The following is a 64630-nucleotide window of genomic DNA, read 5'->3' as shown; positions in this document are numbered from 1 at the left end:
AATGTTTTGACATGTGAAGTGGAGCAGGGCAGGATCCAGGTAGTTCAGGCAACAATCCAAGAAATACCCTTTGTGTTTATAAATGTGTATGCTTATAATACAGGCACTGATCGCTTGAGATTGTTTAGCAAACTGAGGGATAAACTCAAACAATTTAATGGTGGCTCAATCATAGTGGTGGGAGGAGACTGGAATTGCACTACACACCCTACAGTTGACAGAAACTCAGAAGAGCCCCATCCACCGTCAGTTTCTTTTCTGTCCACTGTGGTTGCAGAAAACGACCTTACGGATGTTTGGAGGACACTTAATCCAACAGTTAGGCAGTACACATGGGTAAAAGCTGCCTGCCGAGGGTAGTGTGAGGGCAGCCAGGTTGGACAGGATTTACCTCAATCAAACATACAACAACAGGTTGATTAAGTCCACGATATCACCTGTGGGATTTTCAGATCACCATTTAGTAGTGGCAGATTTTTCTTTACAAGTTCAATTTTGACACTGTTCCTACTGGCACTTCGATGTGCGGCTAACGCAGGATAAAGCCTTCTGTCAGTTCTTCTCTGACTTCTGGAGTCATTGGAGGCTGAGGAAGGAGGATTTTGAGAGCTTAGCTCGATGGTGGGAGGTAGGAAAAACACAAATTAGGATTTTCTGTCAGCAATACAAACAACACACTCTCGGTGTGGAGAAACTTTGTCTTGATGAATTAGAGAGAGAAATTAGGATATTAGAAGGCGAAGTAATTATTGGACATGATGGTGACAGCAGCACTTTGGAAAGTAGGAGGAAGGCTTTAGGTAGGTTCCTACATGAGAGAGCAAAGGGCGCTTTAATCAGGTCCCGACTTGCCACCATCAAAGAAATAGATGCTCAAAACTTCTTTTTTCTTTAAACTCGAGAGGAAAATTAGAAAGAACAATGTGATGATGCACCTCAAACTTCCCAGTGGGGCAATTACAACTGATCCATCAGAGATGAGGAAGTTGGCCATAGACTTCTACAGCAGCCTGTTCAGTGCGGAGACCTGTGACTCTGGCTGTGTGGGGGAGATACTGGAGGGACTGCCTCAGCTGGGTGAAACACAGGTGACTTCGCTGGAGTCCCCCGTCTCCTTTGATGAGATGTCTGCGGCGGTTCAGCAGCTCAGCTGTGGCAAAGCCTCTGGAGTTGATGGACTTCCTTCAGAGTTCTACAAGACGTTTTGGACTCAAATTGGACGAGACTTACACGATGTTTTTAAAGAATGTTTGAACTCTGGAACTCTACCTTTGAGTTGTAGATGGGCTGTCTTGACACTGCTACCAAAGAAGGGAGATCTTGCCCTACTGAAAAACTGGAGGCCAGTTTCATTGTTGTGTACTGACTATAAGATCATTGCAAAATGCTTTTCAAATAGACTCAAACAGTGTATGGAAACAGTTGTACATTACAGCCAGACGTACTGTGTTCCTGACCGTACAATTAAGGATGATCTTTTTTTGATACGTGACATTATTGCCATATCTAAGCTCCAGGAGCTGGATGTTGGCCTACTTTCCTTAGATCAAGAGAAGGCTTTTGACAGGATAGATCATTGCTATCTGTTCAAAACACTTAAAGGTTTTGGTTTTGGTGATAAATTTGTTAACTGGATCAAGTTGTTGTATTCCGGAGCCAGTGTTCTGTTGAAGGTAGGAGGTGGCCTCAGCCGACCTGTCTCTGTTAGGAGAGGTATGAGACAGGGTTGTCCCTTATCTGGGATGCTGTACTCCCTGGCCATTGAACCACTTTTATTTCAGCTCAGACAGGGGCTCCCAGGGCTAACCTTTTCAGGGAAGATCACCACTGCAGTTAGCTTATCAGCATACGCTGATGATGTCATGGTTTTCATAACAACCCAAAACGATGTACAATTTCTCAAACAGAAATTGGCCTTATACAAACAAGCTTCCTCTGCAAAGGTTAATTGGTCAAAATCCGAGGGCCTCTTGCTGGGGGAGTGGAACAATAGATAAAAGCCGACATTACCAGCGGGGCTGCAGTGGAATACAGACGGGATAAAATGCCTAGGTGTCTTTCTAGGCAGTGACCGCTTCCTGAGCAAAAACTGGGAGGGTTTAGCCGAGAAGGTCAGTGCCCGATTGTCTAGGTGGACTTGGATCCAGCCTCAGTTGTCCTATAGGGGGAGAGTCTTGATTGTTAACAACTTGATTGCCTCGATGTTCTGGCACCGGTTTACAGTTTTAGAACCTTCAGACACGCTCATACGGGAAGTACAGAAGACGCTAGTGGACTTCTTCTGGGGAGGCTTTCACTGGACCAAGTCTGCTGTACTGTTCCTACCAGTGCTGAAAGGAGGCCAGGGCCTGATTGACCTCCGCAGTCGCATCACGGCCTCTCGCCTTCAAACTGTGCAGCGCCTTTTATACCATGACCAGCGACTTTGGAGTGAAACGGCGTCTGTGTTGCTTCGGAGGGTCATGAACCTGAACTATGACAAACACCTGTTCTTTCTGGACCTGGCTGGCATGGATTTCATGACAACACCCTTCTATCAATCTGTTCTCCGCGCTTGGAGAACGGTCTTGCGCACCAACAGGGACTACTCCCAGCTCTATGGCAGTGTCGGGGAGGAACCACTGTTCCATAACCCACTGATACACTGCAGGATGCTCAGCTCCGCAAGTGTACAGAGATCCCTCATAAGAGCTGGACTTACGAAATTAGCGTGTCTCAGATCAGGAGGACAGTGGAAGACGGCGGGCATTTTGAGCCAAGAGACTGGCTTTAAATCTCTTCGTTTGATGGAGAGATTGTTGGGAGAAGTGATCAGTGCACTTCCTGGCTTCTTCAGGGAGGTACTAGGAGTGGAGTGTGGAGAAGATCAGCCAGCTATGCTGCCTGTCTTTCCATCTTTGTCAGTCCGTGCGGCAGTGGAGGAGCAGGAAGAAGTGAAGGGGGCCATTCTGTCCTTGTAAACGCCGGAACTACATGACCTCTCAAGCACGTCACAGAAGGCCTTGTACGCAGTCACTGTAAAGATTCTCAACAGAACATCACTAGCCGGCGTGCAGGAGTCGAGATGGTTGAGTTTGTTGGCACCAGGCTCATCCCCCAGGGGCAGCTGGAGGTCCCTGTACAAACCCCCCATTGAGAAACGCACTGCGGACTACAGTGGAGGGTGGTACACGGGGCTGTGGCTACGAACAGACATGTGGCACACTTTGATCCTAGGGTAGGGAGTCAATGCTCTTTCTGCAATGATGAGGAAACCCTACAGCACTTATGGCTTAGATGTCCCAGGTTGGGCCCTCTTTTCTCTGTACTGCAGCGGTGGCTCAGAGGTTTAGGAGAGGTTCTTGCGGACAGCCTGTTTGTCTTTGGTCCGAGGTACATGGCAGCACAGTGCAGACGTATCACCTTGGTTAATGTTTTGATAGGACAGGCGAAAATGAGCATTTGGCTTAGCAGAAGGAACAAGATGAAAGGCACAGGGTCCACAGACGCCATGCTCATGTTCAGGGGTCTAGTGGCTGCTCGGCTGAAAATAGAGTTCATGTTCTTCAACCTTAGTTCAAACCTAGAAGGATTTATTTCTATGTGGGGACATGGGGATGTGCTGTGCACAGTGGAAGACCAAGTGCTTATTCTTAATCTTTGAAAAAAGGGGAAATAGGGGGAAGGTGTATCCTTTGTTTTTACTGTGTATGGCGATTGTTGTGTTTTTCCACTATGTATATGAGTTTTTGTGTTGATGTTATGTTGATGTGACTGAAGAATTGGAACATTAAAGGCTTGGTTAAAGGTCAAGGTCTCTCTCTGTCTCTCTGTCTCCGTCTCTCTCGCTCCTGAGTGTTCATTGCTCTCTTTCTGTCTGTCTGTCTGTCTGTCTGTCTCTGCAGAGTTTTCGTTGCTGTCTCTGCTGGAGGCGTTGACCAGGTCAGATGTCAGTCCAATGCAGCACCTGGAGCAGCAGCAGGCTCTCGCCCGTCAGTTCGCTCAGATTCTCCACTTCACGCTGCGCTTCGACGAGCTCAAAGTAACTTGCCTTCTCTTCTAACTCCGCCCACTCCTCCTCTAACTCCCTCATTCCTCATCTTACCCCACCCACTCCCACTATAACTCCGCCCACTCCATTGTACTCCATGTGGTAACATTTATTTAAACCTTTATTTGGGAAGGGACGATGTACATTAATCACCATGTAACAAGTGTAAATGTACCTAGCTGAGAGGCTAGCTTCCGTTGGCCGGCCCTTTGCCTGATGTTGTTATGCATCCTAGGATGATAAAATAGTACAACGAATACATGTGCAGTAAGTAGAGAGCATACTACAGTGTGATTTATAAAAACAAAAAAATAAACATACAACATAGTTAGCATACAACACAAGAAAAACGAGCAAACAAACAAGAAATTATATACAGAATATACAAATAATGTAGAAAAAGATAATACGGAAAATATAGAAAATAACATATATATAAAAAGCAGACATACAACACAGCTAATGTACGACACAGTTAAACAACATGTTAAAGGTGTGTGTGAATAGTATCAGTGTTGACATTGTTGGTTATTAATAAGTCATTTCTTGACATGACACATAAATGAATGATAGGATGGGGACTCTAACTGACTGTGGTACTGAATTCCATTGATGTGATGCTCTAAAGGAGAAGATGGCCTGTCTACATGCATTTCTGCTGAGTGGGATCACGCAGTCCCCTCTAGCTGCACCTCTAGTAGCTCTGTTTGTGGTAGATTTGAAGTTGATGAGGCTGCACAGAGGAAGAAGAGGAGCTAAACCATGCAGGATCTTATAAACTAGGCACACATTTTTGTATTTGATGAGGTTTTCCCAACTAAGTAGATTATACTTTTATAGAATATGGCAGTGATGAAAACTGAATGACTTCTTGTCTAAGGTTTTGAGTGGGTTTTTTTTTGTATAACGATTCTAGTGGTTTTAATGTTGTAGAGTGTGTGTTAGACCAGCTTATCAGACAATAGGTGATTTAGGAAATAACCATTGAGTCGAAGTATACTAGCTTTGTTGCCTCAGTTGATAGGAAGTCTCTGGAAAACCTGAAATTTACCAAACTGAACTTTACTTTACTGCAGACCCTTTTTATGTGGGTTTTGAAGCCAAGGTTTGAATCTTTGTGTACTCCTAAATATTTTTATTCTGACACAACTTGTAGTTTCTCTCCCTGGATGAGAATATCTTGCTCTACATTTATGCTGTTGCCTTTTGGGGAAAATATATAAACTGTTTTCAACACATTCAACTGCAGACAACATTGGTTAAGCCAGGATGTGACCTTCAACATAACATCTATTAACTTGATTGCTACCTCTTCTGTAGTTTTAAAATGAGGAAAAAATAACTGTATCATCAGCATACATTAAGATGTCACATTTTCCACACACAGAAGGTAGATCATTAATGTACATGCTGAATAGTATTGAACCGAGTATAGAGCCCTGTGGGACACCAGTTGATAGATCGAGAGAATTAGTAGATATATAATTATTGATTTTGACAAGCTGGGAGCAAGATGAGAGGTAGGATCTGAGGTTGGCAAATTCTATGGAAAGATTGAAATTAAGTAGTTTATGCGGTAGGATGTAATGATTAGCGGTATCCAATGCTTTCTGTAGATCAAGGAACACAGCCCCTACAGCCTCACTTTTGTCCATTGATGCCTTAACTTTTTCTATGAAATAGCATGCAGCCATTTCTGTTGAGTGATCAGCCCTGAATCCAAATTGCATTGGGTGCAGTGGGAAGGAGCTATTGTTGAGATGGTCAATGATTTGTTTGACAACTAGTCTTTTGAATACCTTTGATTCTATGGGTGAAATACTGATGGGCCTGTAGTTACTGGTCAGACAAGGGTCACCACCCTTGAGTATAAGGGTTACAACCACAGACTTCCATGAGTTGGGAAATCTCATTTGACCCAATGAGATATTAATGATATGCGTTAGTGGATTAGCTATTGAGGAATTGATCTCTTTCGGCATGAGTGTGTCCATACCATAGATGTCCTTAGCCCTTGAAGACTTGAGAGATGCGATTACTTTTGCAACCTCCATCTCAGACACTGGTCTTAATTCTAGTGCTGGCTCACTAGTACCGATAGTCCATGCATTGCTTTGTTGAACTGTGAAACTTTGGGCTATGGTAGTCGCTGACTCAACAAAGTATTGGTTGAGGGGCTGTGCTACATTAACTGGGCTCTGTAGGATTGTTATCCAAAGGAGTTGAATCAAGTGCAACTGGACTTGGTATATATCCGTGAAGACGTTTCGCCTCTCATCCAAGAGGCTTGATCAGTTCGTGCCTTTCTGACTAGACCAAGCTAGTCTGACTGGCTGGTGACGAGACTCAGAATTTATCCTCTTTGGAGTCGTTGTCAGAGCTATAGATGTCCATGGCTCTTTGTGATCCGATGTTTAGCAACGCCCGTCGTCAATAGCTCTGATAACGACGGGCGTTGCTAAACATCGGATCACAAAGAGCCATGGACATCTATAGCTCTGATAACGACTCCTAGAGGATAAATATCTGAGTCTCGTCAGCAGCCAGTCAGACTAGCTTGGTCTAGTCAGAAAAGCACGAACTGAGGAAGCCTCTTGGATGAGAGGCGAAAGGTCTTCACGGATATATACCAAGTCCAGTTGCACTTGATTCAACTTCTTTGGATAACCATGACCTGGATGAATGAGAACATTCACAGACCTGTAGCATTGTGTCATCGACCTTCAATTCAGTTGGCTTTGTTATGATGTTGTTTTGACCAGTTAATTTTTTAATCTGGCTCCATTTAGCTTTTGAGTCGCTGTGAGAGTTTTCAATGATAGTGGTGAAGATGTCCACCTTTGCTTTTCTCAATTCTCTTGTTACCTTGTTTCTTAGCATTGCGAATGTGTGTCTATCATGGGACATCTTTGATTTTGTGGCTATTTGTCTCACACCTTCATTAATTTTTGGACATTATTGGTCACCCAGGGGAGCGTCTGTTTCTTATTTTTGCGTTTCCTCTTAATCAAAATTTCATTGATTATAGATTGTAATGTTTCTGTAAGGTTTTGGCTAGTTACTTCTGAATCATTTTCAAGTAAATCATCCCAGTTTATGTTTTTTATGGTTGTTTTGAAGTCCTCTTGCTTGTTCATTGCAATGCAAAATAATTCCTTATCGCCATGAGTAGTACGAGTAGTAAACCTCCTACATGTTAATTTTCTTATTATGGTCTGACGGCCCAGTTATCATGTTGTGTGATTGTGTGATCCTTTTGGGTCTATTGCTAAATATTAGGTCAGTCTGGGTACTGGTGCTGTTTGCTATTCTTGTTGGACCTTTAACCATTAAAATTAAAACTATCAGTAGTTTGCTTGAGCTTTTTCCTTAAGGACTTAAGGTCGTCCCAATCGAAGTTGAAGTCACCCATTACAATGACCTCTTTCTTGAACTCACGCTAAGTTAAGTAATTGGCCAAGTACAATTGGGAGAAAAGGGGGGGGTCTTTAAAAAATAAATTACTATATTGACTCCTTCACATTACTGAATACATTACAACATGCATTAAACACACATTTAAACACACATTTAAACACAAATTTAGCTGCCCTCAGAAACAAACTGAGAAAGCGGTAAAATGGGACAAAATGGGTAAGAATAGGACAATCCATAATCCAAGGTCAGCAGATGGCAAGGGCAGATACTGGGACGGATACTGGGATGCATACTGGGACGGATACTGGGATGGATACTAGGACGGATACTGGGACGAATACTGGGACGGATATTAGGACGGATACTGAGACGGATACTGGGATGGAGTCTGTTAAAAATAGTTACTATTACTAAACATTATTTCATCTTTAAGTATTACTGAGTAGTTACTATTACTAAACATTATTTCATCTTGAAGTATTACTGAGTAGTTACTTTTACTAAACATTATTTCCTCTTGAAGTATTACTGAGAAGTTACTTTTACTAAACATTATTTCATCATGAAGTATTACTGGGTAGTTACTATTACTAAACATTATTTCATCTTGAAGTATTACTGAGTAGTTACTTTTACTAAACATTATTTCATCTTGAAGTATTACTGAGAAGTTACATTTACTAAACATTATTTCATCTTGACGTATTACTGGGTAGTTACTATTGCTAAACATTATTTCATCTTGAAGTATTACTGAGTAGTTACTATTGCTAAACATTATTTCATCTTGAAGTATTACTGAGTAGTTACTATTGCTAAACATTATTTCATCTTGACGTATTACTGGGTAGTTAGTATTACTAAACATTATTTCATCTTGAAGTATTACTGGGTAGTTAGTATTACTAAACATTATTTCATCTTGAAGTATTACTGAGTAGTTACTATTACTAAACATTATTTCCTCTTGAAGTATTACTGGGTAGTTACTATTACTAAACATTATTTCATCTTGAAGTATTACTGAGTAGTTACTATTACTAAACATTATTTCATCTTGAAGTATTACTGAGTAGTTACTATTACTAAACATTATTTCATCTTGAAGTATTACTGGGTAGTTACTTTTACTAAACATTATTTCATCTTGACGTATTACTGAGTAGTTACTATTACTAAACAGTATTTCATCTTGAAGTATTACTGAGTAGTTACTATTACTAAACATTATTTCATCTTGAAGTATTACTGGGTAGTTACTTTTACTAAACATTATTTCATCTTGACGTATTACTGAGTAGTTACTATTACTAAACATTATTTCATCTTGAAGTATTACTGAGTAGTTACTATTACTAAACATTATTTCATCTTGAAGTATTACTGGGTAGTTACTTTTACTAAACATTATTTCATCTTGACGTATTACTGAGTAGTTACTATTACTAAACAGTATTTCATCTTGAAGTATTACTGAGTAGTTACTATTACTAAACAGTATTTCATCTTGAAGTATTACTGGGTCGTTGATATTTGTGTGCAGTAAGTAGTTTTGGTGTTTAAGGATAATTGGTTACTTTGTATTTGTGTCCAGATGACGAACCCTGCCATCCAGAATGATTTCAGCTACTACCGCAGAACCATCAGCCGCATGCGGATCAACAACCAGTGTGTATGTGAAGCCAAACAGCTCCTGTCCTCCTCCAGTCCTCTGGATGCGTTCACAGTACAGAAAGACGAGTCATGGGAGCTGCTGGTCCTGGTTTCCTTATTGCTGCTCATGTTCCTGACTTTGTGAAACAGACTTTCTCCCTCTCTGTGTGTTCTTCTGCTCTGTGACGCCACTGACTGTAGAAATGTACTGAACAGTCGGGCCCCTGTCCCCGTGGGCCCTGCATATCTGACAGAGTAAATGTCCCTCGGTGAGGACATCACACCTCACCTTTGTGTTCTAGTCGACATCCGAGTCCATCCTGATCTTTGCAAAAATATCAGAAACGGTTTTCTTTTTCAGAATCGGAAATTCTTTCATTGCCATGTGCAGTATATGTGCAGTACACGTGCAGTACACGTGCAGGACACGCGCAGTACATGTACAGTACACGTGCAGTACATGTGCAGTACATGTGCAGTACATGTGCAGTACACGTGCAGGACACGCGCAGTACATGTACAGTACACGTGCAGTACATGCAAAAGAAGTTTAGCTTGGTGTTGTTGGAACAATTGCATGAAAAAAATCCTGTCTTAAGTCAAATGAAAATAAGTACATGAAATATACATATATATATATATATATGTGTGTGTGTGTGTGTGTGTGTGTGTGTGTGTGTGTGTATCTATATATCTATATATGTGTGTGTGTGTATCTATATATCTATATGTGTGTGTGTGTGTATCTATCTATATATATATATATATATATATATATGTGTGTGTGTGTGTATCTATATATCTATATATATATATGTGTGTGTATCTATATATATATATGTGTGTGTGTGTATCTATATATCTATATGTGTGTGTGTGTGTATCTATATATCTATATGTGTGTGTGTGTGTATCTATCTATCTATATATATATATATATATATATATGTGTGTGTGTGTGTGTATCTATATATCTATATATATATGTGTGTGTGTGTGTGTGCGTGTGTGTGTATATATATATACATATATATATATATGTGTGTGTGTGTGCGTGTGTATCTATATATCTATATATATATGTGTGTGTGTGTGTGTGAAAACAATATGAAGAACCTGTTCTGGTTGCCAGTCCTGAAAACAGGAAGCAGAAGCTGTTTCACCATCAGGGTCATTTGCTAGCAGACAGACTGCCATCCTCTGGGTCACATGACTCTGGTTTCCTGCTTGAGGTTTGAATTTAATGAGAGTCTTTTGCTTTTAAAGGCCAGTGAAGAGAATGAAGTCACCAATGAGCTGGCTAACCGGATGTCTCTGTTCTACGCCAACGCCACGCCCATGCTGAAAACGCTAAGCGACGCCACAACAAAGTTTGTATCAGATGTAAGTTAAATGTTGTTCTGTTTTTACTTCATTATCTTCACAGAAGCTTGACCGAACACAGACTCTCTTCACTACCACCCTGCCCCATATTTACATAGCCTCGCCTCCCCATGACAACCAGTCTAATAACTTCAACCACTTGCAGCTGACCAGTGCAACCAGTCTACTACTGTGGGTTACTGGTCAGCCAGACTGGAGCAGCTGGAGACTGAAGCTATGTTCTGACTGGCAGTTCAAATCCCGTTTTTCATACTAACATGAGTGTTATTTATGTCTGTGTTCTGTTCGTCTAAAAGCCAGAGGGATTCAGGTTTCTTAACGTGACTCACATTTGAATGTGTTTTGCTCTGTGATTCCAACTGGTTCTGCAGTTGCGTCTAAGTTGGACCGTTCAGATCAGATCTTGTGTCGCAGCGTCACCAGGAAGGAACGGGACCGTCCGTCACAACCAAACCAGCAACAAAACCAGACAGGAGATCCTGCACGGCAGCTTGTCATGGTTAAATACAGAGACAAGATGCCAGGATCCTGTTTGTGGACTTCAGCTCCACATTCAGTACCATCAGACCTGTCCTCCTCCAGGACAAACTCTCCTAACTGCACGTTCCCCACTCCCCCTGCAGGTGGCTCACTGACTTCCTGACCAACAGGAGTCAGCATGTGAAAATGTGGAAGCATGTCTCGGAACCTCGGATCATCAGCACTGGTGTCCCCCAGGGCTGTGTCCTGTCCCCACTGCTCTTCTGGCTTTATACCGATCATCAATTTGTCAAGCTCCTAAGTTTGCAGATGACACGCCCATCATCAGACTCATCTCTGAGGGTGAGGGGTCTGCTTACAGATGGGAAGTTGACCACCTGGTTTCCTGGTGCAGCCATAACAACCTGGATCTAAACCCCCTGAAGACAGTGGAGATGGTGGTGGACTTCAGGGGAAGCCCACCCCAGTTACCACTGTGGAGTCATTCCATTTCCTGGGCCACACCACCACTCAGGACCTCAAGTGGGAGCGAAACATCAGCTCACGCATCCGTAAAGCACAGCAGAACATGTACTTCCTGTGGCAGCTGAAGAAATGAAATCTGCCACAGACAATGACAATGGCTCTTTTCACCTGACAGTGAGGCGTTTCGCCAGGGGGACGTAGCGCGTGGAAGGGTCACACTATTCCCCCCAGTTCCCCCTCCCCCCAAAACATGCGCCCCGACTGACCAGAGGAGGCGCTAGTGCAGTGACCAGGACACATACCCACATCCGGCTTCCCACCCACAGACACGGCCAATTGTGTCTGTAGGGACGCCCGACCAAGCCGGAGGTAACACGGGGATTCGAACCGGCGACCCCCATGTTGGTAGGCAACAGAATAGACCGCCACGCCACCCGAACGCCCCCCAACAGAGACGTTTCTAAATATTTCCCCCCATCGAATATAAAGCAACATGTTTGTCTTGTCGTTGCTCCAAAACCCTGCAGCCAAACCCGCCGTGTCTTGTTTATCGCCAGCCGCCCATCTAAAGAGCTGTTTTAATCTCTTTATTGTTGTGAAGGAGCGGAGGACAGGAGGCGGAGCTGGAGGTGGCGGAGCTGGAGATGATAAGATTTCCACTGAAATCAGAATCAGAAACACTTTATGTGTCGTTTCATTTCATGCACTTGTGCACATGAAATGAAACGACACATGGTTTCCCCCAGCGCACAGCAGTGAAACACAAAGGCAGAAACACGTCCCAAAACTACAAGAACCAGAAGAACACATATCTCCAAACTAACACATATATCTAAACTAAAAACAAGAAGAAGAAACAAATCCACTGTACAGGAGAGCGGACGCCAGCCAGGATGCCTGTGGGAACGGCCGGTCTGCAGGCTAGCAGCTAGCTTAGCCTGCCCCGCTTCCGCGTCCTGTCAGAACGCCCTCGGTGCTTCCTCTTGGGGCACAGCTCCAGGCAGGGCAGTGGTCCCATGGCCCACAGGGGCCCACAGGGGCCCACAGGACACAGCAGACCAAGCTCTCCCAGCCATCAGACGAAGACAAACGTAGACGCAGACGAGGACAAAGACACTGCATGGACGGTTCTGGGCGAGGCTGCTGCAAACGTGGATTTGCGCCGCCATCTTCCATCATCATCTTTGGGAGTGACGAAGAAGGACAGGATTAGGAAAAAGCGTATTAGAGGAATCAATCAATCAATCAATCAATCAATCAATCAACCAATCGACCACCTTCAACTTACCTGTCTAAGAACGAGCTCCTTGTCATCCCAGCAAGTATGTCGTTACAAGAAGAACGAGATCAGAAGGCAGCTCGAATCAACCCAGCTCATGACCACAATGTCTGCCCGAGATTCAGGTCAATTCAGGTCAATTCAACTCAATTTACTGTCATTAACAACAATGTGCAGCAGGCACATGTTAAACATGAAACGAGGGCTGTGGCTTCAGCAAACGGTGCAAGACAGACACACACAAACACAGCAAACACAGTATAAGATATACTACACACATGAAGACCACACACAGTATAAGATACACACACATGAAGACCAAACACAGTATAAGATACACACACATGAAGACCACACACAGTATAAGATATACACACATGAAGACCAAACACAGTATAAGATATACACACATGAAGACCACACACAGTATAAGATATACTACACACATGAAGACCACACACGGTATAAGATATACTACACACATGAAGACCACACACAGTATAAGATATACACACATGAAGACCACACACAGTATAAGATACACACACATGAAGACCACACACAGTATAAGATATACACACATGAAGACCAAACACAGTATAAGATATACACACATGAAGACCAAACACAGTATAAGATATACACACATGAAGACCAAACACAGTATAAGATACACACACATGAAGACCACACACAGTATAAGATATACACACATGAAGACCACACACAGTATAAGATATACACACATGAAGACCACACACAGTATAAGATACACACACATGAAGACCACACACAGTATAAGATATACACACATGAAGACCAAACACAGTATAAGATAAGATACACACATGAAGACCACACACAGTATAAGATAAGATACACACATGAAGACCAAACACAGTATAAGATAAGATACACACATGAAGACCAAACACAGTATAAGATATACACACATGAAGACCACACACAGTATAAGATACACACATGAAGACCACACACAGTATAAGATATACACACATGAAGACCACACACAGTATAAGATATACACACATGAAGACCAAACACAGTATAAGATACACACACATGAAGACCAAACACAATATAAGATAAGATACACACATGAAGACCACACACAGTATAAGATATACACACATGAAGACCAAACACAGTATAAGATATACACACATGAAGACCACACACAGTATAAGATATACACACATGAAGACCAAACACAGTATAAGATATACACACATGAAGACCACACACAGTATAAGATACACACACATGAAGACCACACACAGTATAAGATATACACACATGAAGACCACACACAGTATAAGATACACACATGAAGACCAAACACAGTATAAGATATACACACATGAAGACCACACACAGTATAAGATATACACACACATGAAGACCAAACACAGTATAAGATACACACACATGAAGACCAAACACAGTATAAGATATACACACATGAAGACCACACACAATATAAGATAAGATACACACATGAAGACCAAAAGCTAGAAATAAGTTAAAAGAGAGCTGGAGTATAAAATATTTAAAATATCTACAGACATTCAGTGGGTAGCCAGGTTCAGGTGGGCAACAGCTTGGGGAAAGAAGCTGTTTCTGAGCCTGGTAGTGGGGGCTCTGAGGCTCCTGTAGCGCCTCCCAGAGCACGGCAGGGGGGAGAACAGTCCATGGTTGGGGTGGGTGGGATCTCTGCTGATGCTCAGACCCCTTCAAAACCTGGGTGTCATGATTTATGACCATCTACCCTTTAAAGTTCACATGGCCTCAATTGCTCAGTGGTGTCAATTTACCCTGTACAGCATCAGGAAGCTCAGACCCCAGCTGTCTGGGCATGCAGCACCACTCCTGGTACAGGCTCTCGTATTGTCACACATTGGACTACTGCAACTCCTTACTGGCAGACCTACCCACATGTATGTTCAAACCTCTGCAGGTTATCCAGAACGCAGCGGCGTGACTGGTCTTCAACCAGCTGAAAAGAGCACATGTCACCCATCTGTACACATCCTTCCACTGGCTCCCAGTCGCTGCCTGCATCAAATACAAAACCCTGACACTTGCTTACAAAACAGCAACTAAAACAGCTCCCACATACCTGAACACCCTCATTCAGGTGTACACTCCGTCCTGTTCACTACACTCTGCCAATGAAAGGCACCTGGTACTACCACCACCACAGGGCCCTAACTCACGAGGTAGACTCTTCTGTTCTGTAGTTCCACGGTGGTGGAACGAGTTACCAAACTCTGTTCGATCGGCAGAATCCATCTTAACGTCTTATGGCCTGCGAAAAGCTGTTCCTCAGTGTTCAGTGCGTGTTTTGAGAGTTCTTGTCTCCTACTTGAGGGCAGCAGGGAGAACAGCCTGTTGTGTGGGTGTGCTGGGTTCTTAATGACCCTCAAGGACTTCCTGAGGCACCACTGGGTGTGCAGCTCCCACAGACTGGGCAGCTCAAATCCATCGATGTGCTGGGCTATGCACACCACCCTCCCCAGCGCCTTGCAGTCCTTGCTGGTAAGCTGCCATACCAGGTGGTGAAAAAGCCTGTCAGCAGGCTCTCTATGGTGCCCTGGTAGAAGTCCCCAAGGATGTGGAGCCTCAAGCGTAATTTCTTTAGGCTTCTGAGGCCGTACAGATGCTGTTTGGCTTTTTTAACGACAGTGGAGGTGTAGTTAGCTCATGTCAGGTCTTTGTGGATGTTAACTCCCTGATATTTGAAGTTGTCCACCCTCTCCACCACTTTGCTGTTGATGGTGACTGGGGGGTGAATGCCCCCCCTCCCGTAACCCACAATGACCTCTTCGGTCTTGGAGATGTTCAGTGAAAGGTTCGTTGGCACCACTATTCCAGGACAGTCACTTCCACCCTGTAGACCGTCTTGTTGCTGCAGGAGGTCAACCCCACAACTGTTGTGTTGTCTGCAAACTTCACAATGCTGTTTGAACCCTGTGTCACCGTGTAGTTGTGGGTGTAGAGGGAATACAGGAGTGAGCTGAGGACACAGCCCTATGGTGCTCCCGTGCTGAGAGTCAGCGGAGAAGAGGTGTGGTTGTCCATTCTCACCACCTGGAGGTGGCCCGTCAGAAAGTCCAGGATCCAGTCACGCCGTGCTGTTCAGGCCCAAATCCCCGAGTTTACTGATGAGCCTGGAGGGCAATATGGTGTTGAATACTGAGCTGTAGTCCACGAACAGCACCCTTGCATAGGTGTCCCTCCCTTCCAGGTGGGAGAGGGTGGTGTGTAGGATGTGGGCGATGGTATCCTCTGTTTCTCCAGTCTTAACATTCGGATGTTCTTAATTGGCCGGGATTCAACTCACAGTTTTCCAGTCACGGGGCTAGTGTCTCTTTGAAGGGCTCAGTGCCCAACATGAACTCATTACTAATGACACCTGTAATAACCCCTTTATTAACTTGCCATAGCCTGACTGACTCGGACCTTTCCAGCTGAGAAATGTCAATGTGGATGTGTTGCTTTGTGTAGAATCCAGATGTGCCGATTGAAAACACGACGGACTGTCTGAGTACGATGGCCAGTGTCTGTAAAGTCATGCTGGAAACGCCGTGAGTTAATAATCCACCAGACACCGCTTGCTTTATAAAGACATTCATGATACACCAAGACTAACTTTAGTCCTCACCCGAAAACATCTCATTCCAATTCCATGCTAGGTATCCAGGCTTTCATTTGATTTGATGCAATGGAGTGTGTGTGTGTGTGTGTGTGTGTGTGTGTGTGTGTGTGTAATAGGGAGTACCGCAGTCGTTTTACCAGTGAAGAGACTGTGTTGTTCTGCCTGCGTGTGATGGTCGGCATCATCATCCTGTACGACTATGTCCACCCAGCAGGCGCCTTTGTCAAGACCTCCAACATAGATGTAAGTTTCCACAGCAGGAAGTCAACTGACGGCAACTTCCTGCATCCAAGAAAGGAAGCCAAAAATGGCGTCCTATTGCATCACATAATTCAACTGCCACCAGCCTTAATTTGCCTCCTAGTAGATGTGTGGGACAGAACAGGATGTCCTGGTAGACTAGATAACCATCATGTCTTTATCTTCTGTTGTGGTAGACTAGATGACCATCATGTCTTCATCTTCTGTTGTGGTAGACTAGATGACCATCATGTCTTTATCTTCTGTTGTGGTAGACTAGATGACCATCATGTCTTTATCTTCTCTTGTGGTAGACTAGATGACCATCAGGTCTTCATCTTCTGTTGTGGTAGACTAGATGACCATCATGTCTTCATCTTCTGTTGTGGTAGACTAGATGACCATCATGTCTTTATCTTCTGTTGTGGTAGACTAGATGACCATCATGTCTTTATCTTCTGTTGTGGTAGACTAGATGACCATCATGTCTTCATCTTCTGTTGTGGTAGACTAGATGACCATCATGTCTTTATCTTCTGTTGTGGTAGACTAGATGACCATCATGTCTTCATCTTCTCTTGTGGTAGACTACATGACCATCATGTCTTCATCTTCTGTTGTGGTAGACTAGATGACCATCATGTCTTTATCTTCTGTTGTGGTAGACTAGATGACCATCATGTCTTTATCTTCTGTTGTGGTAGACTAGATGACCATCATGTCTTCATCTTCTGTTGTGGTAGACTAGATGACCATCATGTCTTTATCTTCTGTTGTGGTAGACTAGATGACCATCATGTCTTTATCTTCTGTTGTGGTAGACTAGATGACCATCATGTCTTCATCTTCTGTTGTGGTAGACTAGATGACCGTCATGTCTTCATCTTCTGTTGTGGTAGACTAGATGACCGTCATGTCTTCATCTTCTGTTGTGGTAGACTAGATGACCGTCATGTCTTTATCTTCTGTTGTGGTAGACTAGATGACCGTCATGTCTTTATCTTCTGTTGTGGTAGACTAGATGACCGTCATGTCTTCATCTTCTGTTGTGGTAGACTAGATGACCGTCATGTCTTCATCTTCTGTTGTGGTAGACTAGATGACCATCATGTCTTTATCTTCTGTTGTGGTAGACTAGATGACCGTCATGTCTTCATCTTCTGTTGTGGTAGACTAGTTGACCGTCATGTCTTCATCTTCTGTTGTGGTAGACTAGATGACCATCATGTCTTTATCTTCTGTTGTGGTAGACTAGATGACCATCATGTCTTTATCTTCTGTTGTGGTAGACTAGATGACCGTCATGTCTTCATCTTCTGTTGTGGTAGACTAGATGACCGTCATGTCTTCATCTTCTGTTGTGGTAGACTAGATGACCGTCATGTCTTCATCTTCTGTTGTGGTAGACTAGATGACCATCATGTCTTTATCTTCTGTTGTGGTAGACTAGATGACCGTCATGTCTTCATCTTCTGTTGTGGTAGACTAGTTGACCATCATGTCTTCATCTTCTGTTGTGGTAGACTAGATGACCATCATGTCTTTATCTTCTGTTGTGGTAGACTAGATGACCATCATGTCTTTATCTTCTGTTGAGGTAGACTAGATGACTATCACGTCTTCATCTTCTGTTGTGGTAGACTAGATGACCATCATGTCTTCATCTTCTGTTGTGGTAGACTAGATGACCATCATGTCTTTATCTTCTGTTGTGGTAGACTAGATGACCGTCATGTCTTCATCTTCTGTTGTGGTAGACTAGATGACCATCATGTCTTCATCTTCTGTTGTGGTAGACTAGATGACCATCATGTCTTCATCTTCTGTTGTGGTAGACTAGATGACCATCATGTCTTCATCTTCTGTTGTGGTAGACTAGATGACCATCATGTCTTTATCTTCTGTTGTGGTAGACTAGATGACCATCATGTCTTTATCTTCTGTTGTGGTAGACTAGATGACCATCATGTCTTTATCTTCTGTTGTGGTAGACTAGATGACCATCATGTCTTCATCTTCTGTTGTGGTAGACTAGATGACCATCATGTCTTTATCTTCTGTTGTGGTAGACTAGATGACCATCATGTCTTCATCTTCTGTTGTGGTAGACTAGATGACCGTCATGTATCAACATGTGGCGGATTAATGTGCTTTCACCTTTCGCTTCATGGAGGGTCCAACTGGAGGTGGAGGAGACAATAGAAAAGCTTTTAACATTCAGATAGAAGAGATTTTATCGGTTACACTTATGTTAACCAATCAATGGCAAATTATAAATTTAGACAAATTAATACTTTTTATCAAATTAAGAAAAAACGTTTTTCATATTTGTTATGCTGGAGAGTTCAGAATCTAAACCTTAAACAGTTAAGCTGGAATTCCTAACGCCAGCAGTAAAGCAGTAAAGGCTTCATGTCATGGGTCACCGTCAAGCTCAGCTGATCAGTCACCTTGTCGATGCATCAAGTCCTCCACGTGGGGACGGTTCCTGTCTGCTCTCTACTCTTCTGGGTGTCTTCTGACTTGGAGAAAAGCTTTTTGACAGACCCGGTCTGTTAAAACAGTCACGTCGTCCATGTGCTTCTGTACTGGGAATAATGGGAGAACTGGGATGGTAAATAACAAATAAATAACAAAATAGTAAATAATAACTTAATTAACATAAATTAATTCATTAATAATAAATAAACGAATGCTGCTTGTTGTGGGTGATCCATCATCATCTGTGTGTGTGTGTGTGTGTGTGTGTGTGTGTGTGTGTGTGTGTGTGTGTGTGTGTGTGTGTGTGTGTGTGTGTGTGTGCGCAGATGAAAGGCTGTATCAGACTGCTGAAGGACCAGCCGGCTATCAGTGTGGAGGGATTGCTCAACGCTCTGAGGTCAGCAGGTCCCGCGTCGTTCATCATTACATTGATTTACATTGGCTCCTCATGTCATTAGCTCTCATCTTCCGTCATCTGTTTGTGCACAACATTAATGATCATCAGCCGTTCGCCACATTTCTCCAAGTCACTTGCTCCACTTCCTGTTGCTCTGTCCCACAACCGTTCAAGAGGAGCTCAGACGTGGGTTTGGCTTTTGTGGGCTGGTGGTGAGAGAACAGAGCAGAAGATCACTTCCCACATCTGTTTCATGAGACAGCTGTGTAGGAGACCATGTGTGTAGACATGAGACAGGTGTGTAGACATGAGACAGGTGTGTAAGAGAACAGGTGTGTAGACATGAGACAGGTGTGTAGACATGAGACAGGTGTGTAAGAGAACATGTGTGTAGACATGAGACAGGTGTGTAGACATGAGACAGGTGTGTAAGAGAACAGGTGTGTAGACATGAGACAGGTGTGTAGACATGAGACAGCTGTGTAGGAGACCATGTGTGTAGACATGAGACAGGTGTGTAGACATGAGACAGGTGTGTAAGAGAACAGGTGTGTAGACATGAGACAGGTGTGTAGGAGAACAGGTGTGTAGACATGAGACAGGTGTGCAGACATGAGACAGGTGTGTAGGAGAACAGGTGTGTAGACATGAGACAGGTGTGTAGGAGAACAGGTGTGTAGACATGAGACAGGTGTGTAAGAGAACAGGTGTGTAGACATGAGACAGGTGTGTAGGAGAACAGGTGTAGACATGAGACAGGTGTGTAAGAGAACAGGTGTGTAGACATGAGACAGGTGTGTAGGAGAACAGGTGTGTAGACATGAGACAGGTGTGTAGGAGAACAGGTGTGTAGACATGAGACAGGTGTGTAAGAGAACAGGTGTGTAGACATGAGACAGGTGTGTAGACATGAGACAGGTGTGTAGACATGAGACAGGTGTGTAAGAGAACAGGTGTGTAGACATGAGACAGGTGTGTAGACATGAGACAAGTGTGTAGGAGAACATGTGTGTAGACATGAGACAGGTGTGTAGACATGAGACAGGTGTGTAAGAGAACAGGTGTGTAGACATGAGACAGGTGTGTAGGAGAACAGGTGTGTAGACATGAGACAGGTGTGTAAGAGAACAGGTGTGTAGACATGGGACAGGTGTGTAGGAGAACATGTGTGTAGACATGAGACAGGTGTGTAGACATGAGACAGGTGTGTAAGAGAACAGGTGTGTAGACATGAGACAGGTGTGTAGGAGAACAGGTGTGTAGACATGAGACAGGTGTGTAAGAGAACAGGTGTGTAGACATGAGACAGGTGTGTAGGAGAACATGTGTGTAGACATGAGACAGGTGTGTAGACATGAGACAGGTGTGTAAGAGAACAGGTGTGTAGGAGAACAGGTGTGTAGACATGAGACAGGTGTGTAAGAGAACAGGTGTGTAGACATGAGACAGGTGTGTAGGAGAACATGTGTGTAGACATGAGACAGGTGTGTAGACATGAGACAGGTGTGTAAGAGAACAGGTGTGTAGACATGAGACAGGTGTGTAGACATGAGACAGGTGTGTAGAAGGACAAGTGAATCAAAAGTTGCAAACAATCTCATGCACACTGTCAAACTTGCAGACCTTCATCAGCAGGCGGTTTGTGACGATGACAAGCCATCTTAAACAGGGAGTGGCTGCACACCTGCAACCAGTTATGTTCCCCACATGCAACAGGAAGGCATCAGTACCAAACATCGGTTAACTGTGGGGCAGTCGGTAGTAGGTACCTAGAAATACGTCCTACAGGCCGCACCAGATAATTGCAGTCAAAATAAACAACACAGCATAAAGAAAAAGTTAATAGTAGAATTACTTAGAACCCTCCCCAAACGAAATATATATATAGCTACCATATGTATCATATATACCATATATACTATATATACCATATGTACTATATATACCATATGTACCATATATACTGTATGTACCATATGTACCATATATACCGTATATACCATATGTACCATATATACTGTATGTACCATATGTACCATATATACCGTATATACCATATGCACCATATATACTATATATACCATATGTACTATATATACCATATGTACCCTATGTACCATATCTACCATATATACCGTATGTGCCATATGCACCATATATACCGTATATACCATATGTACCATATATACTGTATGTACCATATGTACCATATATACCGTATATACCATATGTACCATATATACTGTATGTACCATATGTACCATAGATACCGTATATACCATATGCACCATAGATACCGTATATACCATATGTACCATAGATACCCTATATACCATATGCACCGTATATACTGTATGTACCATATGTACCATAGATACCATATATACAATAGACATCAAGGCCTCAAAAAACATGTAGCATCCGTGCAGACATATTTACGCCTTCCTGTTGCATTTGGGGGACGTGATTGGTTGCAGGTGTGCAGCCACTCCCTGTTTAAGATGGCTTGTCATCGTCACAAACCGCCTGCTGATGAAGGTCTGCCACAGAAACGCTGCAAATGAAAGTGTAATCGCACGTTAGACAGTGTGCGTGAGATCGTTTGCAACTTCTGCCAAGAGAACCAAGCCGGTTCCCTCAAGAAGACATAGAACAGCAACCAGCATGCAAACCTAAAACAGAGCAGACACAGAGACCTGCAGAACACCGTGTATCTCTGAACAGCTCATATGCCCGCAACACTTTCCGTCTGAGTCCGCGGCCGGGTCATCCTGCGTCATCCTGCGTCATCCTGCGTCATCCTGCGTCATCCTGCGTCATCCTGCGCAGATATGGAGGCTGGTGTCTGTCAGCATCTCTGATGTGGCTGCTGTGCCACTGTGCAACATTCTTTTAAACTGTAAGTGAAGATGCGTCCAGGCAGCACAGTGCTCTATTCCGTGGCCTACCAACACCGACATCTGACCTGTCACGCTGACATCTGACCTGTCACACTGACACCTGACCTGTCACACTGACACCTGACCTGTCACACCGACATCTGACCTGTCACACTGACATCTGATCTGTCACGCTGACATCTGACCTGTCACACTGACATCTGACCTGTCACACTGACATCTGACCTGTCACGCTGACACCTGACCTGTCACGCTGACATCTGACCTGTCACACCGACACCTGACCTGTCACACTGACATCTGACCTGTCACGCTGACACCTGACCTGTCACACTGACATCTGACCTGTCACGCTGACACCTGACCTGTCACACTGACATCTGACCTGTCACACTGACATCTGACCTGTCACACCGACACCTGACCTGTCACACTGACACCTGACCTGTCACACTGACATCTGACCTGTCACGCTGACACCTGACCTGTCACACTGACATCTGACCTGTCACACTGACACCTGACCTGTCACGCTGACATCTGACCTGTCACACCGACACCTGACCTGTCACACTGACATCTGACCTGTCACGCTGACACCTGACCTGTCACACTGACACCTGACCTGTCACACTGACATCTGACCTGTCACACTGACATCTGACCTGTCACACTGACATCTGACCTGTCACACCGACACCTGACCTGTCACACTGACACCTGACCTGTCACACTGACATCTGACCTGTCACGCTGACACCTGACCTGTCACACTGACATCTGACCTGTCACACTGACACCTGACCTGTCACGCTGACATCTGACCTGTCACACCGACACCTGACCTGTCACACTGACATCTGACCTGTCACGCTGACACCTGACCTGTCACACTGACATCTGACCTGTCACGCTGACACCTGACCTGTCACACTGACATCTGACCTGTCACACTGACATCTGACCTGTCACACTGACATCTGACCTGTCACACCGACACCTGACCTGTCACACTGACACCTGACCTGTCACACTGACATCTGACCTGTCACGCTGACACCTGACCTGTCACACTGACATCTGACCTGTCACACTGACATCTGACCTGTCACACTGACATCTGACCTGTCACACCGACACCTGACCTGTCACACTGACACCTGACCTGTCACACTGACATCTGACCTGTCACGCTGACACCTGACCTGTCACACTGACATCTGACCTGTCACACTGACATCTGACCTGTCACACCGACACCTGACCTGTCACACTGACATCTGACCTGTCACACCGACACCTGACCTGTCACACTGACACCTGACCTGTCACACTGACACCTGACCTGTCACACTGACATCTGACCTGTCACGCTGACACCTGACCTGTCACACTGACATCTGACCTGTCACGCTGACACCTGACCTGTCACACTGACATCTGACCTGTCACACTGACATCTGACCTGTCACACTGACATCTGACCTGTCACCTGACCTGACACACTGACACCTGACCTGTCACACTGACACCTGACCTGTCACACTGACATCTGACCTGTCACACTGACACCTGACCTGTCACACTGACATCTGACCTGTCACACCGACACCTGACCTGTCACACTGACATCTGACCTGTCACACTGACATGTGACCTGTCACACTGACATCTGACCTGTCACACCGACACCTGACCTGACACACTGACATCTGACACCTGACCTGTCACACTGACACCTGACCTGACACACTGACACGTGACCTGTCACACTGACACCTGACCTGTCACACTGACATGTGACCTGTCACACTGACACCTGACCTGTCACACTGACACCTGACCTGACACACTGACACGTGACCTGTCACACTGACACCTGACCTGTCACACTGACATGTGACCTGTCACACTGACACCTGACCTGTCAACACTGACACCTGACCTGCTCTTAGCTGGTCTCAACGGGCCGTCAGATGGCGGAGGTGCTGATTGGTGGATGGATGGCTGTCAATCATTATTTCACAATCACTGTCAGTCACCCAGTCTCGAGCCTTTCCATCTGTTTTAAACCGAAGTGGGTTTGAATCCGATGCGCCTGAGTTCTCGTGCTCAGTCGTTTCCATGGAGACAGCGTCGTTCGTTCGGTGCAGCTCTGCTGCAGGGTGGTGGTGGTGGTGGTGGTGGTGCTGCTGCTGCTGTGAGTGAGTGTGTAGTTTTTGTGGGGTTTCTTCCCTGCAGTACACACTCGTGTACTTCTCTCCCTAGCCCGGCAGCGCTGTGGATATTGGCAGTCATAACTGGAAGTCATTTCTCTGCTAACACAACAGTTGTGGTTTGTGTCGTTCCTCCCAGATACACAACCAAACATCTGAACGATGAAACTACCTCCAAGCAGATCCGAAGCCTGCTGCAGCCCAACTAACCGGCTGCCGCTGCTGCTGCCGCTGCCGCTGCCGCTGCCGCCGCGACGCCACCCGGCTCGCCTCTCGCTCCACATTCCAACACATACTGAACAAATGTGTAGCTCATATTTGTAGCAGTTGTACCTGAATATTTTTATATGCTGTCAGAACAAAGTCATTTCACTGGATGAGTTTTGTAGTAAAAATAAAACGGAATAAAGAACGAGCTCGTTATGGGTTTGCTTTGTGGCACATTGTTTCATGCTCACACTTGTCAGATGAGGATTTTGGTGGATTTCCAGTTTGACCGTAGGTCTGGTCATCATGACGTGTACTCATGACCTCTATTACCATTCTGTCTGAACAGCCACACTCAGCTGTTGTTGCTCTGCTGTGGTCGAACTGGGACCAGTACACCAGTAAGACCAGTCCCATTACTGGTCTGCATGCAGATCATCTGCTGGCTCGTCACATGTTCATTAGAACCTCGTTGATTTGCTCCATCCCCTCAACACAACACACAGCACCCGGCTGGCTGGCTGGCTGACTGGCTGACTGGCTGGCAGGCTGACCGGCTGGCTGACTGGCTGACTGGCTGACAGGCTGGTTGGCAGGCTGGCTGGCTGGCTGGCTGACAGGCTGGTTGGCAGGCTGGCAAGCTGGCTGGCTGGTTGGCTGACAAGCTGGCTGGCAGACTGGCTGACAGGCTGGCTTCATCAGTGCCACTGTCTCCAAACCATATAACATAGCTGGTCTCACCACCATCTTGTAAACCTTCCCTTTAACTCTTGCTGGTACCCTTCTGTCACACATCACTCCTGACACTCTTCTCCACCCACTCCACCCTGCCTGCACCCTCTTCTTCACCTCTCTACTGCACTCCCCGTTACTTTTGACAGCTGACCCCAAGTATTTAAACTCATCCACCTGCGTCACCTCCCCGTCATCACCTCCGCATGACGTGGAGGTGATGACGGGGAGGTGACGGGGAGGTGGCACTGATGATGAGGATACTCCTGACGTGCTCCTGTCGACACTCCACGTGGTGTCCGGAGGAGCGGAGCCAGCCTTGTCTGGGCTCCACGTGGTGTCCGGAGGAGCGGAGCCAGCCTTGTCTGGGCTCCACGTGGTGTCCGGAGGAGCGGAGCCAGCCTTGTCTGGGCTCCTCTCCCGGCTGCGGAGCTGCGTATCAGGATCGACGTGTTGGAGCCGTAGAAAACAACACAGCCGTTTTACTTTACCAAGGAAGCGGCACATGTAGCAGCCGGTTGCAAACACATACATGACGTATGCTAATGTTCCCATCATCATAATAAATGATACCGACACACTAATGACACCTGACCTGCCACGAGCCCACCCGTATGACACGACACACTAATGTCCAGGTTTACACCTGGACATTAGTGTGTCGTGTCATACGGGTGGGCTCGTCCCGTATGACACGACAAACTAATGTCCACGAGCCCACCCGTGCACTCCGCTAACGCACGCACGCACGCACGCGGTGTCGTGTGCTGCTGGTAAACGGACGAGCGTTGGCTGCAGAGGGCAGCGTGTGGTGGGCGTGTCCTCTGACCCGTAAGATCTGCAGGGAGGACGTCCTGGTCTGAAGTCCGGGACCAGTCTTTGGTTTTCTCTGCATGCATCTGTAGACTAAACTGCTCCTGGACTTGGTGTTCTGCTGCAAGTTCGGGGCAGAGAGATACGCAGCCGGGTCAGAACAGATCGTTCTGCATGTGGTCCGAGTCTGACCGACCTCCCGCTCACCACTTACCCAGAAATAAAAGGTGGGTTTAAATAAATGCTCGAGTGGCGCCCCCTGCTGTCAGTAACGCTGCTCTGAAGACGTTCTCACACGTTTTCTGCTCCTTCACATCTTCTCTGGGATCCTCCCACTAGAGTCAGCGCTCTTCTGGCTTCTACTCAAGACCTCCCGCAGGAAACAGCCATGACCACCCCTTCTTCATCACTGATAACTCTATGATAACCCTCTTCTTCCTCACTGACAGCAGTATGATAACCCTCTTCTTCATCACTGATAACTCTATGATAACCCTCTTCTTCTTCACTGATAACAGCATGATAACCCTCTTCTTCTTCTTCACTGATAACAGTATGATAACCCTCTTCTTCTTCTTCACTGATAACCGTATGATAGCCCTCTTCTTCTTCACTGATAACAGTATGATAACCCTCTTCTTCTTCACTGATAACAGTATGATAACCCTCTTCTTCTTCTTCACTGATAACAGTATGATAACCCTCTTCTTCATCACTGATAACCGTATGATAGCCCTCTTCTTCTTCACTGACAGCAGTATGATCACCCCTTCTTCATCACTGATAACTCTATCGTAACCCTCTTCTTCCTCACTGACAGCAGTATGATAACCCTCTTCTTCATCACTGATAACCGTATGATAGCCCTCTTCTTCTTCACTGATAACAGTATGATAACCCTCTTCTTCTTCACTGACAGCAGTATGATAACCCTCTTCTTCCTCACTGACAGCAGTATGATAACCCTCTTCTTCATCACTGATAACTCTATGATAACCCTCTTCTTCTTCACTGATAACAGTATGATAGCCCTCTTCTTCCTCACTGACAGCAGTATAATAACCCTCTTCTTCATCACTGATAACCGTATGATAGCCCTCTTCTTCTTCACTGATAACAGTATGATAACCCTCTTCTTCTTCTTCACTGATAACAGTATGATAACCCTCTTCTTCTTCACTGACAGCAGTATGATAACCCTCTTCTTCCTCACTGACAGCAGTATGATAACCCTCTTCTTCATCACTGATAACTCTATGATAACCCTCTTCTTCATCACTGATAACAGTATGATAGCCCTCTTCTTCCTCACTGACAGCAGTATAATAACCCTCTTCTTCTTCACTGACAGCAGTATTATCACCCCTTCTTCATCACTGATAACTCTATCATAACCCTCTTCTTCCTCACGGACAGCAGTATGATAACCCTCTTCTTCATCACTGATAACAGTATGATAGCCCTCTTCTTCTTCACTGATAACAGTATGATAACCCTCTTCTTCTTCTTCTTCTTCTTCACTGATAACAGTATGATAACCCTCTTCTTCTTCACTGACAGCAGTATGATAACCCTCTTCTTCCTCACTGACAGCAGTATGATAACCCTCTTCTTCATCACTGATAACTCGATGATAACCCTCTTCTTCTTCACCGATAACAGTATGATAGCCCTCTTCTTCCTCACTGACAGCAGTATGATAACCCTCTTCTTCATCACTGATAACCGTATGATAGCCCTCTTCTTCTTCACTGACAGCAGTATGATCACCCCTTCTTCATCACTGATAACTCTATCATAACCCTCTTCTTCCTCACTGACAGCAGTATGATAACCCTCTTCTTCATCACCGATAACAGTATGATAGCCCTCTTCTTCTTCACTGATAACAGTATGATAACCCTCTTCTTCTTCTTCACTGATAACAGTATGATAACCCTCTTCTTCTTCTTCTTCACTGATAACAGTATGATAACCCTCTTCTTCTTCACTGACAGCAGTATGATAACCCTCTTCTTCCTCACTGACAGCAGTATGATAACCCTCTTCTTCATCACTGATAACTCTATGATAACCCTCTTCTTCTTCACTGATAACAGTATGATAGCCCTCTTCTTCTTCACTGATAACTCTATGATAACCCTCTTGTTCTTCACTGATAACCGTATTATAGCCCTCTTCTTCTTCACTGATAACTGTATGATAGCCCTCTTCTTCATCACTGATAACCGTTTGATAGCCCTCTTCTTTTTCACTGATAACTGTATGATAGCCCTCTTCTTCATCACTGATAACCGTATGATAACCCTCTTCTTCTTCACTGATAACCGTATGATAGCTCTCTTCTTCTTCACCGATAACAGTATTATAGCCCTCTTCTTCTTCACTGGCAGCAGTATGATAACCCTCTTCTTCATCACTGATAACCGTATGATAGCCCTCTTCTTCATCACTGATAACTGTATGATAACCCTCTTCTTCATCACTGATAACCGTATGATAGCCCTCTTCTTCATCACTGATAACTGTATGATAACCCTCTTCTTCATCACTGATAACCGTATGATAGCCCTCTTCTTCTTCACTGATAACTGTATGATAACCCTCTTCTTCATCACTGATAACAGTATGATAGCCATCTTCTTCATCACTGATAACAGTATGATAACCCTCTTCTTCTTCTTCTTCACTGATAACAGTATGATAACCCTCTTCTTCTTCACTGACAGCAGTATGATAACCCTCTTCTTCCTCACTGACAGCAGTATGATAACCCTCTTCTTCATCACTGATAACTCTATGATAACCCTCTTCTTCTTCACTGATAACCATATGATAACCCTCTTCTTCTTCACTGTTACGGCCACGGGTGTGTCCGTATAGTTTTGTGTTGCCTCCTGTATCACTCTGACTCTACATTCAGGTATCCGCCAGGTGCTCCTAATCAACCGGTCAATGAATCATCCAATTTTCATCAGCTGTGTAGTCTCCAATTTAAACCCCCACATGTCTTCAGTTCACGGGCCAGCTAGTTTAGTTTGCGTGTAGCTACTTTGTGTTTGTAACGTCTGGCCCGTTTTTGGTTTAGTTTGCATTTTGACTATTTTGAGTTATGTTTAGTTGTTTAGCTCTTTTGGGCGAGGGGATCAAGGTAAGATGCCCATGGGCAAACACCCCATCACGTAGCTTACCTCTGTTAGACACACTAGGTTAGCAGCGGTTGCCACCTTTTTGTCTTTAGGTTTGGTGCTTTTCAGCACTGTCAAGGGTGGGTTACTTTTGTTAATAGTTTGTTTTGGCAACCGTTCGGTTCCCTTGTCCTGTCATTGTTAATAAACATATCTATTTTATTATATTTATACGTTTATGTGACACTGTGTTGCACCCTCACCTCACTGTTACTCAGTACACTAATAGTTGCACCCTCTCCAGACAGAGGGTCGTAACATTCACTGACAACAGGATGATAGCCCTCTTCTTCTTCACTGATAACAGGATGATAGCCCTCTTCTTCTTCACTGACAGCAGTATGATAGCCCTCTTCTTCTTCACTGACAGCAGTATGATAGCCCTCTTCTTCTTCACTGATAACAGGATGATAGCCCTCTTCTTCACTGACAGCAGTATGATAGCCCTCTTCTTCACTGATAACAGGATGATAGCCCTCTTCTTCTTCACTGATAACAGGATGATAGCCCTCTTCTTCTTCACTGATAACAGGATGATAGCCCTCTTCTTCTTCACTGACAGCAGTATGATAGCCCTCTTCTTCTTCACTGATAACAGGATGATAGCCCTCTTCTTCTTCACTGATAACCGTATGATAGCCCTCTTCTTCTTCACTGATAACTGTATGATAACCCTCTTCTTCATCACTGATAACTGTATGATAACCTTCTTCTTCATCACTGATAACCGTATGATAACCTCATCTTCTTCACTGATGGCAGTATGATAGCCCTATTCTTCATCACTGATAACAGTATGATAGCCGTCGTCATCACCGATAACCGTATGATAGCCCTCGTCTTCATCACTGATAACCGTGATAGCTCTCTTCTTCACTGATAACCATATGATAACCCTCTTCTTCATCACTGATAACAGTATGATAACCCTCGTCTTCATCACTGATAACAGTATGATAACCCTCTTCTTCTTCACTGATAACAGGATGATAGCCCTCTTCTTCACTGACAGCAGTATGATAGCCCTCTTCTTCTTCACTGATAACAGGATGATAGCCCTCTTCTTCTTCACTGATAACCATATGATAACCCTCTTCTTCATCACTGATAACCATATGATAACCCTCTTCTTCATCACTGATAACAGTATGATAACCCTCTTCTTCTTCTTCACTGATAACAGTATGATAACCCTCTTCTTCTTCTTCTTCACTGATAACAGTATGATAACCCTCTTCTTCTTCACTGACAGCAGTATGATAACCCTCTTCTTCCTCACTGACAGCAGTATGATAACCCTCTTCTTCATCACTGATAACTCTATGATAACCCTCTTCTTCTTCACTGATAACAGTATGATAGCCCTCTTCTTCTTCACTGATAACTCTATGATAACCCTCTTGTTCTTCACTGATAACCGTATTATAGCCCTCTTCTTCTTCACTGATAACTGTATGATAGCCCTCTTCTTCATCACTGATAACCGTTTGATAGCCCTCTTCTTCTTCACTGATAACTGTATGATAGCCCTCTTCTTCATCACTGATAACCGTATGATAACCCTCTTCTTCTTCACTGATAACCGTATGATAGCCCTCTTCTTCTTCACCGATAACAGTATTATAGCCCTCTTCTTCTTCACTGGCAGCAGTATGATAACCCTCTTCTTCATCACTGATAACCGTATGATAGCCCTCTTCTTCATCACTGATAACTGTATGATAACCTTCTTCTTCATCACTGATAACCGTATGATAGCCCTCTTCTTCATCACTGATAACTGTATGATAACCCTCTTCTTCATCACTGATAACCGTATGATAGCCCTCTTCTTCTTCACTGATAACAGTATGATAACCCTCTTCATCACTGATAACAGTATGATAGCCATCTTCTTCATCACTGATAACAGTATGATAGCCCTCTTCTTCTTCACTGATAACAGTATGATAACCCTCTTCTTCTTCACTGATAACAGTATGATAACCCTCTTCTTCATCACTGATAACAGTATGATAGCCCTCTTCTTCATCACTGATAACAGTATGATAGCCCTCTTCTTCAACACTGATAACCATATGATAACCCTCTTCTTCTTCACTGTTACGGCCACGGGTGTGTCCGTATAGTTTTGTGTTGCCTCCTGTATCACTCTGACTCTACATTCAGGTATCCGCCAGGTGCTCCTAATCAACCGGTCAATGAATCATCCAATTTTCATCAGCTGTGTAGTCTCCAATTTAAACCCCCACATGTCTTCAGTTCACGGGCCAGCTAGTTTAGTTTGCGTGTAGCTACTTTGTGTTTGTAACGTCTGGCCCGTTTTTGGTTTAGTTTGCATTTTGACAATTTTGAGTTATGTTTAGTTGTTTAGCTCTTTTGGGCGAGGGGATCAAGGTAAGATGCCCATGGGCAAACACCCCATCACGTAGCTTACATCTGTTAGACACACTAGGTTAGCAGCGGTTGCCACCTTTTTGTCTTTAGGTTTGGTGCTTTTCAGCACTGTCAAGGGTGGGTTACTTTTGTTAATAGTTTGTTTTGGCAACCGTTCGGTTCCCTTGTCCTGTCATTGTTAATAAACATATCTATTTTATTATATTTATACGTTTATGTGTCACTGTGTTGCACCCTCACCTCACTGTTACTCAGTACACTAATAGTTGCACCCTCTCCAGACAGAGGGTCGTAACATTCACTGACAACAGGATGATAGCCCTCTTCTTCACTGATAACAGGATGATAGCCCTCTTCTTCTTCACTGACAGCAGTATGATAGCCCTCTTCTTCTTCACTGATAACAGGATGATAGCCCTCTTCTTCTTCACTGATAACAGGATGATAGCCCTCTTCTTCTTCACTGATAACAGGATGATAGCCCTCTTCTTCTTCACTGATAACAGGATGATAGCCCTCTTCTTCTTCACTGACAGCAGTATGATAGCCCTCTTCTTCTTCACTGATAACAGGATGATAGCCCTCTTCTTCACTGACAGCAGTATGATAGCCCTCTTCTTCACTGATAACAGGATGATAGCCCTCTTCTTCTTCACTGATAACAGGATGATAGCCCTCTTCTTCTTCACTGATAACAGGATGATAGCCCTCTTCTTCTTCACTGACAGCAGTATGATAGCCCTCTTCTTCTTCACTGATAACAGGATGATAGCCCTCTTCTTCTTCACTGATAACCGTATGATAGCCCTCTTCTTCTTCACTGATAACTGTATGATAACCCTCTTCTTCATCACTGATAACTGTATGATAACCTTCTTCTTCATCACTGATAACCGTATGATAACCTCATCTTCTTCACTGATGGCAGTATGATAGCCCTATTCTTCATCACTGATAACAGTATGATAGCCGTCGTCATCACCGATAACCGTATGATAGCCCTCGTCTTCATCACTGATAACCGTGATAGCTCTCTTCTTCACTGATAACCATATGATAACCCTCTTCTTCATCACTGATAACAGTATGATAACCCTCGTCTTCATCACTGACAGCAGTATGATAGCCCTCTTCTTCATCACTGATAACAGTCTGATGATACAAGAGTGGATTTAGAAGGTGGCCCTCAATGAATACCTGGTCCCCTCTGTTGCCGCCCCATCTTAAAAATACCCATATATGGATATAAACCTCTATCTCCCCTCCTTTTCTTTCTCCCCAGTTTTTTCTCCCCAACTGTACCTGTCCAATTACCCCACTCTTCCGAGCCGTCCCGGTCTCTGCTCCACCCCCTCTGCTGGTCTGGGGAGGGCTGCAGACTACCACATGCCTCCTCCCATACATGTGGAGTCACCAGCCGCTTCTTTTCACCTGACAGTGAGGAGTTTCACCAGGGGGACGTAGCGCATGGGGGGATCACCCCCCCCCGAACAGGCGCCCCGACCGACCAGAGGAGGCGCTAGTGCGGCGACCAGGTCACATACCCACATCCGGCTTCCCACCCGTAGACCCGTCAATTGTGTGTGTAGGGACGCCCGACCAAGCCGGAGGTAACATGAAGATTCGAACCGACGACTGCCGTGTTGGTAGGCAACAGAATAGACTGCTACGCCACCCAGACACCATAAAACTCCAACTCTGAGTTAGTGGTCACATCACATGACAAACACTCCAAGATGATCTCATGGGTCTCAGATCAGCATTCTGTTATCCATCTATCCATCCATATCTGAACCGCTTATCCTGCTCTCAGGGTCGCTGGGATGCTGGAGCCTATCCCAGCAGTCACTGGCGGCAGACCACCAGGCCATCACACACACACACACACACACACACACACACACACACACACACACACACGTAGGGACAACTTAGAATGGCCGATCCACCTGACCTACACGTGTTTGGACTGTGGCAGGAAACCCACGCAGACACGGACAGAACATGCAAACTCCTCACAGAGGACGACCCGGGATGACCCCCAAGGTTGGCTACCCCAGGGCTCGAACCCAGGACCTTTTCGCTGTGAGGCGACCATGCTACTCACTGCACCACCATGCCGCCTAATATTCATGTCATCAGGTACTAATGAATTCTGGAGAGAAACTTAATTTCCTCCTTCACAGAGAGGTCAAAGGTCAAGACACAAAGAGGATCACAGACTCAGAAGCACCACTGTGTCCAGCATTCATTTATAACCCCATCCATCATCCCTCCATCCCTCCATCTCTCCATCTCTCCATCCATCATCCCTCCATCTCTCCATGTCTCCATCCCTCCATCTCTCCATCATCATCCCTCTATTTTGCCATCCATCATCCCTCCATCTCTCCATCTCTCCATTACATTACATTACAGTCATTTAGCCGACGCTTTTATCCAAAGCGACTTACAGTAAGTGCATTTAACGTAGGAAATCAGGAGAACTTCTGGTCATCAGAGTTCATAAGTGCATCTAAACAAGCATCTAAGAGCAAAACCAGTGCTAAAGTAAAAAAGTAAAAAAGAGCCGTGACCGGGTCGATCGGCAGCAGGGGCCTCTGAGCGACGGGGCAACCAGGCGTCCTGAGGCAGCAGAGCCAAGTGGTCGGGCAGGGGTGTAGGGCTAGACCATGGCCTGGAGATAGGAAGGAGCTGTTCCTTTCACTGCCCTGTAGGCTAGCACCAGAGTCTTAAACTGGATGCGAGCAGCTCCTGGGAGCCAGTGTAGGGACATGAGAAGGGGAGGTGTGTGGGAGAACTTAGGGTGGTTGAACACCAGATGAGCTGCAGCTTTCTGAACAAGCTCCAGAGGTCTGATGGCCGACGCCGGGGCACCAGCAAGGAGGGAGTTGCTGTAGTCCAGCTGGGAGATGACCAGAGCCTGGATGAGCACCTGTGCCGTCTTGTTGGTGAGGAATGGGTGAATCCTCCTGATGTCATAGAGGAGAAATCTGCAGGAGCAAGCAACCGATGCAACGTTTTCAGCAAACGACAGTTGGTCGTCCAGGATCACACCCAGATTCCTTACAGTCTGAGTTGGCCTCACCACGGTGTTGTCAATGGTGATGGCCAGGTCTCGGTGTGGGCAACCTTTCCCCGGGAGGAACATCAGCTCTGTCTTGTCCAGATTGAGCTTCAGGTGGTGTGTCGCCATCCACTCCAAGATGTCAGTCAAGCACACAGCAATGCGTGTCTCTACTTGTGTGTCAGAGGGAGGAAAGGACAAGATCAGCTGGGTGTCATCGGCATAACAATGGTAAGAGAAGTCATGCGAGCGAATAACAGAACCCAGGGATGTTGTGTACAACGAGAAAAGGAGAGGACCCAGAACCGAACCCTGTGGAACGCCTGTAGTCAGTCTGCGAGGCTCCTACACAGATCCCCTCCATGTCACCTGGCAGGAGCGACCCGTCAGGTAGGTTGCAAACATTGAGAGTGCAGAGCCTGTGACACCCAGCCCCTCGAGGGTAGAGAGGAGGATGTGGTGGTTCACTGTGTCGAACGCAGCTGACAGGTCCAGGAGTATCAGGACAGAGGAGAGAGAGTTTGTTCTCGCAGAGTGCAGCGATTCTGTCACTGCAAGGAGGGCAGTCTCTGTCAAGTGACTCACCCTGAACCCAGACTGGTTGGGGTCCAGGAGGTTGTTCTGGTGGAGGTACAAAGAAAGTTGGTTAAAGACAGCATGTTCGAGAGTTTTGGATAGAAAGGGTAGAAGGGAAACCGGTCTGTAGATTTAGACCATCTATCATCCCTCCATCTCTCCATCCCTCCATCTCTCCATCCATCATCCCTCCATTTCTCCATCCCTCCATCTCTCCATCCCTCCATCCATCATCTCTCCATCACGTCTCTCGCTGACATGTTGACAGTGGGAGGAGGAGATGAACGCCTCACAACGTATCAGACGAGTTGGTGATGCTTGTTTGTAGCCAAACTCACCTCACCGTCAGTACCGTGGAACCTGAACACGTCTCTCACGCGGGTTTGGACCTGCTGTACTGTTCGGCACGTGTTTTTATTGACTCTGGTTGTTATAGTATATAGTGTTGTGTATTCCTGTGTGCCCTTTATGTTTTGTTGAACAAGATATTTCGTTCAGATGGTGGATGACTTGTTGAGACTGTGCTGGGACAGCAGTACACGTTAGACACACCAGGGGAAGACGTGGAGTCTTCCCAGATGAGAAGCTGAACGGTGTTTATGGTGGAGGAACCACAAGTCTGCACTGAAGACAGACTACCGGAAGGGGAAGCTGGAGAAACGTACTACAAGCACTACTACTACTACTAGAAGAGTACTCTGGCCAGCAACATGAGCATCATGTCTTCCACATGTTTGAAGACGTGTTTTGTGACTCTGGTTTGCTATGTAGGCCAGGTCTCCCTCAGACAAGTGGTTTTTAGTCTGAGGGGCCTTCCTGGGAGGATAAAGGTCACATAAGATCATTTCTCTGACTTTGGCAGATGTCTTCTGTTGCGTGAGCAGGAGGGTTGGTTTGCCTCGCTGTTTTATGCTATTTGTTCACACTGCCGCTAGATGGCGCCAAGATCGGGCAGGCAGAACGTCGCGTGTCCTGCAGCGTTCCTCAGTTTCTTCAGTGCAATTCTCAAACGATCATCTACATTCTCCAAACAGAGCCTTAACCCCAAACCATGACCTCATTTACCCATGAACACTTTCATCTCTGATTAACATCACTAAAGGTACAAATGCAAAGCACGTGTCTGTGGTCCTGTAAACACAAACGTCACACAATGGACACACAAAGCAAGTGGATCTGTACGGATGACGTTCAGTCCCAGCAGCAGTCAGCAGACGCACACTGTGAGGAGGCCGCTCATGCACATGACGTGTACTGTGTTTTATCTGCAGGACGCTAGTGTGTAGTAGTGTACCTCCTCCTCCAGCAGACTGGGGGGGGGGTCTTCACTGAGGCAGCAGGAGACCTGCTGGTCTGCAGGCTGATGCCAGTCATGTGGAGGTCATCAGGATGTGTACTGTGTTTTACCTGCAGGACGCTAGTGTGTAGTAGTGTACCTCCTCCTCCAGCAGAGTGGGGGGGGGGTCTTCACTGAGGCAGCAGGAGACCTGCTGGTTTGCAGGCTGATGCCAGTCATGTGGAGGTCATCAGGATGTGTACTGTGTTTTACCTGCAGGACGCTAGTGTGTAGTAGTGTACCTCCTCCTCCAGCAGAGTGTGTGTGTGTGTGTGTGGGGGGGGGGGTCTTCACTGAGGCAGCAGGAGAACCGCATTGATGTCACGGCCCGGAAGCAAGCCTTTATTACACTGACAGACCAAAACCACATTTTAAAACAAACCAACATGTAGGCTGATCAACCCACCAAAGCTGAAAGAGGTAAGCTAAGAAAAGCACTAGTGCAGAGGTAAGCAGGACGCTTGTGAAGAGGGTTTCCCTACATCGCTGGAGGAACTGGTTTAGAGACACAGAGGACAAGACCACACACACATTCATATGCTGAGATACTATGGGTCCGTTTTACCTTCCAGAACTAAAGAGCTGCTAGACAAAGCTACTGACTTTGTCTCAACATACACCAAAATATCTGACCAAGACGGAGACACAATAGACCAGGACAAAGACATAATAGACCAGGACAGAGACATAATAGACCAAGACAAAGACATAATAGACCAGGACAAAGACATAATAGACCAAGACAAAGACATAATATTCTAGAACAGAGACATAATAGACCAGCACAGAGACATAATATTCCAGGATAGAGACATAATAGCCCAGGACAGAGACATAATAGCCCAGGACAGAGACATAATAGTCCAGGACAGAGACATAACAGACTAGGACAGAGACATAATACACCAGGCCAGAGACATAATAGCCCAGGCCAGAGACATAATAGCCCAGGACAGAGACATATTAGCCCATGCTAAAGAGTCCATCTTATACCAAAAGGGAATCCCGTGGCAGAAGCAAGGTAGCAGCAAATCTGACGTGACCATGGGCAGCTTGGACGGGGCAGAGACCTGTGAGCTAGTGGACTTGTACTTGTCTTCTCAGCTACAGGTCCTGGACATCACCGTGGGGCTATTTGGAGACGATGGGCTGGCAGTCTGCAACGAACCGGCAAGACAAGTGGAGAGAGTAAAAAAGAAGATGTGCAGCATATTGAAACATGCATGTTATCCATCCATGCATGTTATCCATGCATGTTATCCATCCATGCATGTTATCCATGCATGTTATCCATGCATGTTATCCATGCATGCATGTTATCCATCCATGCATGTTATCCATGCATGTTATCCATGCATGCATGTTATCCATCCATGCATGTTATCCATCCATGCATGTTTATCCATGCATGTTATCCATCCATGCATGTTATCCATGCATGTTATCCATCCATGCATGTTATCCATGCGTGTTATCCATCCATGCATGTTATCCATCCATGCATGTTATCCATGCATGTTATCCATGCATGCATGTTATCCATCCATGCATGTTATCCATGCATGTTATCCATCCATGCATGTTATCCACGCATGCATGTTATCCACGCATGCATGTTATCCATGCATGTTATCCATGCATGTTTCAATATGCTGCACAGGACAAGGAAAAGAGAGAACGAGGAAAGAAAACGAGGAAAGAAAACGAGGAAAAAAAGACCGATTCGCTACAATAGTCATGAAACAATGGACTACACGTTACAGTTGAGGCGAATAGAAACCAGACCGACTTCCTGGACACCTCATTAGACCTTAGAAACGGTACATACAGGCCTTACATGAAGCCCAACCACATACTGCAATACATCCACAGAGAAAGCAGCCATCCGCCCTCCATCTGGAAAACTACCCCAGTGAGCATAAACAAGAGACTCTCATGTTTATCATCTCTAATGACCCCCCACCCTCCCCCCCATACCAGCAAGCCTTACAAACATGCGGATATGATCTCAGGCTTAAGTACAACCCACCACCAACTAGCGACGGCCAGCAACAACAACCAAACAAGCGCAGCAGAAGGTGGAGCATCACCTGGTATAATCCTCCCTACAGCGACACCGTGTGGCCTCTAATATTGGAAAACAAGTTTTCAAGTGTTTGGATGAGTGCTTTACCCCAGACCATCTATTGAGAAAAATATTCAACAGAAACACTGTCAAAATGAGCTACAGCTGCAGGCCAGATGTTCAGCAGGTTACTTCATCCCACAACACAAACCTCATGACCACGACACACACCCCCTCACCACAACCAAACACCTCCAACTGCGCCTGCCGTGCTAAGGCATCGTGTCCTCTTGAAGGAAAATTACAGATAGAGGGAGTCATCTACCAGGCATCGGTGACAAGAGAAGACAACTGCAGTGTGGACACTTGCGTTGGACTAACAGAGGACCTTTTAAAATGAGGTTTAACGCCCATATGAGTAGCTTCAGACATGAGCATGCAAGACATGCAGCGGCCTTAAGCCGCCACATGTGGTCATTGGTAGACAAGAATATCAGTTACTCTGTCTCGTGGAAACCCTTACAAAGACTAGTGCATATTCAGTTAGAGGTAAAAGATGTGACCTGTGCTTGGCAGAAAAGTATTTTATTATTTGCAGACCTGATATGTCCACCTTGAATAGTAGAAACGAGTTGGCCACCAGCTGTAGACTCTGAAAAATATCTGCTTTGTAACTACAAGTAAAACGTCTTTATTATTCTCCTCCCCCCATTAGATGATACACATATGACATTTATTAGAGGTTGTATTGTTATATTTCAACTGCCCGTCCTTCCAACTGTGCCCCAACACCACCCCACTATATGAGTCACATAAAATACCTTGTTATATTTAAATGTAGGCTATTTCAGCAGTGCCCTGGCCCCTAAATGCTGTTCAAAACAAGCCCCACCCCCTTACCCAATTGGCTGTAATGTCTTCTACCCCTCCATCGGTTGCTGTGCATCATAAGCTCCTACCCCATTGGCTGTTATAGTTTGAATGTTTCCTCATCTGATTGGTTGCTGTCCACCCAAATTAGGGGCGTGACGCGGGGCAACGTGTATTGTGTTTCTTTGCGGAGCCACATTAGCGGCTGACGAGTGCGCCACACGCGGAACAAGCTGGTACTGCAGTGCAGTAAACGTGTTTTGCTCCTCTGTGTTGGTATTACGCTCCTCGCTAGTTGAGCACGTTGATCAACACCGCCGACGGTTCCGGACAATAAACCCGAAACGTGGCATTGTCGTGACTCACTTGCAGGCTGGATACTCCCCCTTAGCGACCGTAGGCGGGGTTAGCGAGGGCTGCTGTGGGCAGACACGAGGCTGAGCTTCCTGGTATGGTGACCCGCTGACTTGGGGAGGTTTTGCCTGCCTTCCTTTTCGGCCAGCTCTTCCTCCGTCAGCTCCCCTCGCACGTCCCCGCTGTCTTGGCCAGCTCCAACTTGTGCACCACCAGCTGCTTTCGGGAGTTGGCCGCGGGGGCTGACGGGATTTTTCTCGCCAGCCGGCAGCGGAGTGCGGCCGGCGGTGGTGGGAGAGCGTGGGCCGGCAGCAGGACTCAGGGGGTCTGGGCTTCTGCCATGCTGGGTGTGGAACCAAAGCCAAGCAATGCTTTGGTGGACCTCGTGCGCGTTTACCACGGCAGTAATCACGCCGTTTGGTCTGTTCCGAGTTCCTCATGACGCCGTTTGGTCTGTTCCGAGTTCCTCATGACGCCGTTTGGTCTGTTCCGAGTTCCTGATGACGCCGTTTGGTCTGTTCCGAGTTCCTCATGACGCCGTTTGGTCTGTTCCGAGTTCCTGATGACGCCGTTTGGTCTGTTCCGAGTTCCTCATGACGCCGTTTGGTCTGTTCCGAGTTCCTCATGACGCCGTTTGGTCTGTTCCGAGTTCCTGATGACGCCGTTTGGTCTGTTCCGAGTTCCTCATGACGCCGTTTGGGCTGTTCCGAGTTCCTGATGACGCCGTTTGGTCTGTTCCGAGTTCCTCATGACGCCGTTTGGTCTGTTCCGAGTTCCTCATGACGCCGTTTGGTCTGTTCCGAGTTCCTCATGACGCCGTTTGGTCTGTTCCGAGTTCCTGATGACGCCGTTTGGTCTGTTCCGAGTCCCTGATGACGCCGTTTGGTCTGTTCCGAGTTCCTGATGACGCCGTTTGGTCTGTTCCGAGTTCCTGATGACGCCGTTTGGTCTGTTCCGAGTTCCTCATGACGCCGTTTGGTCTGTTCCGAGTTCCTGATGACACCGTTTGGTCTGTTCCGAGTTCCTGATGACGCCGTTTGGTCTGTTCCGAGTTCCTGATGACGCCGTTTGGTCTGTTCCGAGTTCCTCATGACGCCGTTTGGGCTGTTCCGAGTTCCTGATGACGCCGTTTGGTCTGTTCCGAGTTCCTCATGACGCCGTTTGGTCTGTTCCGAGTTCCTCATGACGCCGTTTGGTCTGTTCCGAGTTCCTGATGACGCCGTTTGGTCTGTTCCGAGTTCCTGATGACGCCGTTTGGTCTGTTCCGAGTTCCTGATGACGCCGTTTGGTCTGTTCCGAGTTCCTGATGACGCCGTTTGGTCTGTTCCGAGTTCCTGATGACGCCGTTTGGTCTGTTCCGAGTTCCTCATGACGCCGTTTGGTCTGTTCCGAGTTCCTCATGACGCCGTTTGGTCTGTTCCGAGTTCCTGATGACGCCGTTTGGTCTGTTCCGAGTTCCTGATGACGCCGTTTGGTCTGTTCCGAGTTCCTGATGACGCCGTTTGGTCTGTTCCGAGTTCCTGATGACGCCGTTTGGTCTGTTCCGAGTTCCTGATGACGCCGTTTGGTCTGTTCCGAGTTCCTGATGACGCCGTTTGGTCTGTTCCGAGTTCCTGATGACGCCGTTTGGTCTGTTCCGAGTTCCTCATGACGCCGTTTGGGCTGTTCCGAGTTCCTCATGACGCCGTTTGGTCTGTTCCGAGTTCCTCATGACGCCGTTTGGTCTGTTCCGAGTTCCTGATGACGCCGTTTGGTCTGTTCCGAGTTCCTGATGACGCCGTTTGGTCTGTTCCGAGTTCCTGATGACGCCGTTTGGTCTGTTCCGAGTTCCTCATGACGCCGTTTGGTCTGTTCCGAGTTCCTGATGACGCCGTTTGGTCTGTTCCGAGTTCCTGATGACGCCGTTTGGTCTGTTCCGAGTTCCTGATGACGCCGTTTGGTCTGTTCCGAGTTCCTGATGACGCCGTTTGGTCTGTTCCGAGTTCCTGATGACGCCGTTTGGTCTGTTCCGAGTTCCTGATGACGCCGTTTGGTCTGTTCCGAGTTCCTCATGACGCCGTTTGGGCTCAAGGGGGCTGCGCAGACCTTCCAGCGGCTCATGGACTCTGTGCTGTGAGAGATGCCGCCGTTCCTGTTTGTCTGGCTGGACGACGTTCTCGTGGCCAGTACGTCCGCAGTGGAGCGCCCGGTCCACCTCCGGCCGCTGTTCGAACGGCTCAGCCGGCATGGGCTCCGCGTCAACCCGGCAAAGTGCCAGTTGGGCCTGCCGGCCATTGATTTCCTCGGGCACCGGGTTACAAAGGACGGAGTAAACCGCCCTCCCTGACGAGGCGGATGCCGTCGCCAGTCCCTGCAGGGGTTCCTGGGCGTGGTGAACTCTTACAACCGATTCATTCCCCGGGCGGCCCAACTCATGCGCCCCCTGTATGAGGCTCTGAAGGGTACGGACCCAAAGGGCCCAGTGGACTGGTCGGAAGAGAGAAACCGGGCATGTGAGGACGCTAAGGCTGCACTGGCTGGTGCCGCCTTGTTGGTGCACCCATCACCAACTGCCCCAGTAGCACTCAGATTACACCGGGGGGGGGGCAGTGTATGAGCAGTGGGTGGGCGGAGCCTGGCAGCCGCTCGCTTTTATCAGCTGCCAGCTGCACAGCAGTGAGAGGAAATACAGTACCTTCGACCGGAAGCTTCTTGGCCTGTTTCTTGTCATCCGCTGCAGCTTCAGCTCTCTTACATCTCGGACTTCACCACTGACATCCGGCACGTCGACTCTCCCGGGCGATGTTGGGGGCCGTCCACTTGAGACTTGGGACTTGGGACCATCCATAGCCTTTCACACTCAGGCATGAAGGCGTCAGCCAAGTTGGTGGGGGCCAAGTTCGAGTGGCAGCGCTCCAAGTTTCACCGCCTCACCAAGGCAGCCCTGGTGCTGTTCCCAGTGCCTGGGAACAGCACATTGACCATGGTCAATGTGAACCTAGTAGGACCCCTTCTCTCCTCCCGTGGTTTCACTCATCTCCTTACCATGGTGGACAGGACCACTAGGTGGCCAGAGGCTATTCCGTTGTCAACCACCACGTCTGCTGAGGTGGCCCGGGCTTTCATCGGGTCCTGGGTAGCCCGGTTTGGCACGCCATCTGACCTCACTTCTGACCGGAGCCTGCAGTTCACATCCGAGCTCTGGACTGCAGTCGCTGAAAGCCTAGAGGTGAAGCTGCACCGCACCACGGCCTACAACCCGCAGGGCAACGGTTTATGAGTGGTTTCATCGTTCTATGAAGGCCGCTCTTCGGACCAGCCTCACATCGGACCGGCTCCCATGGGTCATGCTTGGCCCGCGGACCGCCCCTGAGGAAGACCTCCAGTCCTCATCGGCCGAGCTGGTTTACGGCCAGCCACTGCGGGTCCCGGGGGAATTTCTCCCAGACGGCGCGGCACCCTGGTCTGCTGCCCGCCAACGGGCTGTGTTCCAGGACACTGCCGGCGTTTTCACTCCAGCCCCAACTTTGCGGCTCGGCCTCCCTCAGTCTTACAACCCCAAGGACCTGCAGTCGGGCGGGTACATCTTCATCCGGCATGACGCCCACCGTACCCCCCTGCGGCCCCCCTACGATGGCCCCTTCCGTGTCCTGGCGTCGGGGGCTAAGAACTTTGTTGTGGATGTCGGTGGTAAGCAGGAGTGGGTTTCGGTGGACCGCCTCAAGCCGGCTCACCTGGACTTAGACAGGCCGGTTCAACTGGCCCAAGCCCCTCGGCGTGGACGCCCACTGCCCCTACACCTGTCAAGAGGAGCCGTTTTGGCCGCATTATTCGTCCCCCGCCACGTTACAATATTTCTTTTCTTCTTGTCATGGTGAATTGTGGGGGGGGGGGCGTGTGTAGTGACCTACTGGCAGGTTAAATAGTCACCATGCGGGCCAGAGACGGTGCCTTTCAGACAGTGGGCGGGGGTTAGCAAGGGGTATTGTGGGTAGACACGAGGCTGAGGTTTTTAGTATAGTGAACTGCTGACTTGGAGTTTGTGGGAATAAACGACCCCACGGCCGTGTGGTCATGAGGAGAAGTGGTCTCGTCTCCTTTCTTTCATCCTCCACACTATATAGATATAACATTATGTCTATATATGGTAACACTTTAGTGTGGGGGGGGGAACATATTCTAAGTAACAAAAACTTAACTTAGAGTAATGTAACACTATGAACACTTGTACTTTTGTGTGTTGTTATGTAGGAACAGACCATATTCATTACGTGTTAGTAAGGGAGAATACCCCTTCTTGTGGTACTACCACCTTATAAAGTACACACCTACTTAATGGTGTATATGTTCCCCATACTAAAGTCTTACCCTATATATATATACATATATATATATAGTTTTTCCTCCTCCTCCTCATAGCTTCTCCTAGACAGTTACACACACACACACACACACACACACACACACATATATATATATATATATATATATATGTGTGTGTGTGTGTGTGTGTGTGTGTGTGGATAGCTAGATAGATAGATTTATATATATATATATATGATAGATAGATAGACGATAGATAGATTTATATATATATATGTGTGTGTGTATGTGTATATATATATATATGATAGATAGATAGATAGACGATAGATAGATTTATATATATATATATATGTGTGTTTGTTTATATATATATATATATGATAGATAGATAGACGATAGATAGATTTATATATATATATATGTGTGTGTTTGTTTATATATATATATATATACACACACACACACACACATATATATATATATATATATGGATAGACAGACAGAGAGATAGACAGACAGAGAGATAGATAGATAGATAAATAGATTTATATATATATATATAGATCTATATATATATAGATAGGGAATTTTTTTATGCCGATGCGTCCTACACAGAGTTAATCTGCAGGCGGAGTTCAGCTTCTCCACCTGCGAAGACAATCTGTATTAGACCATTTCCCCTCATCAGAGGTGGAGGAGGGTGCGTCGTGTGCTTCTTCCGGTCACATGGTGGTGGCGCCTCAGCACAGCGGCAGAGCGTTAAACCGCCGGTGGAAAATGTGGTGAAAAGGTTGTGTGGTTTTCTAATAAAAGACAACACCTGTTCACTGAGAACGGGGGGGGGGGGTTCACTGAGAACAGCAGGGGGGTCACTGAGAACAGCAGGGGGGGTCACTGAGAACGGGGGGGGGTTCACTGAGAACAGCAGGGGGGGGTCACTGAGAACAGCAGGGGGGTCACTGAGAACGGGGGGGGGGTTCACTGAGAACAGCAGGGGGGGGTCACTGAGAACAGCAGGGGGGGTCACTGAGAACGGGGGGGGGTTCACTGAGAACAGCAAGGGGGGTCACTGAGAACGGGGGGGTTCACTGAGAACAGCAGGGGGGGTCACTGAGAACAGCAGGGGGGGTCACTGAGAACGGGGGGGGTTCACTGAAAACAGGGGGGTCACTGAGTACGGGGGGGGGTCACTGAGAACGGGGGGGGGTCACTGAGAACGGGGGGGTTCACTGAGAACAGCAGGGGGGGGTCACTGAGAACGGAGGGGGTTCACTGAGAACAGCAGGGGGGGTCACTGAGAACGGGGGGGGTTCACTGAGAACAGCAGGGGGGGTCACTGAGAACAGCAGAGGGGTCACTGAGAACAGCAGGGGGGGTTCACTGAGAACAGCAGGGGGGGTCACTGAGAACGGGGGGGGGTTCACTGAAAACAGGGGGGTCACTGAGTACAGGGGGGGTTCACTGAGAACAGCAGGGGGGGTCACTGAGTACAAGGGGGGTTCACTGAAAACAGCAGGGGGGTTCACTGAGTATGGGGGGTGTTCACTGAGAACAGCAGGGGGGTCACTGAGAATGGGGGGGTTCACTGAGAACAGCAGAGGGGTCACTGAGAACAGCAGGGGGGGGGTCACTGAGAACGGGGGGGGTTCACTGAGAAAAGCAGGGGGGTCACTGAGAACGGGGGGGGTTCACTGAGAACAGCAGGGGGGTTCACTGAGAACAGCAGGGGGGGTCACTGAGAACAGCAGGGGGGGTCACTGAGAACAGGGGGGGGTTCACTGAAAACAGGGGGGTCACTGAGTACGGGGGGTGTTCACTGAGAATGGGGGGGGTTCACTGAGAACAGCAGGGGGGGTCACTGAGAACAGGGGGGGGTTCACTGAAAACAGGGGGGTCACTGAGTACGGGGGGTGTTCACTGAGAATGGGGGGGGTGGGGGGGTGGGAAAGCGCTGCTTGACAGCTTACTGGTCCAATGCCCCGATGTTTGGCTGCTCTGCTCTAGCTTGGCTTAGCTGCTGCAGATAAAGGAGCGGCACGTGGCCCAGTGGTCAGCACTGTTCCTCACAGCAAGAGGGTCGTGGGTTCGAACCCCAGGCCATCCCAAGTCCGCTCTGTGGGGAGTTTGCATGTTCTCCCCGTGTCTGTGTGGGTTTCCTCCGGGTGCTCCGGTTTCCCCCCACCATCAGAAAGCCATGCATGTTAGGGTTAATACTCCTGCCTGCGCCCCTGAGCAAGGCAGTGGAAGGAAGAAGTGGAGTTGGTCCCCGGGTGCTGCAGCTGCCCCCTGCTGCCGTACAACAGGATGGTTACATGCAGACGACACAATCACTCTATGTATGGACAGAGACAATTAATAAAGTTTCTTCTTCTAAAAAACAACCCTCTACAAGGGCAGTTATGAAGAGGGAAGTCTACCGAGATATGTGGTTCTCCAACCTGGGACCTGTCACCCTAACCTCCCTCTGGCTTTGCTTTTACCCTGTCTGTGTCTTTATCGTAGTCTTTACTGTGACACACTGAGTAGAGTGTGGCTGTAGCAGACTTTTCTACAGGAAGTCCACATGCTGTAACGTCATTCGGTGGAGGAGCCAGTGGTCTGACAGGAGGCGGACCGGTTCCGTCCTGCAGTCAGCAGACAGTGTCTCTGGGTCACCGTACCATCCGGTCCCTCATCTGGATTCAAACCTTTGTTTCGGTCTCCGCCCCTTTAAGGCCTTGCACATACAAAACTAGACAACGCCTTCAACCGAGCTGTCAATCATTCTGAGGTGCCGCCCCCATCTCTCAATATAAAGCATAAGGGGAGGTTTGAGGACTTGTTAGAAAGGACACGGTCCCCATCTGACCTCTCCAGCCCTCCTCACTTGTCCTCAGCTGAATCAGAGCCGCTAGTTCTCTGGTTGAACCCAGCTCACGTCTCCACACCACAACATGTTTCTCCTGCACAGAGCTGCTCTGAGCTCGCTGTGTTTAGGTGAGTTTCCACCAAACTCAGCACTGAACACACTCAATGACAACATCATTCATCTATGTCTCCATGTCTCTGCAGCGCTGCTCGCCATGGCACAGAAACTGACTCAGGACCAGATATCATGGACCAGTAGACAGAATCAGGAAGTCTCTTTCAGCTGTAAAAACACAGATGGATGTTATAGTGGATATGTTTTCTGGTACCAGAAGAAAGAGAGGGAAGGATTCACGTTGATTCTTGATATTGAGCAAAATGATTGTGGTGCAACTAAAGGTTATGGTCATCCTCAGCAAAATGATTTCTCAGCTACAAAAACAGACAACGGTTGTGAGTTGGTGATAAACCAAGCCAAAAGTTCTCATTCTGCCACCTACTACTGCGCCTGTTGGAAGTCTGGAAGTTGGCACAGTGAGAGATGATCCCTCCACCCTGTACAAAAACACTGCTTATCAACCAACAAACCCAAAGAAAACACCAGTCAAGTCAGGAAGTGACATCATTTGATCCAGGTGGCGATGTTTCACTTCTCATCTGTGGTACAACACAACGCAGGTGTCATCTAGTTTGTAGAGGAAACAAACCAAGAAAAATGGTTGAATAGTGTTGACAACAGAACATTCCTTAAGCTGACATTTTATATGTGAACTGTCAGAATATAAACAAAGAGAAAGCAGGGAGAAAAATCCGTTTGTGGTGAAACTTCTGTCATTATACAACAACTACCAATCATCTGCTGCATGAACTGTGGCTGTTTTTACACAACGCTGTCGAAAATCTCACCTCCACATCTGACCGTGTTGCTTCAAAACTCACCTCCACATCTGACCATGTTGCTTCAAAACTCCCCTCCACATCTGACCATGTTGCTTCAAAACTCACCTCCACATCTCACCGTGTTGCTTCAAAACTCACCTCCACATCTGACCATGTTGCTTCAAAACTCACCTCCACATCTGACCATGTTGCTTCAAAACTCACCTCCACATCTGACCATGTTGCTTCAAAACTCACCTCCACATCTCACCATGTTGCTTCAAAACTCACCTCCACATCTGACCATGTTGCTTCAAATCTCACCTCCACATCTCACCATGTTGCTTCAAATCTCACCTCCACATCTGACCATGTTGCTTCAAATCTCACCTCCACATCTGACCATGTTGCTTCAAAACTCACCTCCACATCTGACCATGTTGCTTCAAACCTCACCTGCACATCTCACCATGTTGCTTCAAAACTCACCTCCACATCTGACCATGTTGCTTCAAAACTCACCTGCACATCTGAACATGTTGCTTCAAAACTCACCTCCACATCTCACCATGTTGCTTCAAAACTCACCTCAACATCTCACCATGTTGCTTCAAAACTCCCCTCAACATCTGACCATGTTGCTTCAAACTCAACTGCACATCTGAACATGTTGCTTCAAAACTCACCTCCACATCTCACCATGTTGCTTCAAAACTCACCTCAACATCTGCCCATGTTGCTTCAAAACTCACCTGCACATCTCACCATGTTGCTTCAAAACTCACCTGCACATCTCACCATGTTGCTTCAAAACTCACCTCCACATCTGACCATGTTGCTTCAAAACTCACCTCCACATCTGACCATGTTGCTTCAAAACTCCCCTCAACATCTGACCATGTTGCTTCAAACTCAACTGCACATCTGAACATGTTGCTTCAAAACTCACCTCCACATCTCACCATGTTGCTTCAAAACTCACCTCAACATCTGCCCATGTTGCTTCAAAACTCACCTGCACATCTCACCATGTTGCTTCAAAACTCACCTCCACATCTGCCCATGTTGCTTCAAAACTCACCTGCACATCTCACCATGTTGCTTCAAAACTCACCTCCACATCTGACCATGTTGCTTCAAAACTCACCTGCACATCTGCTCATGTTGCTTCAAACCTCACCTGCACATCTGACCATGTTGCTTCAAAACTCACCTGCACATCTGCTCATGTTGCTTCAAACCTCACCTGCACATCTGACCATGTTGCTTCAAAACTCACCTCCACATCTGACCATGTTGCTTCAAAACTCACCTCCACATCTGACCATGTTGCTTCAAAACTCACCTCCACATCTGACCATGTTGCTTCAAAACTCCTCTCCACATCTGCTCATGTTGCTTCAAACCTCACCTCCACATCTGACCATGTTGCTTCAAAACTCCCCTCCACATCTGCTCATGTTGCTTCAAAACTCCCCTCCACATCTGCTCATGTTGCTTCAAAACTCCCCTCAACATCTGCCCATGTTGCTTCAAAACTCCCTTCAACATCTGCCCATGTTGCTTCAAACTCAACTGCACATCTGACCATATTGCTTCGAAACTCACCTCCACATGCTAGTTCTTCCCTATTGCTGGCGATTAGGTCTGTGTCATCTGCAAAGCGAAGGTTGGTGATTTTTCTTCCACCGATTGTGAGAGTTGGTTCAAAACCCCCATAGTGTTGGTGACGATCTCTTCAAGGAATATATTGAAACGACACGTTGGCAGTAAACAACCTTGTCTCATTCCTACTGTTGTAGTGAACCAGTCGCTGTGCTGTCCACTAGCACTGCGCTTTTCAAATCTTTATAAAGAGCTTCGATAACTTGGAAAAGGGGTTCGTTGATGTTATGTTTTCTCATGATTTGCCATAGAGCCTGTTGCCACACTGTCGAATGCTTTCTTAAAATCAATAAAGTGGTGATGGACGTCTCGTTGATGTTCTATAAATTTTTCATAAAGAACCCTCAAACTGATGATTTGCTCGATTGTGCTTCTTCCAGACCTGACACCAGCTTGTTCTTCAGCAAGAATCTGCTCAACCTGTGGTATGATACTCCTGAGAATGGTCCTGAGCATTACCTTGCTCGCATGGCTCATTACACTAATGGTTCTGTCGTTGCTGCATAATTTCAAGTTTCCTTTCTGTGTAAGTGGAATTAGTACCGGAGTAGTCCACTGCGTAGGCCATTTCTTCGGGTTATAAATTTTGTTGTAAGTGCTAAGTAAGATGTCTATAACTTTGTCGCCACCATTTTTGATTAGTTCCGCTGGTATCTTTTCTGCTCCTGGTGCTTTGTAATTTTTCAGATGTTTGATGGCTTCTTCAACTTCGCATCTTAAGATGTGATCTCTGTCTTCTGCGCCTTTACTCTCATCAACTATCAGTTGGTTGTATACTTCCTGATTTTCATTGAGGTCACAATTGTAAAGATCACTGCAGTATTCCGCCCACCTCTTTGCAATCGCTTTTTTGTCTGAGATCAGTTCTCCATTTGTGTCGTTGATAGTATGTATTTTTACGTTTTGTTCTGTAGTAAATTTCTTCACTGTTTGGGAAACCATTTTAGTGTTGTTGTGCCTCAGGTTGTTATCAGTACTTCGACATTCTTGTTGAACCCATTCCTCCTTATCTTTCTTCATCACAGCTTTCACTTCTCTGTTACATTTTCTGTCTTCCTCCTTGCATTCTTCAGAGCTGTACTTCAGAGCCTTGGCTTCACATCTTCCATCGCATAGCTTCAATGTTCTATCTTGAATCCATTGATGTTTCTTGGACTTCTTTTTACCTAGTATTTCTAGCGCAGCTCTGTTCATTTCTTCCGAGAACTTTTCGGTCACTTCTTCAACATTATCGAAGTTCCGGAAAGCAGCAAAACGCCCTCCAATTCTGGCTTGGAATTTGTCTTTAACGTTTGCATCTTTTAGTTTTTCAAGATCATATTTGATTCTCCCATTCTTTTCTCTTTTCTGCTTTTTAGCTTTATGTTGACGGTCCTCATCACCAAATCGTGGCCGCTTCCTGTATCAGCTCCAGGAAATGCTCTTGTTTTATTTCTCACAATGCTTGAAACCTTTTCGACGTTGGTATGTAGTCTATTTGGCTGTGGTTTATGCCGTCCGGTGAGTGCCATGTAGTTTTCCGCGAGTTCTTGTGAGGGTGGAGCGCGTTTGCTAGAACCAATTGTTGTTCATGCGCAAACTCTCCAGTGTGTCTCAGGGCCTACTTTGGCATTCCAATCACCCTGCACAATCACAATATCTTTATTTGTTTGTTTTTTGTTTTTTTATGCGATTTTCAGTTTGTTTGTAGAATTCTTCGATCTCCTCCTCGGTTTGATCTGCCGTAGGTGCATAGACTTGGATAATAGTGATGTTGTCAGACCTTATGACCTTTGTAAGTGACATTCTCTCCCATGTCTTTCCATCTCATCTTTGCGATGCCCAATACATTCCAGTTGTACCTTTCCATTTCGTGGCAGAGTTCTTGTAATTTTCCAGGTTTGTTCAATGTTCTTACGTTCCAGGGCCCTGTGATGAACTCAGATTTCTGTAGCTTTAGATTTGTAGTTTGCTTTTTTTCTTCCTCAATAACATATTTTTCGACTTCACCACAAGAAAGGTTAGTGAAGAACGCGGCCGTTGTTAACCGAGGCCTCGACTAATCCAGTATGGTGATTGAGTTTGGTTGAGTCTTCATTGTGTTTTATTAGGGGGAGTACCTGGTGGTCCCTATCTCCTCTCCAGGTATGGATGGCTGTTGGTTCACAGAGGAACTCATCCGCCCTTTGACAGATTTTGTCTTTAGTCCTGTTGGGTGTCCACACATTCTCTTCACAACAACCCAAGGGTTGAAGTGGGGCGGTCGGTTTAGTCGCTGACGACCCGATGGTTGCGGTTTAATGTCGTACCCAGGACTCAAAAAGTTCCTTCGAGCCGGAGTACAATTAAGAGGAATAAATCCATCAGTAACCGAAGAAACAAGGTATCGTATATTTCCTGGAAGGAGTGATAGCTGATATTTATGAAACCAAATTGAAGCATCTTGTGGAAGTGATCAGCAGTAGGCAGAACTTTAGAGCTACCAACAGGTGAAATGCTAATAGGAATTAGACACCTTGTTGACAATTTTCATGACCAACTCTTTGGATGATGTGTGGTCCCATTTTTGATAACATTCGATGTTTGGTCCTGCAGGTTATTAGGTACTTTGTTGCACAATTAATAATAATGTCTGTGAATGTTCTCATTCTTCCAGGTCATGGTTATCCAAAGGAGTTGAATCAAGTGCAACTGGACTTGGTATATATCCGTGAAGACGTTTCGCCTCTCATCCAAGAGGCTTCCTCAGTTCGGGCCTTTCTGACTAGATGAAGCTAGTCTGACTGGCTGGTGATGAGACTCAGAATTTATCCTATTTAATAATGATGATGATAATTTTTATTTACATAGCACCTTTCTAAAACAATGTTACAAAGTGCTTCACAAAAAAGAACAAAAAAAAAAACCCAAACCAAAACAGATAAAACCAGACAAGGCAGGAATAAGAGTGAGATCAAATAAGAGTAAAAATAAAAACAGTAAAAATAAAAACAAATATCAAACATTTGTAAAAGCTTTCATAAAAAGAAAAGTTTTAAGACGCGTTTTAAAAGAAGCTAGAGACTGAGTTCATCTTAGCTCAGCAGGAGGAGAGTTCCATGGTGTGGGGGCTCTAACAGCAAAAGCCCGATCACGCTTTGTAACCAACCGAGGCCTGGGAATAACCAGCAGGGCTCCATCTGCAGACCTGGTCGAGGGAGCATATACCAGGTCAACAAATCACACATGTATAAAGGAGCAAGACCATTTAAAGCCTTAAAAGTGAGCAGTACAATGTTTAAATCAATTCGAAATATAACAGGGAGCCAGTGAAGGGAGGCAAGCGCAGGAGTGATATGGTCATGCCTCCTTGTCCCGGTAATGAGCTGAGCAGCGGCATTTTGTACCAACTGCAGACGGTGGAGGGAGCCCTTGCTGATACCAGAATAAAGTGCATTACAGTAGTCGAGCCGAGAAAAGATAAAAGCATGTACAACTTTTTGCAAATTGGCAATTGATTAAAATGGCGTAATTTTGGAGATTATCTTGAGTTGGAAAAAGCATGACACAACAACATGTTTAATTTGATCATCAAACCTGAGGTTAGCATCAGATATTACCCAGGATTCCTAGCAGCCTGTTTAAGACTACCTGACAGACCACCAAGATTAGTAGCAAACGGATTGATGGAATTTTCGGGACCGACCAGAATGACCTCAGACTTATCATCATTAAATTTAAGAACATTTTTGGACATCCAAGATTTAATATCAGTGAGGCAAGTTGTGAGATTTAATAGGGCGCTAGGATCTGTGGGTTTTAGTGGCATGTATAACTGAGTGTCGTCACCATAAAAATGGTAGAGCGCGTCGTGATTTTGAATGATCTGTCCAAGGGGCAGCGTGTATATAGAGAAGAGAAGGGGGCCAAGAACTGAGCCTTGAGGGACACCACAACTCAACTGAGCCACCGAGGAGGTAGAGTTACCCAGACAACAGAAAAAGTTCTGTTGGTAAGGTAAGAGTGTAATAAGTTAAGAGCCGAGCCATTGATGCCAACCCAAGTCTCTAAGTGATATAGGAGGATGTTAAGATCAACCATTGCAAAGGCAGCACTTAAGTCCAAAAGAGCTAAAATCGAGCAGTCACCTCTGTCTGCATTCATCCGTAGATCACTAGTGACCTTAACTAGAGCTGTCTCAGTACTATGCAGTGCTCTAAAACCAGACTGGAAACAATTAAAAAAAGTGTTCGTATTTGTAACAGTATTTCACCACCACCAGTGGTAAGAATGATTATTAGATTATTGTGATTCACACATTTAGGAGAGGAAAATTTGGGAGCAATACAGCAGGGTAGGGAGACAGTCTCAATGTTATAGACCAAGCTGTCAGTCTGATAATCTACACTATGAGAAAGTCCCTGACTAATCTTCTTAATTAAACTAGTTGACTCCACTGGCTCTCTAATCACCTGCAACCTGCTGAGTGATAAGTCCCTAGTGTCAAACTAAACGTAGACAGCTATCTATTGCCCCTTTTCCACTACATGGTACCGGTTCGACTCGACTCGACTTTTTCGTTTTCCGTCACTGGAAAGTACCGGCATTTTGGTAACTGTTACCACTTTTCTAGTACCACCATTGTCAAGGTTCCAAAAAAACCGGAAGGGGTACCAGAATCAATGTAGACCAGCTACACTGAGGGGGTACTGTTACGGTAATGGAAAATGACGCTCTGCGAGCCAAGTCGAGCTGGTACCATGTAGTGGAAAAGGGGCATATCTTGTTAGACAAAAGAGTGGTGCCGTCCCCAGTAGGGTGAATGCCGTCCACTTTCAGCAAGACCACATCTCATATCGTGAAGTTTCACCTAGTGAAGTTTCAGGAGGACCACACCTCAACTGCAACAATTCCGACATTCCTACTAATATCCAGCTAACCTTGTCCTCCTCTTCCACTCTCGTATTCTGCCCCCCCCCAACCATATTTCTATCGTTTCCTTCCCCTCCTTCCTCTCGTTCACAGGGTCCTGAGGGGGCTTGTTGTTGCTCGGGTGCTACGACGGATTCCCTACGAAGCTTCCCCACAACGCAGTGAGCAAGCGGAAGAAGTACAGGAACTACACACATCCATAATTTTTCTTTGCATCATTTAAACTCATCTTGTTGATGGTCTGGTCCTTGCCAGTGTGTGTGTGTGTGTGTGTGTGTGTGTGTGTGTGTGTGTGTGTGTGTGTGTGTGTGTGTGTGTGTGTGTGTGTGTGTGTGTGTGTGAAATACTGAAACATCTCTCAGGTGAAGTGAAGTGAATGGATGAAAGACTTGAGAGAGAAAAGATGACGTAATCAGAAGAGGAACTCTGAAGTGGAAGATAGTCTTTAATGCTTGTGAAGCGGAATCACGCCTCATCTCGTAGTCCTGTTTTATACAGTAGGAATGCAGGAAACCGCCTCCTTCTCACTCACTGCTCTCCAATAAAGGAAAAGAAAGTCAGATTTGCCCATCTTGACGATATGAACATGAGAGAAATGTGTTTATTTGACACGTGTTCAGTAGTTAGGTTGAGCCGATCAGCGCTGACAGACTGCTTCCCTCCCACAGCTTCATGGTAAAGGATATTTCACTGTGGACGTCAAGCTCTTTGGCCAAGGCACCAGACTGTATGTAACAGGTAAGACCAGCACTACTACACCCCTTGTTTTCTATCGTTTCTTTGTCGGTCCGATGGAAGGTGGAGCAGGTCAAACGAGGCTTTAGCTGTGTTTTCTGGTGCAGGACGGTTCAGGATTCAGACACTCACCCATGACAACGTCAGTTATTCTCTGAGAAATGGTTTTACTGAATCTTTATTCCTCCAAACACCAACCAGAACCCCAAAGCAGAACCCTGCCTTATTATACTGATATTATAAATATATTCTGCCTTATTATACTGATATTATAAATACACCCTGCCTTATTATACTGATATTATAAATACACTCTGCTTTATTATACTAATATTATAAATACATTCTGCCTTATTATGCTAATATTTTCAATATATTCTGCCTTATTATACTATTATAAATACATTCTACCATATTATATTAATATTATAAATATATTCTGCCTTATTATACTATTATAAATACAACCTGCCTTATTATAGTAATATTATAAATACACTCTGCCTTATTATACTAATATTATAAATACATTCTGCCTTATTATACTATTATAAATACATTCTACCATATTATATTAATATTATAAATATATTCTGCCATATTATATTAATATTATAAATATATTCTGCCATATTATATTAATATTATAAATATATTCTGCCTTATTATACTATTATAAATACACCCTGCCTTATTATAGTAAGATTATAAATACACTCTGCCTTATTATACTAATATTATAAATACATTCTGCCTTATTATACTAATATTATAAATACATATGCCCTATTATTACTAATATTATAAATACACTCTACCTTATTATACTAATATTATAAATACATTCGGCATTATTATACTCATAAATACCATCTGCCTTATTATACTAATCAAAAATATAATTCTGCCTTATTATACTAATATTATAAATACACTCTGCCTCATTATACTATTATTATAAATAAACCCTGCATTATTATACTAACATTATAAATACACCCTGCCGTGTTATACTATTATAAATACACTCTGCCTTATTATACTAATATTATAAATACACTCTGCCTTACCATACTAATATTATAAATACACTCTGCCTTATTATACTAATATTATAAATACACTCTGCTTTATTATACTAATATTATAATTACATTCTGCCTTATTATACTAATATTATAAATACGTTCTGCCTTACTATACTAAAATTATAAATACACTCTGCCTTATTATACTAATATTATAAATACACTCTGCTTTATTATACTAATATTATAATTACATTCTGCCTTATTATACTAATATTATAAATACACTCTGCTTTATTATACTAATATTATAAATACATTCTTGCCTTATTATACTAATATTATAAATACACTCTGCCATATTATACTAATATTATAAATACATTCTTGCCTTATTATACTAATATTATAAATACACTCTGCCTTATTATACTAATATTATAAATACATATGCGTTATTATACTAATATCATAAATACATTTGCGTTATTATTACTAATATTATAAATACACTCTACCTTATTATACTAATATTATAAATACATTCTGCCTTATTATACTCATAAATACCATCTGCCTTATTATACTAATCAAAAATATAATTCTGCATTATTATACTAATATTATAAATGCACTCTGCCTTATTATACTACTATTATAAATAAACCCCGCATTATTATACTAACATTATAAATACTCCCTGCCGTGTTATACTATTATAAATACACTCTGCCTTATTATACTAATATTATAAATACATTCTGCCTTATTATACTAATATTATAAATACATTCTGCCTTATTATACTAATATAAATACCCTCTGCTTTATTATACTAATATTATAAATACATTCTGCCTTATTATAGTAATATTATAATTACACTCTGCCTTATTATACTAATATTATAAATACACCCGGCCATATTATACTAATATTATAAATACATTCTTGCCTTATTATACTAATATTATAAATACACTTTTTTATTTTACTAATATTAAAAATACACTCTGCCTTATTATACTAATATTATAAATACACCCTGCCTTATTATACTAATATTATAAATACACTCTGCCTTATTATCCTAATATTATAAATACACTCTGCCTTACTATACTGATATTATAAGTACATTATAAGTACATGTGTGACTGACAGCTTTTGGATGGTAATATTAGAATTCATCTTCTGGTTTTAAAATGGAGGACAAATAAATTCTTGACTTAATCAGAGACAGTCATATGTAATAAACAGGATTCTTCACATTCATCAGAATCAGAATACTTTATTATTCATATTTATCATTCATCCCAGAGGGGAGAAATACAGTTTATTCAGATTATATTTCACTTTTTTTTATTTTGAGATACTTTATTAATCCCCATGGGGAAATTATGCTCTGCATTTAACCATCCTAGCTGTGTAGCTAGGAGCATTGGGCAGCCACCGTGCAGTACCCGGGGACCAACTCCAGTTATTTCTTCCCACTGCCTTGCTCAGGGGCACAGACAGCAGTATTAATCCTAACATGCATGTCTTTTTGATGGTGGGGGAAACTGGAGCACCCGGAGGAAACCCACCGCAGACACGGGGAGAACATGCAAGCTCCACACAGAAAGGACCTGGGATGACCCCCAAGGGTGGAGAAGCCCGGGGTTCGAACCCAGGACCTTCTTGCTGGAAGGCAACAGCGCTAACCACTGGGCCACCATGCTGCCCAAGTTAATTCTTCTAGTTTATTCTTCTTCTGAATGCAGTTCGTCATTCAATAAATATTCTACCAGTCAATCTTCTGTTTCCAGAGTTGATTTTACAATGATCAGAAACAACTTTAACCACCAGCGGGGACTTGAATAATAATAAGTCAATAAATAAGTACAGGCTTAGTAATTCTCTTAGTTCTTGAGTCAAAGTTAAGAAGGCCACATTGAGCATCTATCCAGGATCCAGATCTGGCTAAAGAGGAACATTTCTGATTGATTAGAGAACCAGTCTGAACACTGATTCTTTCATAAAGATTTGAAGCTCGACTTGTAGATACCTGGAGACCAGCAGAGAGAGCAACATGCACACCGAGTTCAGGCTGGTACACACCAAGTCTTGGAGATACCTGGAGACCAGCAGAGCAACATGCACACCGAGTTCAGGCTGGTACACACCAAGTCTTGTAGATACCTGGAGACCAGCAGAGCAACATGCACACTGAGTTCAGGCCGGTACTCACCAAGTCTTGTAGATACCTGGAGACCAGCAGAGCAACATGCACACTGAGTTCAGGCCGGTACACACCAGGTCTTGTAGATACCTGGAGACCAGCAGAGCAACATGCACACTGAGTTCAGGCCGGTACACACCAAGTCTTGTAGATACCTGGAGACCAGCAGAGCAACATGCACACTGAGTTCAGGCCGGTACTCACCAAGGCTTGTAGATACCTGGAGACCAGCAGAGCAACATGCACACTGAGTTCAGGCCGGTACACACCAGGTCTTGTAGATACCTGGAGACCAGCAGAGCAACATGCACACTGAGTTCAGGCCGGTACTCACCAAGTCTTGTAGATACCTGGAGACCAGCAGAGCAACATGCACACTGAGTTCAGGCCGGTACTCACCAAGTCTTGTAGATACCTGGAGACCAGCAGAGCAACATGCACACTGAGTTCAGGCCGGTACTCACCAAGTCTTGTAGATACCTGGAGACCAGCAGAGCAACATGCACACTGAGTTCAGGCCGGTACACACCAAGTCTTGTAGATACCTGGAGACCAGCAGAGAGAGCAACATGCACACTGAGTTCAGGCCGGTACACACCAAGTCTTGTAGATACCTGGAGACCAGCAGAGCAACATGCACACTGAGTTCTGGCCGGTACACACCAAGTCTTGTAGATACCTGGAGACCAGCAGAGCAACATGCACACTGAGTTCAGGCCGGTACACACCAGGTCTTGTAGATACCTGGAGACCAGCAGAGCAACATGCACACTGAGTTCAGGCCGGTACACACCAAGTCTTGTAGATACCTGGAGACCAGCAGAGCAACATGCACACTGAGTTCAGGCCGGTACACACCAGGTCTTGTAGATACCTGGAGACCAGCAGAGCAACATGCACACTGAGTTCAGGCCGGTACTCACCAAGTCTTGTAGATACCTGGAGACCAGCAGAGCAACATGCACACTGAGTTCAGGCCGGTACTCACCAAGTCTTGTAGATACCTGGAGACCAGCAGAGCAACATGCACACTGAGTTCAGGCCGGTACTCACCAAGTCTTGTAGATACCTGGAGACCAGCAGAGCAACATGCACACTGAGTTCAGGCCGGTACACACCAAGTCTTGTAGATACCTGGAGACCAGCAGAGAGAGCAACATGCACACTGAGTTCAGGCCGGTACACACCAAGTCTTGTAGATACCTGGAGACCAGCAGAGCAACATGCACACTGAGTTCAGGCCGGTACACACCAGGTCTTGTAGATACCTGGAGACCAGCAGAGCAGTATGCACACTGAGTTCAGGCCGGTACTCACCAAGTCTTGTAGATACCTGGAGACCAGCAGAGCAACATGCACACTGAGTTCAGGCCGGTACACACCAAGTCTTGTAGATACCTGGAGACCAGCAGAGAGTGCAACATGCACACTGAGTTCAGGCCGGTACTCACCAAGTCTTGTAGATACCTGGAGACCAGCAGAGCAACATGCACACTGAGTTCAGGCCGGTACTCACCAAGTCTTGTAGATACCTGGAGACCAGCAGAGCAACATGCACACTGAGTTCAGGCCGGTACACACCAGGTCTTGTAGATACCTGGAGACCAGCAGAGCAACATGCACACTGAGTTCAGGCCGGTACACACCAAGTCTTGTAGATACCTGGAGACCAGCAGAGCAACATGCATACTGAGTTCAGGCCGGTACACACCAAGTCTTGTAGATACCTGGAGACCAGCAGAGCAACATGCACACTGAGTTCAGGCCGGTACACACCAAGTCTTGTAGATACCTGGAGACCAGCAGAGCAACATGCACACTGAGTTCAGGCCGGTACACACCAAGTCTTGTAGATACCTGGAGACCAGCAGAGAGAGCAACATGCACACTGAGTTCAGGCCGGTACACACCAAGTCTTGTAGATACCTGGAGACCAGCAGAGCAACATGCACACTGAGTTCAGGCCGGTACACACCAAGTCTTGTAGATACCTGGAGACCAGCAGAGCAACATGTACACTGAGTTCAGGCCGGTACACACCAAGTCTTGTAGATACCTGGAGACCAGCAGAGAGAGCAACATGCACACTGAGTTCAGGCCGGTACACACCAAGTTTGCATTTCTTTCAAATCCATCATTGCGAGCCAGCAACTCTGAAAAATCACTTAAAGCTACTTGGGAAAAAATGTAGATAATCCAAACCATTCCAGAAACATCCCAGAGTTATTGGTTGGTGGGTCAGCATAATGGACAAAACGTGAGGTCGTGTTTCATTTTTAACGTGCAAACCTGTCACATGGAAACTTTGGACCTGGTGTTCAAAGGCCTTTAAACTCGCGCTATCTTTGATGAAGAAGCAAACAGCCACATCATATTAACAGACACACAGGTACATTAGCAGCACACCAGTACAAATAACCTTCTAATAATGACACATGTGGGCTCCTGTAGGTCCATAGAGGCCACTGTATGTGGTCTGTTAAACGTTCTAATGGTTCAAACCTTGACAACAAAGTCAAAAGCTGATTAAAAAAAACAAAAACAAACGATAGCCTCCATATTGAATTAATCAGTGTTTTTATTTGACTAACAGGCAATCCAAAAATGTGACTTGATTTCACTCAAGGACCTCCAGGTCCTGGTCAAGGACCTTCCTCCGGGTGCTCCGGTTTCCTCCCACAGTCCAAAGACATAGGTCAGGTGAATCGGCCTTAATGAGTTGTCCCTAGGTGTGGTTGTGTGTGTGTGTCTGTGTGTGTGTGTGTGTGTGTGTGTGTCTGTGTGTTGGCCCTGTGATGGACTGGCGGTCTGTCCAGGGTGTCTCCCCGCCTGCCGCCCAATGACTGCTGGGATAGGCTCCAGCATCCCTGAGAGCAGGATAAGCGGCTTGGAGGATGATGGATGGACAATTATGTTTACTGACAAATCCAACCTTCAAGTCTCTTAGTCGTGAATAACGAAGCTCGGGGCTGACTGTGTTGGACGATGAAATGAGGTAGAGTCAGTGGAGTTTCTGTCCGAATGTTCTCCGAGGAAAAGGGAAACGAGTCTGGACACAGGCGGCCACATTACTGAGCTCTGGCTGAAAAAAATGAGCCGTCACACTTCATACCTCCAGATAATGTTTGTCTCATAAAAAAAAATGGTTTGATGTGAAGTTTCTTTGAACAACAAATCCAATAAATTCCTCTAAAGGGACCAAAGGTTTCCTCTGATTGGATGTTGGGAAAGAGAACTTTACTGATTGTACTGTTTCCTGGGAGGCAGTAAGGTAGTGGAACAATAACTATTCATGAATCATTTGATCAAGTTCTTCAGTTCTTCTCTTGCATTCCTCTCCTATGACCAGAGGAGGAACCCAGGACGCCCCGTGTGGGTGTCTACCAGGCATCCACAGCTGATGGGAAAGGGAAGTCCACGCTGGTGTGTCTGGTCACAGACATGCATCCAGACCTGGTCAGGATCTCTTGGAAGGCTGAGAGAGAGAGAGGCCAATCAAACACAGTGGAACAGAGAGACCACAAAAGTACCACCAGTATGATCCAGATTAACAAGGAAGAGCTATCACAGATGGACTACACCTGTTCTGTTCAGCACCAAACTGGTATCAAGACTGTGGTCATCAAATCAAGAGGTAGAAAACAAGCCATTGTTCTTCTGGGGTGAAAGTACTTCAGTGCTTCTGGCGTTGTCTCAGAGAAATTCACTTGTTCCTCTTTCAGTTGTGAGTACAAAGGGCCCGACCACTGTGGCAACGCCGACCCACATCCCCAGCAGCGGTGTGGGAACCCCCCAAGACACTGCTAACAGCAGCAGCGTGGGAACCCCCCAAGACACTGTTGGTAAGTTTCGGTCTCATGTGGTTTTGAACATGTGAATCTTAACCAGACATGAACGAGAGGGTCAGACATCTTTACTGTGGTATTTGTAAAATATACCGGGCCGATAGAGCCGTAAGAATCAGGACACTCCTGTTCTGGGATGTCGAGGTCAGTTGTGACACAGCAAGTCGGAAGTTCAGCAGGGAAACATCAGCAGCTCCAACATATGCCTTGAAGGGAATTATGGGTATCATATGACGTATTACTGATGTCTGAATGGAGTCTTCTCCAAAGTATTGGAGATACTCCATGCAAAGAAAAACAGGAGAAAACACAAGCGATTGCTCTGCAAACCGTGAATCCAGGTCAGCCGGGCATTATGGGAATTCCGACTGGATTGTGGCTTTGACCGGTCAGATTGTTTGGTTGAAACGGTGTGAATGTCATCTAGTGTGTGTGTAGGATTCACATAGAGTGTCTTCTCTGTTCCAGTCTCCTTCCAGTCTGTGTGCAGAGTCAAGCTGGCCTCTGTGGTTTACAGCCTGATGATAGTGAAGAGCATAGTGTACTGCTGTGGACTCTCTCTCCTGCTCATCCACACCAACAAGAGGGGCTGTTGACTGGCTGTTGACTGGCTGTTGACTGGCTGTTGTTTGGAGCAGCCGTGACTTCAAACAGGTTGTGGGTCAGATGAAGTTTTCTGCTGTTAGCTTTCTGTCATTAAACAGACGGGGGGATGTTAGTCCATCTATCTGGTGAGTTATTATCATCTGTCAGACGACAGGGCTGGATTTGCTTTCTTCAGAATTTTCCACTGTTTATTATTTAGTTGTTTTAATTCTAATAAAAAGATTAACATGTAAAATTAATAAGTTAACCTGCTCACTAATTTGAACCGAGCTACATCTAAATACAGCAACGATCAGATATGATTTCTCTTTCGGTTGAATTATCAATTCAAAATAGTTCTCAAAGTAAACACATTTAATTTATATTTTGACTGTGATAAAAAGTGGAATGGTTTTGACACAAGTGTAAAGGACAAAGTTGGACAAAATCCATCCGTTAATTACAAAACCTGTGTAAATATTCTGGAATGTATATAACATTTAGTACATTTCTAAATGAGCTGTTGTGAGGTTTTGATGAGTTGAATGTAATGCTTTATAACGAGTAGCCGTAAACAGTGATTAATAAATGAGTAATAAGACACTTATAAGCTCTTACAACACACTTGGTAACACTAGCAGACAGGTTGGAAATATTAAAAACCGTCTCATTAACGCGTCTTGTAACGCTGTATCTGGTGTCTCCTGCACTGTTCCTCTGAACTGTTCCTCTGAATGTCACCTGTTCCTCTGAGCACTGTTCCTCTGAACACTGTTCCTCTGAACACTGTTCCTCTCAACGTGAACACTGTTCCTCTGAACTGTTCCTCTGAATGTCACCTGTTCCTCTGAACACTGTTCCTCTGAACACTGTTCCTCTGAACTGTTCCTCTGAATGTCACCTGTTCCTCTGAACACTGTTCCTCTGAACTGTTCCTCTGAATGTCACCTGTTCCTCTGAGCACTGTTCCTCTGAACGTGAACACTGTTCCTCTGAACACTGTTCCTCTGAACATGAATACTCTTCCTCTAGACACTGTTCCTCTTGGCATTGTTCCTCTGAACATTGTCCCTCTGAACCCTGTTCCTCTGAACGTGAGCACTGTTCCTCTGAAAACTGTTCCTCTGAACATGAACACTGTTCCCCTGAACACTGTTCCTCTGGACACTGTTTCTCTGAACATGAACACTGTTCCTCTAAACACTGGTCCTCCGAAAATGAATACTGTTCTGCTGAACACTGTTCCTCTGAACATGAATACTCTTCCTCTAGACACTGTTCCTGTGGACACTGTCCCTCTGAACACTTCCTCTGGATACTGTTCCTCTGAACACTGTTCCTCTGAACATGAATACTCTTCCTCTAGACACTGTTCCTCTTGGCATTGTTCCTCTGAACATTGTCC

At 45.4% G+C, this 64630-nt stretch overlaps 2 protein-coding genes across 2 annotated transcripts in view; both read left to right on the top strand.

Moving 5' to 3' along the window:
- The first annotated feature begins 3888 nt into the window (after positions 1 to 3888).
- LOC130132859 (CYFIP-related Rac1 interactor B-like) lies at positions 3889 to 25020 on the top strand. The gene is made up of 7 exons (XM_056301879.1): positions 3889 to 4021; positions 9042 to 9119; positions 10367 to 10483; positions 16236 to 16315; positions 16503 to 16629; positions 19434 to 19504; positions 24760 to 25020. The coding sequence occupies exons 1-7, from the start codon at positions 3938 to 3940 to the stop codon at positions 24827 to 24829; spliced, it is 627 nt and encodes a 208-aa protein (XP_056157854.1). The 5' UTR covers positions 3889 to 3937; the 3' UTR covers positions 24830 to 25020.
- An 18050-nt stretch (positions 25021 to 43070) lies between these two features.
- The window catches only part of LOC130132860 (uncharacterized), a 21771-nt gene continuing 211 nt past the window's right edge, over positions 43071 to 64630 (top strand). The window contains exons 1-7 of the mRNA XM_056301880.1: positions 43071 to 43205; positions 54905 to 54972; positions 55272 to 55308; positions 55480 to 55549; positions 62145 to 62429; positions 62518 to 62637; positions 63109 to 64630. The exon at positions 63109 to 64630 is cut by the window's right edge and continues 211 nt beyond it. Coding sequence (XP_056157855.1) covers positions 43071 to 43205; positions 54905 to 54972; positions 55272 to 55308; positions 55480 to 55549; positions 62145 to 62429; positions 62518 to 62637; positions 63109 to 63236 — 843 coding nt within the window. The 3' untranslated portion in view covers positions 63237 to 64630. The remainder of the gene's footprint in view (positions 43206 to 54904; positions 54973 to 55271; positions 55309 to 55479; positions 55550 to 62144; positions 62430 to 62517; positions 62638 to 63108) is intronic.

Source organism: Lampris incognitus, unplaced genomic scaffold, assembly GCF_029633865.1.
Source record: "Lampris incognitus isolate fLamInc1 unplaced genomic scaffold, fLamInc1.hap2 scaffold_195, whole genome shotgun sequence".
Taxonomy (NCBI): Eukaryota; Metazoa; Chordata; class Actinopteri; order Lampriformes; family Lampridae; genus Lampris; species Lampris incognitus.
This window is presented reverse-complemented; position numbering and strand designations above follow the sequence as displayed.

What these genes read in the sequence shown, in the direction of transcription:
- LOC130132859 (XM_056301879.1), top strand. Translation starts at nt 3,938, where the DNA reads ATGCAGCACCTGGAGCAGCAGCAGGCTCTCGCCCGTCAGTTCGCTCAG. An exon ending in TGCGGATCAACAACCAGTGT is followed by an intron (nt 9,120 to 10,366) that starts GTATGTGAAGCC and finishes TTGCTTTTAAAG; the next exon opens with GCCAGTGAAGAGAATGAAGT. An exon ending in CAACAAAGTTTGTATCAGAT is followed by an intron (nt 10,484 to 16,235) that starts GTAAGTTAAATG and finishes TGCTTTGTGTAG; the next exon opens with AATCCAGATGTGCCGATTGA.